Source organism: Centroberyx affinis, unplaced genomic scaffold, assembly GCF_046629955.1.
Source record: "Centroberyx affinis isolate AG114_WGS23_722 - 3 ecotype Tasmania unplaced genomic scaffold, CSIRO-AGI_Caff_v1 ptg000378l_1, whole genome shotgun sequence".
Lineage (NCBI taxonomy): Eukaryota > Metazoa > Chordata > Actinopteri > Beryciformes > Berycidae > Centroberyx > Centroberyx affinis.
In genome coordinates this window covers 88399-152618 of record NW_027279047.1, presented here as the reverse complement: position 1 = coordinate 152618, position 64220 = coordinate 88399, and the positions used below count along the sequence as shown (strand labels likewise).

The following is a 64220-nucleotide window of genomic DNA, read 5'->3' as shown; positions in this document are numbered from 1 at the left end:
TTCAGCGTTGCCGGGGGTTCCGAATTTTTTTGATTAAAAAAAATTGCCTTCGAAGGCAATTATCTCTTCTGAAAATACTAAAAAAGAAGCCTGTATGTTTGTGGCTACTGTATCTTGCAAGGTTAAAAACACACCAGCTTAAATAGCCAAATAAATAAAGGCTTTTTAATATGCTCACAAGAAAAAGAGTCACCTTGGACTTTTTGGATATGTGTTCTGCTACAGAGTTGCCCCCATTTTCCAAAGAGGACGTCTGGTTCCTACATCCTCTGAGCCAAAGCAGCGTTCTTTATCCTTCGCTCATTGTGGATATCTCAGTTTGGCATGAAACTGTCAAAATGCAATCCATGACGAGAGGCGTAAAGTGGCTGGTCGAGGGTCAGTTCAGCCCAGCAGAGCCCAGCTGAGCCGCTGCTGTGCCTGTGTCTGGCGCTGGCTTCCTGCCTCTGTAATTAGTGCTGTCACATCAGTGTCCTTCACACCCGGTGGACAGCTGGACCGAGAGCTGCAGGCCACCCCGACCACCCCCGCACACCCCACCCCCTCTTACAGGCTGATCGATGGGCGCACCCGGCCTCTAAAACCCCCACACCAGTTGATGTAGGCATGCACACCCACACACACACACTAACATACACCGGCACATAAACACACACAAACACACAAAAGCAGATGTTTCAACGTGTTCACGCACACAGGCTTGGGCAAACACAGGAAAAAATGATACATTTTACCAAGTCATTCAGTCTACTGAATGAGTCTTAAATCATATTTTTTCTTAAAGGAATAGTTCACCCAAAAATGAAAATTCTGTCATCATCTCCTCCCCCTCATGCCAGTTGAAACTCAGGTGAAGTTTGTCCATATAACACACAGGGAGGCTGCCAGCACAACTCCATAGCAGCCTTCTCCAAAACAACTGAAGTCAGTGGGGACCAGTTCTTCAGAGTTCCAAAAAGACCTACAGTATATTTACACCATCATTTAGTGCAAATCTTAACTACAGCTGATTGACTTGCAACAAATAATGGTGTATAGGTCTTTCTATTCATTGTGTGTGATTGTTTGGCTGTTTTTGTTTTGGGACTCTAAAGAACAGGTCCCCATTGACTTCAGTTGTTTTGGAGAAGGCTGCTACCAAGTTGTGCTGGCAACCTCCCTGTGTGTTATATGGACTAACAAATTTCACCTGTGTTTCATTTGGCATGAGGGGGAGTAGATGATGACAGAATTTTCATTTTTGGGTGAACTATTCCTTTAAACCAAGTGAAAACATCTGCTAATGCGGTGAGGTAATTTCACTTGTTTCCAAGGCAAATGAACTTTACATGAACATGAATATGTACGTGCACTGCAAAAATGCACACTTTCATACGAGCATTGAAAAACATATACTTTACTCAAATAAGATCACACCCACATGCTGCATAACACAAGCACATTCAAACACACACACACACACACAGAAATATGCCCAGTGCACGCAAAATTTAATATTTCATAACAGCGTCTCTTTGTACCACCCAGAAATAGCGTTTCAACTTTTAACAAGCTGTGCAAGGCCTCAAGGTTTTGAGGAAGCCGTGTGTGTAGAGAAATATTACAGCTATTAAGTAGAGCTCATTAGTGGTTCAGTAAGTTTAAAGAAACGATATCCCAACAAGAACATTTCTCTCAAAGTTGTTTAATTGCGCTTCAAATATATTTCATTTTCTTTGAGAGGAGGATGATATAATATGTGTCAGAAAATAAGGAACAGATTTGATGCCTTTTGATGCTGCGGGTACCTTATTTTCTGAGAGCCTATTAAACTTAACTAGACTGAGACACTTTTTTGTTTCAAAGTATGTCAAAATTGTAACACCTACTGTAATGAAACGACTGAATGCATGAAAGTAAAGCTCACTACTGAATGTTATTGAAGTTATTAACTATTTAAGTAGGGTAAAACACAATATATAATCTGAATATAGACTGAATAAAACTCTGGGGGAAAACACTAAAAACTAAAATGTCAAATTTAATGATACTGAATATCGGCACAAAATTTCAGCTATCAGGAACTTCAGTTGAAACATATTAGTATCAAGCCTTCAAAAACCAATATTGCTGGAACCCTAATTTGCAATCTGCTATTCACAGTAGTAACCTATAAGATGATGTGATCATGTTTTTAAAATGAGTGAGCATTGAACATCATGTAAAAAAAAAAATCAAAATGGATATAGTGTTCTGTGACTTTATTTTTCAAATGATTTGTTCAAAACCCCACTAGATAAAAATGACAGGCCTCCTTTATAAAAAAAAATGCCCTTACACTTTGTACCTTGTACCATCATTTCAAAGAATATTCAAAGAAAATTATATCTAAAGCAGTCTTACCTTGGATACTGATTGAAATCAGCTTTGACTTTCGATATGCCACTGAAAACTGGTCAGGTTTTCAAGGCTTTCATTCCAACTATTGGTTTAGATTGAAAGCACAGAAGTTTAAAAAAGGCCCATAAAGTCCCAGAACGCTCCCACACATCGGTTAGAGTTTTTCCCACACTTCACTGACTATGCTGCTGTCATTTCAGAAAATACGAGGCCTTTGGCTTCAGACGAGAGAAGGGGAGAGAAATCAATGGCACAGAGCGAGAAAGAAAAAACAAAAAAAAAACAAAACAGGATAAGAACGAGATAAGACAAACGTACCTGGATTAGTTGTCTGCTGGGATGAGTGAAAGGAGAAAAGGCCTTCGCTGTTTGCTGGGCAGCATCAATGAAAACATGCCAGTGGAGCTCTAACGAACTATTGAATGATACAGGAAAGCTTCTCTCTCTCTCTCTCTCTCTCTTTCTCTCTCCCTCTCGTGACTGGCTCAATAATGGACGAACTGGGACTCGGCAGAGAGCTTCAGGCGGGAAGTTGTTTGAAAGTATGGCTGATAACCACCGATAGAAAAAATCTCTCTCCATACGCCAGCAGGTCAATATATAGTATTGTGGAAAAAGTGATAAAGGATAGATGGGAAGTTAAGCGTGGCCTATAGGATGCTTTCCATGAAATAGCGTTGTGGGTTAAAAATGGATTTTATCTGATCCCAGCTTAATCGAAGATAGTTTAGACCTCACTTCTGATATCCTATGACGTTTTTACATAACAGGATTTAAGTTTGCCAATTGAAGGCAAGGCCTATACAGAGTGTGGACAAAAACCTTCCATGGTGCAAACACTGTTCTCTCATAATGTTCCCCTGAGACGATACACACTTCATACACACTGCTAAACAAATGAATGTGGTTTCATGAACACCAGGATGGAGTCAAATCAATTCCATGCTCTCAACCCCCAGATCTAACTGAACTTTATCGATTGGTAGATTTCCACTCCTTCATCCCGCAGGGAACTGGAAGCGTTTCTTCTTGAAGAAAGGTCCAATATCCACCAGACACAGTTCAGGACTTGATGACAGCAGTACAAGGAGGACTGAAGCTGTTCTGAAGGCAAAGGGTGTTAGATGTTTCCCTCATATCGTCCCTGTAGAGCCTTTTACACATGGCGTTAGGACACAGAGCATCATCATTATTGATCTTCCTCACTGTTAAGCAGACCAGAGGACACACGTTGGCGTCCTGTGCCTATAGGCAATAAACACATCACAGATGAATTGGTGGTTTTAAATGGATGTATGGTGTTTTGCAAACGAACTCTTCCGTTGGGTACGGCTGATTAGCAATCTGACAGGAGGAAAATTGTGCGAATTGTACCTTTCTTAAATGATGTATCCAGGGAGGATTAATCTGTCGCTCCTAACTCATCCACAGTGTCCTTAATGACCATTAAATGGACAGCCATTCATCAGCCGTCGCTGATGAGAGTCGGTGCTGACTCATAGCATCTAATGGAAGCTCATTTGCCAATTTACATCACATTACTTGCAGAAGTTTGGGGTTTACTACCTTGGGATGCATGCTCTCTACTCAGATGTCGGCCTGGTCCCTGGTGGTTCATTGGTCAGGATTTGGCGCTCTCACTGCCGCGGGTTTCATTCCCAGTCAAGTAAACCAATATTTCATTAGATACCACCTAATTTCAGCATCTAATGTACCTATGATCAGGGACTCAGGGATGTAGCTAGGAACTCCGGCCCCCCTGAAAGAATATTGTTCTGGGCCCCCCTTTTTTTATAAAATAAATCTAAGTATTTTTTAAATAAAGGGCATATTTAATGCAGTGAATTAATACTCAATCCATGTATTGTCTTTCCAGATCTGATTCATTGTGGAGACACAGGGACTCCCAGAAAAACACCTGTTGAATGCTGGTCTCTACACCCGCTGGTTCTTCAGATGGGACCCAGATGGCTGGAGGCTGAAGGTATTGTAACACCCTCCTGCTTTGGCTCTGTCTGGACAGGTTGTTTTTTCCAGAAGATTCAACAATCTTTTTAAAATTGTTAAAAAAAAAATGTGCGAAGAAGTATCTCATATATATTCTGTGTTTCTTTAGACACCAGAGTTCACCTGTGAGACGGGAATTGACTGACAGATGATGGACAGATAGACAGACTTAACCTTCTTTCCTTCCTTCCTCCCCTTCATTTGGCACTTGACAAGTCTTGTACATTTGCTATGATTGATAGATCAATAGACACGATAGATAGATAATAGCACTAATTAATAGTGTTTATTTGCTGTTTCCATGAGCTGTGAAGTGAATTTGACTGAACTGTCACTGACTTTGTTTCTAAATCCAGCTCTACCCAGACGAGGCAGTTGAGGGTAAGGATGTGTGGGCGTTCGCAGGCCTCATGGAATGGATGATGGAGGTTGATGCTGAGCGGAGAGCCACGCCCGGCGACGCTCTGCAGCATCCCTTCCTCACCATGAGCCACCTGGAGGACTCCTACGCCACCAGCTCACAGTAAGTGTGTGTGTCTGTGTGTGTGTTCGCAGACAAAGCAAATGGTTGGACAGGTGCTTGATTGATGGATAGAGGGAAGGATGATAGGATTGATTGATTGATGTATAGATTGATGGATTAATTGTCATACTTCTTGCAGTGTGAAAGACTCCTTCCTGGCTATGAAGGCTTTCTGTCATGACAGCACATCAGTTACTGAATCTGATTAACAGAGCTTCAGTCACCTCTGCTGAGGAGCAACAGGCTCCATTTACGCTGCTGCTGAAAGTCTATCACATCTGAGCAAAAAAATCTGAATTCAGCACCAAGACCTGCAGTGTGAATTTAGCAGCTTCATGAGGGAAAATAATAAAAAAATAAGTCCCCTAACAAATGGTTTAATTGTGCGGTTTTCATTCATATGTAACTGATTATGGAATTTCCAATGCAGATCTTGTATCTTTGCTTCAGATTCACTGCAACAAATACTAACAAGCACACCCCCATTTAGGATACATCTATTATAAAATAGAAGTGGTGTTAAAATACTGTTCTTTGGTGTTAACAGGTTTGTGACAGAGTTTGATCAAACAGGTTTGATCAAACTCTCATTTAGGTGAAGGGACGACAACATTGGGAAACACTTTAAAGCATAAATTGCCTTTTACCTACATGCTTGTAATGCAAAGTTTTCCTCCCATGTGGCACCTTGAGAAGCCCATCATGTCGAGCCATTTCCGGTGTTTTCTAAATTTCCAAACCACTCGTAGTCACTGTTTTCCAGTATTCCATTATTATTAGCATCAAAAAATCAAGGTTCAGGTCCCGGAGGCGCCACCCTGCCAGCCAAGTGACAGCATATTTTCAGCCTGTATAAAGTTCATTAAACCAACATTAAAGTCTGTAATGGCTTTTTATGGAAAATAAGGTTTGGTGTCAGATGAAGAATTCTAAATAAAGTGTTGCTCTGATTGAAACTGAGACTGAGAAGGAGGAGATACTATGAGATGCGATGGAAAAGATCCAGATGCCAAGACAGGTGAGGCTGAGTGAACCACAGGAGGAACCAGATGTGGTAAACTGGTCTTGCTGAAAGGAAGACCAGCTGAATATATTATATTATATATTTATCCCTTTTTACATATAATACCATAGTTAAAGCCCTTATGGTTATGCAGTGTAATGGGTACATCACAGCGCTAACACTACTAGCCTTAGAGGTTCAACTCTTAATGTGTCCCCCATGCAACTGTTTGCACTAGTGGCAGTGGAAGGACAATGAATGTTATGGAATAGACCCTCTTGTTGGAGACAGCGATCTAACCAACAACCTTTCAGTTATTAGTCGGACTCTCTACATCTTCACAACAAGACAAGTTCACGCTCCTTCTCTGGGGGTTGTCAAAAGGCATTCGGGGAAACGTAGAAACTCCCTAACTGAAGCAGAAGTAGATGAGGCAGATTGAGAGAAAGCGAGTGCACCCAAAAAGTAAATTACAACACTTCATCACAAAATAACTCCTGGAACAGACTGAACACCACCAAATTGATGATATCTAACAGCGCAAGAGTATTCAAGGGTGGATTTTTCATTCGAGATCTCACAGTGAAGAAATGCGACTCCAGGCTCTTAAAAATAAATCAACTGAAGCTCCGTGCTCAATTTATTGTGTCAATCATAATCCCTTCCCTCTTCTGGCATTGTAAAAATCACGCGGCAGCCTGGAGAAGACGAAAGAGACGGGATATTAAAGGTAGTCTATTAAAAACAAATGGAGTGAGACCGCAGATACTAATTGCAAAGAAGAATGATAGTTATATAAAGAGCACCGAATCTGTAAAGGGGCAAAGAAAGAGGATGAGAGATAGGAGGTGCAATTTGTCAAGCTCTGCGCTCATTATAAAGGTAATGAGGGACCTTGAGTGATCATCCAGTTGTGCTGGAACTCTGCAGACTCTGATCCTCAGACAGAGAAACTCCTGGTAAAAGTATCAAATCTGTCTTTTTACCCCACAGCCCAGGGAGCGTTCAGTGTGAAATTGACTGTGGATCGCTTGGTCAAACTTCCCCTGTAACTGAAAGCCAACACAGACGGGTAATTTAATCAAGGGTGCAGACACCAGCGGACGCTCATCTGTCCTACGAATGTTAAGGAGGAGGAGTTGGATTTACCGCAGAGAGATGCCAGAGACTGACATGAGCAGTCAGCACCTTTGCTGGTATGGAAAAAAAAAGGTATTCAGCATGTAGTGAACAGAAAGAATTTCTAGTAGTAGGAGCAACAGCAGCAGTGGAAGACTTTCCTAAGTAAGTTCAAACTTGATCTTAGTTTTTCTCTTTAGAAGGGGGAGCAAAGGTCAAGCAAAAATCGCCAGATGTTTATTTGAATACAGCATCTTAAAAAAAAATCACATTCAGGACCAATGTTCCCTCTGATCTGAGGGTTTGGTGACCTGCATCTAATAATTTATCACACTGACCAAATAATATCTTGTCAGTCATCAGTCATTGATCCATTTTGTCCCCACAAATTTAGTCATTAAAGTGGGTTTTTAAGTTTTGGTGACAAATTATAGGCTATTAAATGCAGGGACTTTGGCGTTTAGTGAATTGATGCACATTTTGTAATAAAGTAAAGACATGGCCATCTCAATAGCTTAAAACAGCATCGATTCCGTAGTCAGTGACGACCGACAGTGTTTAGATAAAAGCAGAAAGCCTTAACTCATTCAAACCATATAATCTATCTATCTTTTGTCTCTCCATCTTGTGCAGGCTGTATTTTTGCGCTGCTGGCTCCAGGCATGACTGCACGGTGCATTTTAAGGGTCAACACACTGTGCGTTCAAAACACTGGGATTCTCGGAAATTGTGTATTACCATCCAAGCTCAATACACGTTGCCTCTGCAGCAACTGAGCCCGTTCACTGACAGATGAGTGGCTACCTGGAATAGGCTACTTAGGGGTGGCGGGGTGCAAACTGAGAAGCTGCCCATTTCCTCTCCTTATTGTAACAGCGGCGTTCACGTCATTATTGTCATAATCACGGCTTGTTTGGGTGTGCGCACATCCTGCACTCGGAAGCGTCGAGTGTTATTTGTGGCGACGCGGTTCATCCTCTCGCCGTAATTATTCCACCCGCTGCCTCTTGATCGTCATCGCGAGGGAGGAAGCGAGGTGAGAAGTGAATGAGGAGAGATGACACGCAGGAGGTGGGGGGTGGGGGGGGGGAGGTGTGCGCGTCCCTGTTGTGTTTGCGGATGGGAATTAATGCGGCTGGTGCGTTCCGTGCAGGGAGAGTGCTTTCAGGAGGTACTGTGTGTGAAAACAGGGGAAGAGAGAGTAAGAGAGAGAGAGAGCAAGAGTAGGGAAGGGATGGTCGTTTCAGAACGAGAAACAAATTCTCAGGCGTACTTGAGAGACGGCCCTTCAAACAAAGGCATCAAGCAATTTCTGAATAAGGAAGTCATATGACAAGGGTGTCCATTCATGCCAATTGATTTCTCTCAGCTGAATCTGTGAAAATTGCATTTACTTTTTTCAGCGAGATGTCAGGTGAAGTTAATAAGCAGTCCATCAGCGCTCTTGCCAAGATTCCGCTTCAGTGCGAGCTATACACTAAAGCGAAGAATCCTCTGTGGAGGCGGGGGGAAAATGTTTCAATTTCTGCTCGAAGTTGATGGCGCTCTCCATTCTGTTCACAAGCAAAGAAGCGGACAAGCACGCAAGTCAGTAGACAAATTCAGCTTTATTGACAAGAACAGTAGTGCTGATACAAGGCAGGAGCTAGGGGGAAGCTCAAAACAGTGCATAACTCAGATACAAAAAACGGTCATACTGTAGCTTTTTACTGGATTGGTAGTCCGGAATAATCCCTTCAGTTGTTACTTTAAAAGCTGGAAAGAATAAAAAGGTTTAGTTTAAAAATGGAATAGACTGAAAACCCCTTGATGAGAGCCTAACACCTGTAAACTGTTTTTTTTTTTTCTTTTTTACATACTTCATATCCAGTACAAAACATGCATCCCATGTTATTCCACAACTGTCAGTCTTACAATGTACACTGATTGCACAAAATCAAATTAAGATCATAATAAAAACAAAATAATATACATATACATCCCGTCACAGACGCTACACGCAAGACATATTTGGCTATTCCTATTTCTCAGACATGGAAAACCTCATTTCAAGCTACCATAAATTTATACACCAAATATTACTGTCCTCTGACTACTGGGCCATTTTCAAAACAGCCTGAGGTAAGCTTTAGCACATGAGACATAGCTCGAATTCAAAGGCTAAAAAAATTAAATAGAACAACGTGATATATTATAATGCCAAAAATCCTCAAATTTCAACCATCACAAACAAGAGACGAAAAATTATTATTAAAAAAAAGCTACTGTTGCATCTTGTTCCTCCAATTTCTGTTGTAAACAAGGTAAAGGATTACCCCAAATGCCTCAAAGTGCCAAATTACTGACCGAACTCTCTTGATCCGCTGACTGACAGGTTCAACCGTTAAGTAGTGCAACACGACTAGTCCAACAAATGCAATGATTACAACGACAAAACAAAACGTGGCAGAAAAAAAAAAAAAAAAAAAAAAAAAAAAAAAGAGGCTAAAAGATCATTCAGTGTTCCCTTTTCAGCTTCCGACCAATGTCTACCTCGTCCAGCCCCGTGGCTGATCTGGACTCCTGCAGTTCCCGGAGCTGCGAGTGCGTGCGGGGCGCCTGCTTCTTGAGCTTCTGCAGGTGAATGTCGATGGGGTCCAGTTCGGGCTCGCTGGCGGGGACGGGCAGGTAGCCGCCGTCCCTCGGCAGGCACATGCACCAGCCGGCGCCGGCCAGGTCCAACTCGCTGTACTCGAAGCCGGCCTTCTTCAGCACCTTGAAGTCCACCATGTCGGCGGACTCGCTCATGTCCACCAGCAGGTTCCAGAAGACGCAGCTCAGGACGATGCCGAGGAGCTGCGGGGAGATACGGGGGTTCATAAAAATGCTCTTTGGCTTTACCGTACAGGGTGTCTGAAAAGTCCCGAATCGTAGGGAAACCGCCAACTAAACATGTATCGAAACGAAAAGTGGGATTCAAACCCACACCTCCATTCAGAGACTAGAAACTCTGATGCCTTAGACCGCTCAACTATCCTGACAACTAGTGTGAAGAAAGAAACATCATATGGTGTTACTTATCACTATGATCCCAGACTTTTCAGACACCCTGTCGATTCTGCTGAGCAAACATTTCAAAGAGTAAGGAAAAAAAAAAAAAAAAATTCTACCTACAGCATTCCTCAGATATAATTGGATATGCCTTTGATAATACGTAAGCTCTATTTTAACTTTAGATGAGATGAGTTGAAGATGAATTGATGAATTGAAGTGAGTCAATGTAACCTGTGGAATTTGGCATCAAAATTAATTTCTCTTACATCTCAACTTTGGCAGGATTTTGCTGCAAGTACAAAATTTGTTGTTCATTTCTTTTTTAACTGGTCAGATCAGATCAGAGGGAGGATACCCCAACCCTTGTCTTCAATGGACAAATGGATTGTTTTATTTACGAAGTGGATGTACAGTATATTGTTTAGAGGCAAAGGATCTTATTTGATAGATAAGAATTCACAGTCTGACACTATACTTGCAAATGTTCTTGCCACTGATAACACCTGAAACTTTCTCCTCCAGAAAACTGCAGGGTGAGGGGAATACTGAGTACAAATATAGGCGTTAATTTTTAGCTGGAACTAAAATCGAACCTAATAATCTACTGATGCAGCTGTTTTAGAGGCACCGCGGTGGATAATTAGGCCTCTTCATGGGGGCTCTGACAAGTCTCTAAAGTTTCACAACACTGAAGAGTGTTAGAAAGAGAGTTTATGCATCATGTGAGATTATGTTTTTAAGAGAGAAGATATGTGACCTGCTCTATCATTTCCAGTCACATTGACCCCTCAAAGCATTTTGAGTTTAATACACTGTTGGAAAGAGGAGAATTTAAGCTTTCTGGTGATATCAAAATTATCTTTGTACTCCAAAGAGTGAGTGAGATGCAGCCCTTGATGTCTTGACTGTTTCCAAACTATGTTTTTGAGAAAAAGGGCCTCAAAGTTTAAAGTCAGTTAATTAAGTGTTAAAAAGTAGTCTGATATTATATCAGTCCATTGCGCGATATTTAATAATATCAATTAAATTCAATCTCTCTCGCTCTCTCCCTCTCTCTCTCTCTCTCTCTCTCTCTCACACTCACACACACACACACACACACACACACACACACACACCATAGTAAGGGGAGAGAGGGACGGGGAGAAGTGTTGCCAGGTTCGTAGCGACAAAACCCTCCCAGTGTCAATTAAACCCAACCCATAAACAGTCAAATGATCAATGAAACTAGTCCAAAATAACAAACCAATAACAAAACTCCAAAATACAACCCTGACAAACTTTATAAACAGCGTTTTAAGTCCTACAGCATTTAGAACATTTCCAAGTACATTGAAAACCGCAAACCTGGCAACATGAGGAATGCGAGCTTTGTTGACAAACTAGCGTTAAGCTAGTAGTTCTGCTTGTCACCCTACCTTTACGAGCTTCAAAACTATATTTACCGGTTGAATTTCACAATAATTTTTACACAGAAAGAAAGCCAAGGCTTTATTTTATTAAAATCTGTTGAAACCCCAAAACATCCAAAAATCGATCTTTTCTCATAAAATCACGTTTATCCACAAATGCGCCGTTGCGACTTCCGACTGAAAATGATAGAACGCGTCACATATGTGGGCAATTGGATTAGTAGGAGACCAATTCATCAAAAAAAAAAAATCAGGTAAGAGTTAATGAAACTGTCACAAACTGGTCCACTGAAGCAGGTTTTTCAGAAATTAATGATACGACCCAATCAATTTTATGTTCTTCCTGACAATGCAAGTATTCCGGCTACACTAGATCATGTTGCCAAAACCTATGCCCAGGAGATGACCGTACATCATTAGCTGTTTTTATGTAGCATACATAATACTAATGAATTGGCAGGCAGTGTTGCTAGGAGGCAATCAAACTGCAAATTAACTTTCAAAGAAAAATTTTGAAAGTTGGAATATCAAGGGTAAATAGGAAAGGTGATTATTTGATTGGCTAGAGGGCTTAAAACACAATTCAGTTTTCAGTGAGTCGGCGCATTAGGTTTTAAATTACCTGTGGCAGCCCTATGGCACAGCAGAGTGCGATGGTGGTTCCAATGTTGTCACTCATCCAGAGGTTGACAGCGTGGATACAGCCGCGCACATGGATCTCCTCCTGCAGGGCTTCACGCTGATGCACAGACCAGGGAAAGACGACAATTTCATACTCAAAACTCAACACTGGCTTCACTGGCTCACCTCAGAAGGTGAGCCAGTGAAGTTTTAAAACTCAGGCGTTGTCGTTCACTGGGAAACTGCTGGTGCTTGACGAACGGCAGAGAGAGAATTTCAATGGAGCCGTTCAGTTATTCGCAGCCAGTACAAGTAACTGTGATCGTTCTAAAAACTAGGGAGGTGGAAGGACAGAAAAACAGATACATGAGTGACTTGGCACCACAGTATCTGCTTGCCACTGCTTAACCATCTGGCAACGGCACAACATGATCGCCTTGTGCCGCATTACCTACGTCTTCCAGTTTGCAAACAAACATGACATGGATGTCAATCAAATTAATACCCTTTTCAGTGAAAGTTTATACCGAAAAAAACACCCTCTAAGGATTTATATGAGTAAAGTTCTGCCAACTGGATAAACCTGTAAACACTGACAAATTTAAAGGCATGGGCAGCAGGGTTTGGAGATGTGCTCTTGTCATGCAAACCCACAACTCAGCCCTAATTTGTATGGTGCATTTTCCAACAACACAAAAGAGACTTCTTCATAACCAATTACTCATCTTACCTCTTTAGTCAGGGCCTGGTAACCACAAAGAGTGTTGATGACCTCTCCCACCTGGGCAAAAGTTACAGAGACAAGATTTTAATTGAGCTTACATGACCACACACAGCTCTAAGGGGACTTCTGCGACAGCGATACGCTGCTTGGGAGGTGTAGCTGTCTCCTGCCAGCCGGAGCGTAAACTTGACCGTCTGCAAAATGGCTGCAGCCCTGACAGGTAGGAGCCGATAACGCCGGAAGCCAATGTTCGGCCTTTCTAATCAACTCTCATGTCTCCAGGGTGTGTGCGTGTGTGTGTTGGAGGATTCTGTAGATCTCTATAATTTCTCCAACACAGCTCCACTGCTTCCGGAGGCTGTATCAGTGCTTAGTGAGCCGTGGAGCAGGAGCGATAGCAAGCAGATGGAGGGTGGAGAGGGGCAACAAGGGACCTACATTTAATTTAACGGAAGAAAGAAATTTCCCAAAGCCCACACCAATACCTGTGAAACACGTCTCCTGTAAGCCGGACTAGGCCTTCTCCTACACATTCAATTACGTCTCTGCTGGGCAGATATAATGACAGGTGTCTCTTTTAGGCTTGATGAAACAGCAACATCACTAATTCAGTGTTTGGTTTTAGATTTGAACCAGCAGGCAGTAGGGTCTGGCCCTTAGATCTTATCGCCTGTTCTGGCAGCAGCAGGCCCACGCAACCTCACTGATCCTCATTCCCTGGCCACACGGTATCAATACTAGCTAATTAAAACTGGATAAATTGGTCACTCTGAAATGTATGGAGCTACTCAGCTAAGAGTAGGGATCTAAAGACCTCTGTGCCGATGAGAGCGGGAGCTAATAGAATCCATTTACTCTCTGCTTTGTGCACATTGTAGATACCTTTGATATAAACACTCATCAGGGACACATGCACAAACACCCACAAATGTCATATGATCCAGCGGACACGAGCCCAAGCGCCTGTCTGAACAAGTGGCTAGTGAATTTTGCATGACGTCTCAGTAAGATGCGACAAAACTTCTGTTACAGCTTCAGTTTGTGTAAAGTTAAAGAGGTAAAAGGTTAAAGATGTGCTTATATTATGTTTTGCCATTTTTGTTTTGCTACTGTGAGCTGGCTAAATAGTTTTTTTTACAGGATAGCACAGTGTTTCCTTCTGGAAGCACAAACTTCACCAAGAAGTCACTCAGAGCTTAGTAGTGATTGGTCAGAAGAGGTGCCTGACTTGAGAACATCTCCAGATATTTTTTGGCTGGACCGCAACAGCGGGGCCAGCCCTATAAACACGAATGTCTGTCACTCACTGACTGACTGACTGACTGACTGAGTGATGAAGTTACGCCATTGGTCGGCCGTGGCACGTGGCACACCCATACAAGGTCCAGCCATATACTAGGTTTTGACCTAGTCTTGTTTTCCCTACGTCTTTTCTTGTGAACATTTCCATGCCTGAATCACAACTTCTCTAGATGTGCCACACTTAACTGGTGCGGACGTTTCACAGGATTTTATGTGAAGGCATGTGTGCAGTGTGTGTCCATGCTGCCAGCACTCACCTTGCGGCGACAACAGGTATATGGAACCCCGCAGGCCAGTGGACCAGTACCGTTACAGAAATGGTACTGGTTGACTCCCCAGTCCTTATACTCATCTCCTCCACAACACGAAAACTGGAGAGGAAAATAACAGAAAGAAAAAGACATTTGGGAGCTAAGTATGCCATCAAAGCAAAGGCTCAACTCAACAGGCACATCAAACTTGGCAACAAGCTCAAGTGCTTTTAAGTGCATTAAATTGAGACAACCCAGTGGGTTACAGCTTCCGCTGTGGAATCAAAACCTCTGTCACCTTGGACTAAAGCCTGAGGCCACTCACCATGTTGCCTCCATTATCCCCCTTATCCAGACCAGGCCTCATTCACTGAATAATCTTACCTCCAATTCCCACTGCAAATGGAAATCGATGTGGAGATAGCCGCGGTGGGGAGCTGGAGCTCAGGTGAAGACTGAATTCAAGACTATCACTTAAAACTACAGTGCAGAGAATCCAATCAATCATCCAACATGTTGAAACCTACCCTGGGACAATGAAGGACAACTCTATCTCTGTCATTACTGCTGCAGCGCCTTGTTATTGCCTTGGTTCCTCTTTGTGGCACCTCAGCTGCATGCTATTCTACCGCTGATGAAGACAGGCACCCCATTGGCTGTGCAAATAACACATTTCACAAGTGGCGACAACGGCAAATAAAAAGACGGGACACATGCCAAGATGCAGGATTTATTGTCACCTCTATCGGCGCAGATGACGACTACAAAACATGAAATAATAGACAGAACTCTACAAATGGTGGTTGAGGGGCATTAGTGGTGGTTAGAAACACTGAACGTCCATCTGCTCTGATGAAATGCGTACATGTATGTGTGTCTCAAACGGATAGAAGAAAAAACAAATTCCTAATAAATACCCTGTGTGTGACAAGGCAAATTGAAGTACTCCAACACCCCACCCCAAATTTAGAAATAAATACATAAGAATAACAATAAAATAAAAAAGTCTACATCCAAGTTCTAAATAATGCACGATACTATTCCTTGTGACAGCATCCAGTTATAGACACACACAGCCCATTAGGGTACTTAGTAGAGCCATTATGTTTTTATACCACATATTGTTTTATCACAATACCAATACTTATCATCATTTTATAATACCATTATAGCATTCATTCATTATTATTATCAAACATAATAAAATTAATGAGCCCATGCATGCACACACACCCAAAGGAATTAACTATCTATCCATACTTTGTAGAGAAAACATCTTACTACCTTTTGTTGCACATAATCCAAGATGTTTTTGAAGTCCAGATCATCGTAGTAGTGTTTAATTCCCTCTCGTATACTGTTCTGAAACAAGCCAGACGTCTAGGTAGAGGAAGAGATGAGAGAAGGAGATGCACAGAAAGAGGGGAGGAAGAGCAACGTGATGAGCATTGACAAAGGTGCTGTCAATCAGAAAGACTGACAGCAGTACGGCTAAGGAGGTTGTGACCCGACTGTGGCTGGAGGGTATGCTGAGAGGGAATAAATAGGAATGTATAGGGTGTGAATATATGGCATACAGAAGCGCATTTACCTTCTTTTCAAAGATGAGAGCAGTAATGAGCGCGACTGCCTGGAGGAGCAGCAACACACAGAGAACGCAGAGGAACTGTGGGGGGAGAACAACAGGATTATACAGGGTTTCCTCCGTATCCGTTCAGCAGTGGTGCAGAGCCACAGCAAGCAAACTACCACCATTACAAAAAAATCTTCATTTAACATTGTAATTTCCCTCTAAACCTCCAGAAACTGCTCCACTTGGTTACTCCCTGTCAGTACAGAACATGCAATTGTGAACAAACAAGCTTAAACATTTTTTGTGTTAAGGAAAGATTTTTTAGAACACCTCGGCAAGAGTCTACAAGGTTAGGCCGTGATCACTTAGGATGCATTTTTGAACGCGCCTGTTTCAGTTATTATCAATGGTTGGGCGTGCGTCTCCTCCAAACTATGCGGCTTGCGTTTTGGATGCAGTACATTTTGGGGCGCTGGGTGCTCCAAGCTGAACATGTCTCTACTTTAGCTGTGCCGCATTACGTTAATGGCAGGCAGAGAAAAACACAGCAGTGCCTGGAGGGACGTAGCCTATACATTTTCTCAGTGAGTAAACTATATCCTCCGAACGGAATGGGCTCCTTATCCTCTACTTCAAGCAAAAGCAGAGCTATAACTAACTTTCTCTTGTCCATTTTTACTTTCAACAACGTTATCTCCTCACTTCAGGTTAGCTAGCTAACGTTAATTAGATAGCTGCAAGAATGATTTAATCCTCCTTGCTCCTTGCTGCACTTTGCGTCTGAGCAGGAGAAAAACATCCTATGTGATCACGGCCTTAAATGTCTTATGAGCTGCTGCTGTTCTGCAAACTTCTAATTCACTTTATCTGTTGAATGTTCATGTGTATGTAAATGTAAATGCATGCACAGCATATATGTTTTACCTAACGCAAGTGAAATATGGATGTTCTGTGCATGTAGTTATTTGTCATTATTTTTTACTCAATTTTGTGATCTAAACTGTATTGTATCCTGAAAATTCTCATAAATTCTTAAAGAAATTCCCCATGAAATATTACATGCAGTCCTTATGTTGACAATTTCTGCTTTTAGCAATGTAACCTGCACAAGAGCCATAACTGGGACTAAAACAGGGACAGATGTAGAACAAAACTCAAAAATAGAAACCTTGGTCATATTAGTAACATCAATATCAACCATAACAAACTTAAAAAATGAGATATACACACATCCCACTCCTCCTCCATCCTTACCATGTGCAGCAGGGTCTTGTTGTCCCTGAGGGATCCCACCATGCCCACCACTGACACGGTGAACATCACCAGGCCCAGCAGGATGAGCACCACAGCGGGAGCCAGGAAAACCCCCTCCAGGGTCCGGTTCTTCTGCCTTTCCACCTCGGCATACACCCCCACGCACAGCACACACAGACCCATCAGCTGGGGGAGAGAGATAGAGAAGAGGACCGTAGGAACTTCGACCTATATGAGTTTTTGACGGCCAATATGTTTTTTTGGATTGAAGCTACTGATAATCATAAAGCCTAAGAAACAGCATTAGACCATCATGGGACACTAAACCTCTCCACTGAAACCCATACTAATGAAGTTCTTTTAAGTGGATTAGCAAATGAAGGCAGAGTGAGGCAGGTTTCCTTCCAGATGTTATAGACTGACATCCCCGAAGCTGTACAATAGAATCATATACTTGCCTCCATTATATATGTGGTGGACGACATTGGCTGGCCAATATCTGATTCTTATTAAAAGGCCAATATTGGCCTGATTTATCTGCAAACCAATATCGGTCTGACCCTAATTGAAATGGTTAGAGCCTCGCTGAGTAACAATCCCCCTGCATTAGAATCACAGTACACCACACGGGCCTGCAGGGTGGGATGCGAAAGAAGATGTGCTTGTATATAATATGCATGGAGGAGTGCCTGTGCTCTTTCCATGCTCAAAGATAGACAGCTGTTTCATCGGAACCACCAAAAGAGAAATCAGAAATGTGCACATTTTATAAGACACCCAGCTTTCCTTGATGTTCTGTTGCACAAAAGCAAAAAGCTAATTTGTAAATTCTGTGTTTCCTTTCACACTTTGTGATTCGAGTTTGGATGCTTTTGTTCCGAGTAATCCAACATGAAAACCCTGAAAAGTGCTGAAGCGTCTCTGAGTGCTTGCACCACGCTGAGTAAGGGCTAATAAATGGGAAAGGATGATTGGGGGCACAGGAAATAATAGAGAAATGGAGGTAAAATAAGGTCTTGGTGCAATAGGATGTGTCATCACGGCACCAAACTAAACCCAGTCGACAGCCTTATTTTAGGGTTAAAAGAGCCATCCTGGGCAGTGTGCCGGATCACTATGGCTCATAATGAATCACAGTCACTAAGTACAACACATTTACAAAAAACTGTCTTGATCGATTGGTGCACAGACACTGACAACTTTTTTCAGAGTACAAATTTGGTCCAAAGGGACAGTGCCCCATATCCATATATACAGTATATATATATAAATAATGCAAGTGCTGCAAAGAGAAGAGAAACAAACAGCCTTGGCTACCTTGCTATTGATTTTCAATTGGAAACAGAGGTAATCAGCCTTAAGAGTAGGGTGCATCTACTTCAACTCCATTTACTGCTCACAACCTCCGTAAAGCATTGGCAGATGCATTTGGCTTGGTTCCCATGTTCAATGTTAGCCTATTTACCTTCACTGCCACAGGAGTGAAGATAATACAATGCAACATACAGTTGCTTGCAGTTTGTCCTGCAATATACAATATGTCTTTACTGTCTCTGTAAGAATTAACCAGACATATTCATATACCACTGTATAAGGCGGAGTCGTTCCCAGAGGACACCTACAGCTTTATTCCTGTCATAAAGATTTCCATTAAATTGCATTAACCAAATTCAACAGACGACAGCAAAGATAGCCTTAATTAAGTCTACATGGCTGGCTTGTGGCCAAAGGAGCTTTTGTCTGTTGAGCTGAGTCGGGCCACGCTGTCCTAAATCACAGCAGTAGGAGGGAGAGATAGTGGAGGAGAGAAAGAGCGAGACAGACCATATGAGAGAGACTGTGGACTGCTAATGGAATCAAACTACTGATGTTTTGGAGTCATATTCAATAACATGCTTTAGGGTGCATCTATTTGACTAACACAGACAGTGGGGCAGTCTGGGGGCAGTTTGGGGGTGGCGTGGTGGGGGGGGGGGTTATTGAGCATTATTCAAAATTATTTTCCTGGAGGTAAGAGTGCTGAAGGGGTGAGAGGGAGAAAGCAGAAAGCGAGACAAAACACAGGGGTTTGTAAATGGGGTGCTGAAGACTGAGGACGACACTCATGTTTACTTCTTAATGACCTGGCAGGAAATCAACTTCCTCATCTGCCGATCAAAGTGGCTGGTGGATCATTCACCAGCCACTTACACTAATTAAAATGTAACCAAACGGCTATGTAGAACAGACAAGAGAACATTTATTTAGCGGCCAAAGTGGCTAGTAGAATAGACAAACAACCGCAACCAAAGTTTACCAACTTGACTAACCCAGGAGTAGGTCCATGTAGCTTACAGAGAAAACTGGCTCACAGAGTGAAGGAAGCATAATTTATTCTAGTGCACTTGAACCAAGTAACCCTAATATGACATTAAGATTTCACATACAAACAGACCTACTGGGTGGCCACAACATGCTACCAGGTGACAGATTCTGATCACACTAAATTTGGCTACTCATGTTTACGTTTTACCATAACCATTACTGTCATTTCCACTGTTAGCAGAAAGTATACAATGTAGCTAATCAGGCCACATAATGCCTACCGTATTTTCCACAAAGGGTTCACTAGTAGCCCCAGAACGTTCTGCTCTGTCATGAATGTCACACCAAACTCCATTCAAAAGTCTATCCGTTCAAAGCTGCCTTGCTTTCCGGAAAGGGTTCATAAATGGTAGAACATTTGAGACCTTTTGCACATTGCTAGGATCCACTCTTCAACTCTGCATAAATTCAATACACTGAGCAGCACTTATTTGGATAAGATTACAACTTTCAGAATTGGTTCTCCTGTTATTTCCACAGTCGTCTACCACCAAAAACACAGTGGTGGGCGGTACCGTTCTCGCCATACAAGAGAAATACATAAAGATAATTGTCTTTCGTGGATGAGTTAACAGTTACTTTACAAGGTTACCTTACTGTAACTGAACAATTTCTTTTAATTACAATATGAGCACGGGTTTGTTTATTTAAATACCTAGCCTAACTAACGTTATAGCGCCTTTAAGCAAGCTCGTGATTTCTGTCGGCAAAAATATATATATATATTTTCCCACGTTATCATCGCTTTTATTCGATCCAACGCCCTGCACCACCTCACGAGAGCCCCTTTGTCGGTGCCGCTCGGTGCTGTTAGCCGATTAATGCTAGCCACGCTAGCAAGTTCAATTAATATCTCAATAAAATGTTTTATTAGAAGAACGTGCCGCTGTTTTTTGTTTAAAAATGTGAGAGACCGTTATAAGCTACGTGGTATCGGATATTCCCATCCTAGGCTAACAGTACTGAGTGGCTAGCCCCTGTATCGTTCACTTGTATGGAGAGAAATGCTACGCCAAACTCCATTCAAAGATCTTACAATTTAATGTTGCCTTTTTATTGATAAACGAACATACCTGGTAGAAAATAACTTGAGGCCATTTACAAATCGTTGAGGTCTACTGGTAAATCCGGCATGTACATAATCCACAAAGCAGCACCTTATTTCAGTAAAATTACAACTACAATTGGTTCACAATGCTCACCCCGCCCTCCACGGTGTGTTTTGGTGGAAGATGATGGCAGGACTGAAAGGGGAACCAATTCTTAAAGTTGAAATTTTGTTGAAATACGTCCTGCTTGGTGTATTGGGTGTACGCCGAATTGTACAATGGGTCGTATACATTCAAAATAGGTCTAAAGTTGTATCCTAACAGATATATACTTTTGCTTGTAGGCAAGGGCACATTCAACTGCAAGACTTTTGAATGAAATTTGGGATATCGTTTTTCATATGAGGGCTATTGGGTGGCTAACGTCAACTGTCATTTGGGGAAAATGCTGCAGCTCAGATGAAAAATGATTAGTGGTCGTTAAATGCTGCTGTGAAAAAAGGGGAAAAGAAACTTACCGAGAAGAGCATTGAGTAGATATTTAAAGTGAATTTGATGAAATAGTAGAAGTGGTTGGTTTTCCTCATTTCTGAATAGGAGGGCATGGCTGCTAACGTTAGCGAGGCTAGCTAACAAGCTAGCTAGCTACCCCACGCGTGGTTTGTGCGCTATCTAAAAACAAATTAAATAAAATATGATCAATGAAATAAAACTAGCTTTTGTGAGAGCTAACTGAATGGTTAAAATATGTAATAGCTCTCATTCCTCACATGCTATTGTGTGTAACGTAAAGAAACCAAACCACTTCCGTGCGGCTGGGCAGTCCACGCTTTGTTTTGACTACATTCTTAAAGGCACAGTGCACAAAAACTCATTTTTATATTGAATTTATTTTAAAATGTATTTTTTTATCAAGGTGTTGTATTATACGAAGTTTTTAATTTTTAATGAAATCTTCAAAATTGTACAACATTACAACAAATATAAACAGAAAAAAACAGAACCACACTAACTGACATTTGACAGGAGATCAGGTCTGTCAGAATGCAGCAGCAGTGGACAGAATATATATAAGTAAAATTACTGGTGTAAAAAATCCACTTAAAATAAAAAGCAGCTCATTTAAAATACGATGAGATGAAACAATATTCCTATGAGGACATTGGGTCGTTGCAGCAGCAAATATACAGCCAATGAGGGGTACTACACATAATACTACCAGCAATTCCAGTTTGTCAAGAACATATTAAGAAGACATGTATGAATGAAAAGTAGGAAAAAACATGAATTCCATCATTACAAGGTTGTGCAAAACAACAGCAGTAGAACATACTGAGACAAAAAAAAAACATGAATGAAAACACAGTATGTATGATAAAAAAATATATATATACAAAAAAATATATATGTAGAGTAGAATACATAAGTCAAAACAAACTTAAGTAAAAGTAAAAAATAATTGGAAGAAATACTCAAATCAAAAAAGTACAAGTACACAAATAAGATGCTGGATTAGAGTAACCAGAGTAATTGTAATTTGTTACTTCCACACAGCTAATCCCTGCTCTTGCTTCAGGTTGCATCAGTTGTTGCTGCCCCTTGTTGGATATATTAGGCGCACATCTGACACGCCTAATGATGGCATCACAAATAGGTTTAGACACTTGCAAAGCTGGCCTTATGTGATCTCACCCAAGTGATTATCACCTGAACTGTTTATGCTTCTTATGTTTCTCGTGACGCCTGCACGCATGAACATTTTAGTGGCACGGGAGAAAAATTCAGCTCTCCACATCCTCCAGTACCGATTCCAGTTCCTCCTCTTTCAGCCAATCCTGGACAGAGGTATGTTTACATAACAGCTGCTATGAGTCAGATCAGTCATCAGGTTACATTTAATCCATTACGGTGGAGTCCTTCTAGTTCATGCTCTATGTCGGCAAGCGTTCACCCTGCCGAAGTGTCCTTGAGCAAGGCACTGAATCCCTACCAGCTTCAGGTCTTCTGTTCTGTATCTGACCCTGACCTCTGACCTCCCTGTGGAGGGAGGGGGGCAACAGAAAAGACTATTTCCCTACAGGGATCAATAAAGTATCATATTATCATGCATTGCCTTGTGATGGACTGGTAACCTGCTCAGGCTGTTTCCCTGCCTTCCGCCCAATGCATGCTGGGATTGGCGTCCAGCCCCTGAACAGGAATAAGAGGGTAAAGAAAATGAATGAATAAATGAATGTTCATGCATTGCCCAAATAGATCCACACTTACAAGCTTGCCAAACCTTGGCAAAGTCATCTTTCCAAAGCCCTATCCAACTGATTAGTAGGTTTATTGATCTCTGTTAAGAGACGTCAATACGTCACTCCTATGTAGGTTCTGAAGGTCATTGGGTGCCAGTAATCAAATGCAGCACAGAGACTCACAGCTTTGACAAATAATGGAATTTAAATTTCCAGTGGGTGAGAGGGGAGCATTTAGGCTAAGCTAGTCAAAGCTTGAGTCAGAAGAAGGTTTGAAAAAAATAAAAATAAAAAAATAAACATTTGGAATTGGGAAATGTTTTCATGTGCCTAAGTCCCCTGGCACCATTAGCCAGGCTGGGAGACAGTTTGCATGGGAAGAAAGTGAGAAATTGTTTAAATTGAGAAAGCCAGCTCATTTCTTCTGCTTAGTCATTTGAATCCAACTTTATGCCGCCCATCCCCATTATCCCAACCACACACACACACACACACACACACACTAGTGATGGGAATTCCGTCTCTTTTTAGTGAGCCAGATAATTTGGCTCAGCTCAGCAATAAGAGCCGGCTCTTTCGGCTCCCAAACGGCTCTTCATTTAGTACCACTTCTGGCTTTTATAATTTAGCCAAATTTAGCAATGTTTTAACCTATGATTGGTATATGTGCACATTTATCACTTAAATTATTCAATGCAATTATACTAAATCTTATAATTTCCAGAATACCATAATTTTACATTATGTTTGGTATAAAAACCTTAAATAATGTAAAAACATCAAACACTACATTCTGCCTTTAGGTCGTCTATGTTATTAAAATGCATCCAAATGCTACTTCGTATGCGACTGTCACTCATCTTGTTTTCTGCTGTTCTGTCTGTCATCACACGTGATTGGTCGCACACACATACACATCAACACAACATTCAGTCAGTGCATGGAGTGCGCGTGGCCGAGCAGCGTGGCGAAAAGATCATCATATTATTCTGTCCTGTATTAATTTACAAAATAAAAGACAGAAAAAAAGAAATCGGCTCTCAGACGGGAGCCGGCTCTCATCGTTCACTTAGAGGAGCCGGCTCATAGAGCCGACTCGTTCACGACCGACACATCACTAACACACACAACCTTTCGTGATTGCTTTTACCCAGTGAGGGAAGGATACAATTATCACTATTTTCATTTCTCTTTATTTGATTTATAATTACCGTTGTGTGAGTGTAAATGTAATTCTCCACAGTGATGGAGAGCATGGGTTACCCTAAAATCATAATATCTGAATGAATAGAAAAGGTGGTTGTTACTGTAGTGTCATTGTAACAACTGATAACTTGGCTTTATTTAATAAAAATGTCCCTCTGAATGAGTCACAATTGTAATAAACACTGACATTGTAATAATAATGTTAGACTTCATTCAGCTACCACATTATCATATTATCAGTCGCTACACAGTTGGCTGCTAGACTGCTGATTCATGTGTGGACAGTGTTTGAGGATCAGACAGTCTTAAGCACTGATCACCACAACTGGCTTTATTTACTTCGTGATTTATTGGATTGAACAGATTTTTTTCACTCCGAAATTCATTGTCTGAGCTTTTGATATGATGACTGACAATATGTGACTGCTAAATATGAGAAAATATATATAGAGGCGCTAAAAGATTTCTTTATATTTGTATTTTTTGTAACCTCTGGAATAAACTGGTCCAAATTCAAATGTCATCAATTCTGGATTGCGTCTTTGAAAGCCATTCAATTGTGTTGCTATAAATGGGAATGCCGATTCTGTCCATTCAAGTGCTGTGAATAGAGCATAATGCCAATAAATGTATGTGACGGAGTGGCTGTTACTGCCACATTATGGTCTTTCTTTATCAACCATGTTTGTTATGCTGCCATTATCATTTTGATGTAAAGGAAAAGTGCACCCTCGGTATTCTTACGCTGTTAGATATCATCAATCTGTGATGTTCAATGCATTCCAGGAGCTATTTTATGCTGGAGGGCTGTAATTTACTTTTTTGTTGTGCCCACTTTCCCTCAGCCTGCCTCGTCTACATCTACTTCAGTCAGTGATTTCCTACGTTTCCCAGAATGCCGTTCGACAATCTCCAGAGAAGGGGCATGAACCTGTTGCATTTAGCTGTGGGTTATACATGTTGGTGGATAGAGTGATAGTGATAGAGGAGCGAAAACTTTACACAACGGGTACATTCCATTTGGCGAAAAAAGCGTCTTCTCCTCTGTCCTTCCATCCTCGCCGGGTTGACATAGGTGACTTACACATTGATCTTAACTTTGCGAAAGTTGAGTTTGATTCTAGTTGAATAATTTAGACAGCTGTCGTCCTGTGCGGGCCTCAAAGCCACGCTTCAAACGTCACTTCAGTGCAATCAGAAATTTGTCTCTCTGCCTCTTCTGTGATGGATTCCTCCCTGTGTGATTGTTGAATGTCAGTGCTAAATGGTGAGTCTAGAAAGAAGCTCTTTGATCCTGAGGGACTGACATCAAACCCTGACATTTACCATTAACGTTTCAGATTGCCGAAACATTTTCTGCTATCAAACCATTGTAGCTGGGCTGGAAATATCTGGAGGTGATGTCATATCGTCTACATTTTGCCACTTATCTGTGAGAAGAAGAAAAATACACCCATAAATACCCAAATGTACCCAGAAATGCAAGGTACTCTAACCGTGTTAAAGTGTTTTTGTATGGATTTTTACTTCAAGAAAAAGCATTAGGAATCCGTCTTTTCGTAGTGGATTGAAACCCATTCTGAGATTTCAATAACTGCCTTTATAGGTGGACAAATTGAGCAAAACAGATCCACTGTATCTATGTTACAGGACGTCAAAAGGCCTTACGGACAGACCAGCTAAGTGGAAAGTCAATATACTGGTTGTGGTAATGACCATTAAACTGCTGCTCATTCAGAGGCTGCAGTGAGCCAGGAGAGCAAGGACCTTTCATTCTGAATGCTAGTGACAAACCCAGTCCACCTCTGCTCTGAATTCACTATGACCTCTTTCACACCAGAGATACAAAGACAGGGCATATGCTTCATATATATCTATATGTTCATCGCGATTATTCTCTGATACGGTCGTATTTCATTTCCTAAGGGGCACTGGTCAGAGGTAGAAAATGAATTACCCGCAGATAAAGAAAGTGTTTGAGTCAAGAAGTGTATTCTTCCCTTGGGGGACAGTAATTCTCAATCACCACCATGGCACTATGTGCACTGTTTTATGATGAGTGCAAGACATTTATTTCATCACGCCCCAACTTAGATTTATTGACTGATGCCAGAAGTCACTTCAGTTATGGAATGCAGTGGTGAGGCTTAGTATTCCAGATGGGTTGGAAACACTACTGCTACCCAACTGAGACCAGAAAGACTCAGAAACAGAAACTAGTGTCATCATAATCTCCCTCATTCACATCATATGAGACTAACTTGTTTCTCTTTTTACTGTGATTGGATCCAACTAAACTCTCCCCTTTGCCAATAAATGACTGGCAGACTTGAATCGTAAGTTATCAGCAATAACGTGTTGGACACAGAGTTGCTTAATGCTATGATAGTCATGTAGTAATCCACTATCATATGTCTAATTGTATTTTACTAAAATACCTAAATAATGTTTGTTTTGAGAAACGGATGTAAATTAGAGATGGGACAATATGCTTATCTCACGATACGATTTGATACGCAATATGTGGTTCATGATGCAATACAACCACGATACGATTTAATAAATAAAAGTTCAAAGACAACAAAGTCTGACTGCAGAATTCTGTTTTTTTCTGAGCCACAAATCTTTTTAGTGATGGGATTGGTTCGCCAGAATGTAAACAACAATTTAACAAAGGTCATTACAAAGTGACAATAATAGAATTTGGATGGAGAGCTTGTGAAACTGTGATGGTCAAGCATCTCATTTGTGATTACTACAGTAGAATAAAAATGTTGCTAATATCACGATTCATTTTTCTGCCCCACGATACGTATTGTCACTTTTTTGCATTGCGATATATTGAATTTCGATATATCGTCCCATCCCTAATGTAAATGTTTCACTGTGACGGCAGACCAACACGACAGTCATGGTCTTCAATTGGGTTTGCATTGTGCTGGTCTCGGTTTTGACTCTTTTTTTTTTTTTGGCTTGGTTGCCGGTGACGTTCCTGCCAAAGGCGTCTGAAACAATCTGACACCGCTCAGTCGTTCCCACCATACCGGAAAATAGAATGACGAATTGATTTGACCTCAGCGTGAGTTGCTTCCATGCTGACCTTCTGTCTTGAAGATTGCTCTGTTTAGGGACCATTAGGCAGATGTGGGAATAAATAATTGCTGCATTGATTCAGCGAGGGGGAAAGGAAGGGCATCTCGGACGGCAAAAAGAAAGACAAGAGAAAAAGATTAAGAAATACATTGTTTTAAGAGTTTTATTTCAATATCGTTACTTTGGGGAAAGATCACAACCTGACATTCATCATTCAATATCTCTAAGATCCCCTCCAAAAGGAAAAGGACGGTCTCTGATATCATTTTGTCAACCAAGGACTTTTGTTATCTCGCATTCTTTAAAAAGTACCATTACTTCTTTTCATCTTGTGCGATCAATCATTGTGCAAGAGAAGGTGTCAGTCTTTTCAAAATGTCTGTCTCTATTTTAGAACAAAACTCAACAAGTGATGCTATAGGAAACACTTCTGTCAATATGTCACCTCTCTTCAATCTGGAGAGAAACAGCAACAGCAATTTAACAGGAAATTGTTCATCCTCTATTGAGCGGGGAGCCGCTCTCTGTCGGCTGATTGAAGGGCTTCATTTTTAGTCTAGACTGAACAGCGGCTCGATGGAAAGCCCAAAAATATAATAATGTCTCACGTAACAATGCAACTATACGGTGAAAAAGCGAATGTCTGTTTCAGCACCGAGGAAATGAACATGTTTATTCTGGCAGGAAAACATCTAGATGGATAGATGTTAAGCTCAGAAAGCTGGTAACTGATTCCCTGCTATTAGCTTCATGTAATTATGATGTAATCAGTTGCATTTACAAAAAAAATCAGATTACAGAGACATTTGAAAACAAGCGATTAACTTAAATTTAAAAGGGTGATCACTGGATTACTGGGGAATATGCTTGAATGGAAATTAAGCATTTGATTATGAGATTATGGACACAAACACCATTTTATCATGAAATAATAGCAGCTAATAACTGAAGATGATAATAAAAACCAGTATTCAAATTACAGTCTGTAAGCTAGAATAAAATGTTCATATTTGACTGGTTTTGGATCAGAGTAGCTACAAAGTAATCAAAGTTGACTGAGCTGGAGAAAGTTTATTATGTGATTATGTGTCCTATTACAGCTTTAATCATTCACCTATAAAAGATCCTAAAAGCTAAGTACTGCTCCCTATAGCCTCCTCTATTCTTCCATCTTTATACTTCATAAATACAAAAACTTTTGTTGGTGATGGCCGCATAAAAGGAGGTGAGAGGGTGTTCCAAACCGTGGCAAACACTTCAAACCTTATCTCTGGACAAGGGGATATGGCAGCCAGATCTGGACACGGTGAGGGAGACACGTCCAGGACCTTTCCAGATGCTGAGCCCCCTTGCTCATCTCCCCCCTCACCGCTCTCTCCCACCACAAAGCAAGCCACCTGTGCTTATTTTGAGATGTTTGTTTAGCCTTCGTTTCATCGCCCGAGATCAAGATGGCAGCGTACAAAAAGGGTCACACATGAAAAAACAGGAACCCGGGTACTTGGCGTTAACGCAGAACGGTCCTGAATGAAAGCGATGTGGTGAAATGTGTGTGAGAGCTGTGAAAGGAGAGGCAGAAAACCTTGGAGCGTCAACTAAGAGATGTGATTTTCTGCGCTCTGTGTGCTTGTTGTCGTAAATCATGGCCTCAGTGCGTGGAAAAAGAATATTCCCCCGGCGGTTCTCAGGGTCTGTGGCTCTCTAGTTGCTATCTGTGCTTTAAATCCTAATGAAAAAACACTATAATTTCCCTATAATATTCCTCCAGGGTCTTATAGTGTGTGTGTGTGTTTCTCAGTGTGGGATTGTAGTGTCTATATGGTTCTCAATTTATAGTAACCTTATCCTACTTTATGGTATTATTTTATCTTCTATGGTATAACTAGGATATTACTATAATATTGCTATAGGAGCTTATAGTTTTGCTGCGACATTTGTCTAGAATCCTTCTGAAATGTATTATTGGATTGCCATAGTTCTTTTACATCAGGGAATGACGGAATAATCAAATCCAATGAAATAGCTGATCCCCAATTATAAACCTATAGGCTGTGTGAGACAGGACACCACAAGAGGGGGCAGCGAGTAAGACGACTGGGACTTTCAAACAGCCTGGCACATCTTTACACTCCATGTTCAGAAGAAAAATGGGATTTTCTGAGGTTTGATTTAGAGATGAAATCTATAAAGGATGAATGGCATATAGATCACAAATCAAACCCAAGCTTTCATCAGTTTCAGCAACTCTACTAAGCAAACCAACACCACTACCCACTTGTTGCTTTATGGGTTTCTTTATGTGATGCTATGAAGTCAAACAGATAAACTACTGCTAACTAACCACTACTACTATTACTACTAATGTACTACTACTACTTCTACTACTACTACTGCTGCTGCTGCTACTACTACAACTACTATTACTACTACTACTACTATTACTACTAGTACTGGTACTATTTTTGTACTACTACTGCTAGCTACTATAATTATATGTTGTGTATTGTACTGTATTTATTTATTGTGTTGTGTCATATTTTAACCAACCTGTGAAGCCAAAGACAAATCCACTGCGGTGGACAATCAAGTTCTATTCTATTCTATTATTATTATTATTATTATTATTATTATTATTATTATCATTATTATTATTATTATTATTAGTGTCTATCGGAATTTATTTTTCTCACTTTATATGTCTGCCTGTGCAGTGACCTAATGGAGCATACAAGGGAAGTATGAGCCTAAATGAAATTGGATGAAAGCTATTTAGAGTATTTAGAGTACTAACAACCCCGTAGGCGACTGTGCAATATGAATTTGATGGAACCTGCACTCATCAGTAATCATAATAACAAAGCCTATTGCCTATTGGACGAGGGCGCATCGGCATGCTCCATAAGCTGCTGTGCTGCCGCTCAGTGTGAGGAGAAGAGGAGGAGGAGGAAGAGGAGGAGAAGAGCACAGAGCCAAGAGCCGCTGAGGGAGAGAGGCGACAGGAGAGCGCTCAGACATGTGCGGCCAGCTCAGTGTGACTCAGACTGCTTCTGCTACTGCAATGAGGGGACGGCTTGCGCTGCGCGTAAAAGACGCATTTCCATTTTTACGCACAGTGGAAAGTTTAAAAGATAGATAGATTGCCATCGAAATTTCCATGTGAAGTATTTGCGCTGAATTCCTGACTTGATTCTTTCCAAGGCAGCGGTGTCTTCAAGTGGACATTCCATAGGCTTCCAGTATGTACAGTCTCAAGTGAGCGCGCGGCAGCGAGCCGTGGAAGAAACTTTCGTTTTCACTTTGCATTTTGCACTTGGATATTTTTCTTTTTTGTAATGAATTAGGGTTAAATCCAGTGGCTGTGCTCTCACTTTGACACTGGGTGCCACACGGCAAAATGGATCCTTTATTCAATACCACTGATGTGCCAAGCAACTGGACCAGCGGCTCCAACGACACCAACAACGGAACCATATACTGGAACCAGTTTGTGCAGCCGGTCTGGAGAATCGTCCTCTGGGCCATAGCGTACAGCTGTATAGTTATAGTGTCCGTGGTAGGGAATATTATAGTGATCTGGATTATTATGGCGCACAAACGCATGAGGACCGTCACCAACTATTTTCTGCTGAACCTGGCGTTCGCCGAAGCGTCCATGTCCGCCTTCAACACCGTGATCAACTTCACCTACTCCGTGCACAACGTGTGGTACTTCGGACTGATCTATTGCCGGTTTCACAACTTCTTCCCCATCGCCGCTGTCTTCGCCAGCATCTACTCAATGACAGCCATAGCTCTGGACAGGTAAGCGCCGTAGCTCCCGCTGTCTGCGCAGCTCTTGTAAAAAGTCAACGAAAAACGGGAAACCCAAATACCCAATCATGACCAGCTGTAACCAAATCACCCAGTATAACCTTAGAAGAAAAATCCATAATCTTTTGGATCTATCCTATAATCCATCCTAGAATCCATTTTAGGAGGCTACCAAATATTACACAAAAACTATAAGTCTATAAGGATATTATAGTGATAGAAACACCTATAAATATTAACAATAAGGTCGCAATAAAAAGTTCCAATAAGAATATTATAGGAATATTATGAAAATGTTTAAAATAAAATAAAATAAATAGGATATACACTCATATTGAGTTCCACTACTCAGTGGGATACTCAAGTTCCTATAGGAATATTTTAGGAATATAGTGATATGAGATTTTGACACTTCCTTCAAATATTGGGCTGGGGGTTCTTTGGATGGAAAAGGTCGCCAAAAATCAGTTAATAAACCTTTATTCTGTCTTGTCATAATTGTAAATAATTGTAAAAAAAAAAAAAAAAAAACCCAAAAAAACAGGCTTATGAAGAGATGTTTGCCTTGGAGCTCTCTTTTCTCCATGATTACCAGAGGATCCTTTCCTTCCTGTCCTTATATGTTTAATGATGAAGATGGTGCTGTGTAGCTGAATGGTAAGAGAATAGCACCAATACTGCCATGGTTAGGGGCTCAATTCCCATTGGAACCCATATTACTAATGAGACGCTTTGGTTGAAAGCATCCAGTAATTGTATAGGCTGTGTTATGTTTTATCTGCCCCTGCCACAGTTCATACTATAGTCTCTCCATATAGAAAATGCTCAGCTGGGAGTCCTGGCTTTGTATCTCAGCCTATGGCTTCTGTTCACTTCAATGAATAGTCATCTATCACTGGAATGGCTCCTTCTAAGAATGAGGCTGAATGGAAATCAGGAGCGTAAGCACCGCTCTGCTGTGTGTGTGTGTGTGTGTGTGTGTGTGTGTGTGTGTGCACGTATGCATTTGTGTCTGTGTATATGTGTGTATATGAGTGTGTGGGTGTGTGTGTGTGTGTGTGTGCGCACGCACCTGTGTGTGTGTGTGTTTCTGTGTGTATACAGTAGGTGTGAATGTGTATGTGTATGTGCAGGAGCATCAGTGTGTGTGTCTGTGTGTGTATGTGTGTACATGCACGTCTTTGTGTTTCATTCAGGCTGCCACTTCTTAATCACACTTAATATTAAAGGCATATTCCCACAAAGCTGTTTCCATACAGCCTGAGGCTTATTGTCCATGTTTCTATGTCTGTACTTTGTGACTCAGGTGGTAATGGCCTGTAATTCCACTGCATATCTCTCTTTCAGTGTGTAAGCCATGAACTTGACCTTTTCTAGTGTTTTAAAATTCAATTACCCATGAGAGCTAGGGGAAGCGAGAGCCAGCAGCCAGATTGAGATAGTGACCGGCTACACACACACACACACACCAGACACACTCAATCCGGGAGGCTTTCCCGAAGCGTGTCGTAGCTCTGAGTATATCTTCAATATCCTCAAGACATTCGTTCCCGAAAATACTCGCCACTGAAGTAGTGTGTGAAATGCGTCATTCATTCACCACAACATTGGCACATAGGCGTAAGATTTCAAGTATCTCTGCAGGTGTCATAAATAAGCTGCACTTCACAACATCAGAAGCATTAGAGGTATTTCTTTTTTGCCCCAACCCTTATTGTGAAAATAAATAAATAACACTGCCTCTCTTTCACCAATGGATTTATCACTAGGCTACACCAAATTCGAGCGTATGCTGCAATCCTCATTAATACCCTGTGCCTCATGCAGTCAGCTATTTGGCAGTGATCCCAGGCAACTGGCCAACAACATAAAAAGTGTTTCCGGACCTGCAAATTCAATAAATATTTTCCCTGAACAGGTGAAAAATACTGACCTGTAATGGTCGGCTGGGTCTATATTACACACTTACAAAGAATATGTACATTCAGAATCTACATGTGACAAGATAAAGTGCATGGCTGTAGGCTATGACCTATATCCAATTTAAAATGGATGATTCTTCAATCGACTTGATATGCTTTATTCAGGAAATTGATGATTCATTTCATCGACCGGTGTTGCCTTATGGTGACGTGATTCTTGAAGTTGATCTTCAAGCAGATCTTTGTCGTCATGACACCGTTCGGGAAACGCACGTGAAAATTTCAAGAACTTATGTATGTGAATTTTCAAGATACGTCGTTATCGGAAAGGCACTGCACTAGGCAACTTCGCACTTTGGCGGCCCCAAGTGGCAGCAAGAATTTTTGAAAGTTTGAAGGACTTCATTACCCAGAAATCGTGTAACGTGAACTCAGTAAACTGCGCAAACCTCAGACCTCAGTGGTGAAGAGGTTCAGCCATCATTGGTGAGTCCAGCTTTCTCTGGACGGAGCGCTCGCATGCCGCTGTTTAAGAGGCAGTTTGTAATTTTCTCTGAAGTGTCAATTCATCACTTCCCGTGTGTGGCGAAGATTTCCCATCAGTGACCATACCTGAAATTTATGTGAGCAAATTTACACCATCTCAATTAGGGGGGATGGGATGCTTTTGCAGCACTTATCTGCTGTTGCAGCTGACAAGGCAGGTGGAATCTTGTCTAGTGCAGCTTTAAAGTGGTAATCTGCACATGTTCCTCCATGTTCCTTTATTTTAGAGACATGTTTGATGCTAAGCGGTTATTGCTGTGGTGTTTTTGCGCTGAGATCTCTCATCAGTGAAACAGTGTAGCCAGTACTGTGACGTATTTTTCCTTGGATTTTCTGTTGCTGAAGTTCGAGTTTCTGTAGGTTTCTCTCTGAAAGACCCTGCTTCACATTCACTCACTTCTACACATTCACACCAGGGAGCTGCCCCGCACTATTGCTAACTTGGGGACTTTGTCACCAGACCCCCCTGGTGACTGTATTTCTCAAAAGTAACTAGTGACAAATCTAGGAACTCTTTCTGACCATGGGGGACAATGTTAATGTGTTGACTGCCAAAGCATTTGCAGACAAAGCGGTATGGTTGCGCTACTTGCTTGTCTAATCAAAGAATGTTCTAATGGTCACAGCACTTCCCATACACAGTGAAGTAAAGAGTGTGTGTGGGGGGGAGCAGGATCAGTGTAGCAAATATATTGATATGCAAATTACCGTATGATGTCATCTGGAGACTTCTCGCTATGTTTTTGAGCAGCCAATAGCTACTTTTCCTTGGAGGAAAGTTGGCAACACTGCTGCCCAGTACAACCACAGTCTAATTCCCCTGGAGCAGTTTACGATGTACCTTGAATTTCTTGGTCCATTTTGTTATTTTTCTTATTCGAGGTATTTCCAGTGCTGCTACAATGGAGTTTGACAGCGGAAAATGTTTCTGCTATCTAAAATGATCAGCGGTAAATGTCAGCTTTTGGTGTCAGTCCCTCAGAATCAAAGAGCGAGGGCTTCTTTCTAGAGTCAACATTTTATACTGACGTTCAACAATCATACAGGGAGGAATCCATCATAGAGGAGGCAGATACCAATTTCTCCTTTCTGACAGTTGAATCAGTCCACCAGAATGCAAGACATGTTGCATTTTGAGCAAGGGGCATGAGTCTCACTTTCTGTCAACTGGAAAAACTGATATCACTATCACCAAAATTATATGCACTGAACATCACAGATGGATTATATCTAACAGAGTAAGAGGATCGGAGGGTGGGTTTTGCACTTCTATGGTCTTTGTTGACAGAGGGGAGAGCGTTACCCCTTCACCCTCCCCACCAACGGGTCCAGGGGCCCTCAACCTTCTGGCCACAACTCCTCTAAGCTCTAGGCTCCTGCTGCCCCTCACATGGCTTAGGAGCAAATGCAACAGCAAATGAAAGTGAGTTATTTACTGGGATTGGTCCAAGCCATCTGAAATCTCCCATTTGTATCCACCTAGACAAGCACCCCCCCTGCTTGTCCCTGCTCCTCCTGCCCAAATCCATCCCAGTGAGACCCGGACTTGGCAGCGGACGACTTCACTTGCAGTGCATAGCATATTAATGACAGCTTATAGTGGCCTCCTCTCCAGCTCTCTCACCTCCATCCTTCAATTCCCACCTCCTCCTCTCCCTCCTCCATCTGTTATCCCTTGAGGCATCATGATCCGAAGTTATTCTCGCCCCTCCGACCTGTCTCTCTCCGCCAATCGATGAGCATGTGTGTGACATTTCGTGACATGAGCACATTGTCTCCGAATGCAAATACGTGAAAAGCGAGACAAAGGAAGCTTTGCATAAGTTCAATCAGGAGGACTACTTCATTCACAGATCCGTCCCCTCTTCCCCTTCATTCACCGCTTCCCACCTAATCAGCGAAGGCTATGCCTCCTTGGTTCTGCTTCATTCAAATGATCCTCCTGCGCTTTCATTTTCCACTTACTACTTATCCAATCAGTGTAAACCTCAAGAAGGAAGCACTCGTTTGGTTTGCATTATCCACGCTTGAGCGCTTCCACACCTTCTCTCAAACCCGTTTGGGAGCCAGTCGCAAATCAATGCGCACTTTATTACCTCAATCAGCGGTTTCTGTGTCGCTGTCGGTCCAGTTGCCACTGCTGATCTGCACTCCACCACCTCCACCAGCACCAACACCAATACTCAGTGTGAAGATATATCTACAGCCCCAGGGGGTTTCATTGTTTTTCTCCTATTTCTGGGGTTCTTCTCCCTATAATTGGGCAGTAGCTTCAAATGGAGTCTACGCCAAAGTTTTGATCGATGTGTGATTCAACAGAGGTTTGAATTCGTAAACCGAGTCTCGAAATGCATTTTCTTATTTAACCATAACCAAAACCTTCCCCTAACCATAACCAAATTTGATGTTTGCTTGCCTAAACGTAATGGTTTGCTGACATGTTTTCATGACGAACAAGAGAAAACGATGTGTCCAGTTCATACTATCGTCACATAATCCATATCGCGGTGGAGGAACATGATCTTCACATAATTGGTATTCGCAACACGTAACCTGCGTTTCAGAGTTTGTGCTCATTTCACGAAACTGTATGAGACTACGTTGTCCCTCTCTGTGTTGTCTGTATCTTTTTGTGTCTCGACCTGCTTGATGTCTGGTGTGTTTGCTGGTCAGGTCAGGTCACCGTTCCCACTCTGCATGCCACCTTTCACCTAGAACAGATCTACACACAGCTACTGTATACGTGTTTCTTCATTTACATTTAAAGCATTTAGGTGATGCTCTTGTGTGTTAACCTATTAGAGTTAATGTAACACTTTAGATAGTTTTGAGCCTCATCAGCTCTATGACTGGACATACAACACACCGGTCAACACTTGTCAACTCCTGGAGAGAGTTGACAGAGAATTGCTGGAGAGATTCAGACTGATCGCAGCGAGCAGGCTCATCTGCTACACACACACCTCTGTGGACACACACTGCCAACCATGAGCATGTAAACACACACCCACACACACACACAGTGAAGGGTTGATGGGTGTGCAGGTGGATGCTGGTTTTGCACAGGACATTCTCTGGTGGTTGATAAGATAAGGAGGTGACAGGTTATGTGTATGCTTGTGGACAATAATGGCAACAATTCTTCTTCCAAATTACCCCCGACGCACACACACACACACACACACACACACACACCAGGCTCCTCCACCTTCACCCAGGCTATCTCCCTCCCATCTGTTGATGGGGATTTTATGTAATCTTCTGCAAAACAACAGCAAACCCCCGAGAGGCCGGTAAACCAGAGGAAACAAATTCATGATCAAATTACCAGAGCCTGCTTTCAAACGCAATTTGCAAAAAAAAAAAACCCACTGGCAGGCTTGAAGGTTGGCAATTGCGTCTGTCGATTTAGCGGCTCCCTTCTTAATCACTTACGTCTCTTCAGGAAAACTCCCCCTGCAGTGGCCTCATGGTGTTTATATCGAACCGTTGTTTGTATTGCCACAGCAGTTTAGGTGCTATTTGTGGATTATTGGAGCTGTATGTCACCCGTTCCGTCTCCGAAGCGCCTGCCGCCCACTGGGAAGGTGTCCTAGTGAGAGGAATCAGAACTTGCCCACAGACACATATTTGAGGAGCAGAGACTGTAGGGAAAGACGGCAAATGGAAGGGAGGGAAACAGAGGGGAGCGATACTCTGAACTGACAAGTCCATAAAGATGAAATACCTCCCAGCGGGAACGGTGGTTATTGGGGCATTGGAATGAAGAGAGTGACTTTGTTAGGTGAATAAGAGGAGTGTCGTGCGAAGTTACGGCGAGCGAGTTTCAGCGCAGATTATTTTCTATTAGAAAGTCTCACTGTGAATGAAGATTAACTGTAGCTGTTATGTAAGTGGAAGAAGAAATTGGATGAAAAATGGAATAGGGCTCAAATGTGCATGTGCACGGCAGACATCAGCCACACAGTACTTGCAAATAATTCTTAGTGTTTATCACGGCTAAGATGTCAGTCAAAAAAGGATACTCAATTGACTTCCAAATACGATTTACCATAACTTTCCATAATTCCGTAAGCTTCCATCAGTCGGAGCGCTTCCATGAGCTGAAAATGCTCTTCCTTCCTGGTTTGTTGATGTTGTTTTTCAGTCTGGTTTCCACTCCTGCTGGGCTGAATGTGTGAAACAAGCTGTAAAACACACATATATGATTCCCAGATATTCCCTAATTTCCCCAGAGAATTGATGCTGCTGAATATACAGTATTTCACCATATCTCACTCATGTTTTTAATCTCTCCATTAAGGCTGGTAGAGTCCCAAAAGATTTGAAACATGCCAGGGTCACTCCTTTGTATAAGAAAGGGAGCAAATTGGAAGAGGGGAAATTATCGACCAGTGTCTATTTTGGGAATCGTATCAAAAGTCTTGGAGAAAATAATACATGAGCAAATTAACAGATACATTTGCAATTCTGATTTTTTGTATGAAATGCAATCTGGTTTTAGAGAGTCACACTCTACAGATACATGTTTATTATTTCTGATTAAATAAGGAAAGAGATTGATTTGGGTAAATTCTGCGGCCAGGTACTTTTAGACCTCCAGAAAGCCTTTGACACTGTTGACCATCATGTTCTGCTCTCTAAACTAAAAGCCCTGGGTTTTAATAGCAAGGATTGTGAGTGGATACGGTCATATTTGACTGATAGGTGTCAAAGAGTTGATATTAACAGCACTTTATGTGAGGCTAGAGAAATCAACTGTGGTGTGCCGCAGGGAAGTGTCCTAGGTCCTTTGTTATTTCTGTTAATGACATTAAATCTGACTCAGCTTTACTGGTTTCCCACAAGGACAAGAACATTGTTGAGAGCCAGTTAAGTGAGGAATTGAAAAACATCAGTAACTGGCTGTCTGAAAATAATTTGTTGTTGCACCTTGGGAAAACTGAATCTATATTATTTGGTTCAAAAATAAGGTTGAGTCGGTCCTCGGAGCTCAGTATTACAGTGGGAGACACTCTGATTGCAGCCAAAACTTGTGTTAAATACTTGTGAGTTGGATGGATCCTTGAGTGGAGAGATCATGGGACAAAGAGTTATTAGGGTGGTATTGAACCTTAGCCCCATGACTCACGATGGCCCTTCTGAATTTAAGGAATTAAAATGGTTGACGGTAGAAAATAGAGTAAGGCAGCTGAAATTGAGGCTAGCACATAAGATCCTGCAAGGTAATGGGCCAAGGTATTTTAAGAATTATTTTATGCTTGTTAGGGACTCTCATGGCTATTCAACCAGAGGCAGGGCCACAGATATTGTGCCATGTAGATTTAAGACCTGTTCTGGGCAAAATACCTTTTTGTACATGGCAGTGGTAGAATGGGATAGGCTTCCAGTAGAGATAAAATCAAGTCAGTCTTGTCATATATTTAAACGTGAATGTGGGGAATGGTTATTTGACCAAAATGAAAGAATGTCTTAGAAATGTATATGGGTGTAGGTATGTAGGTAGGAGTGTAAGTAGGAGTATATGTACGGTATGTATGTATGGTACAGGGTTCCTTAGTCATCTGTGACTTGTCTTGCTATCTTTGTCTGCCTTGAAAGAGGACCACAACGGAAATAAGTTATCTTTTAACTTTATTGTGTTATCCTTGACATTTTTTAAACGAATATGTATTTGTCGCAGTGTACGACATTTTATATATATATATATTTTTTTTATATGTCAAATAAATCAAATCAAAATTGATCAAATTCCCTGACCTGCCCTGTCTTGAATACACCTTCTCCATGCTTGTTGTTTTCTGTCTGCTTGTCTAAATCTTTCTTACTCTGCTCATTTTCATTTATTTTGCACTTTGTAACCTCGGTTTTGAAAAGTGCCATACTAAAGATTTCCTTACTTATCTCTCAAAATTCCCTGATACTCCAGATATTCCATGACCAGTGAGAAACCCTATAAAATAGTCTAAACCTACTTATCAGGAATACCAGTCATTATTAACCCCATCCATCTTCTTTAAGCAGGTTAAAACAAATATGAAGAATTAAATGCAAATGCTGATATACTATTGTCTGGTGTCTGGTAGGCATTAAATCTATGTGCAGTGTTTGTATGGCACCCCGGAGGTTCCGGGTGTCCGTTGTGGTCGGCAGGTGTTCCTTTGATTCTGCCATCGACGGCCCGACGATGACTCACCTACGTGACGAAGAGGCCCGCGGCTGCCAGGCGCTGCGTGAAGCAGAGCCAAAATAAGCCGAGGGTTTTTGATCTCCTTTTTTTTGGCTGACCGCTGGGAGCGTTTGATTCCAAAGCCCTCCTCCTCCCCCCGCGATATAATTAGAGTGAGAATGTCCAATTAGTAGATTAATTTGGGTTATTAGCGGGATTAAGCCTTTAATTAGATCACTTTGGCTCGGGATTTCATTTCTCCGGAGAAGTTTGGCTTAAAGGGGCACTTCAGCGAAAAATTCAACCGCTGCTAATGTATTCTAGGCATCATTACATACATCTCTATACAATCTTGGACAGTTTTATTTGGTTTCAGGGTTATTAAGATATATGGTATGCAAATGTGTAATCATCAATTGAGTTTATTGAAATGATACAGAGGGGGAATAGCACAGCTCAAAGCCTCTGTGTGGGATGCTGTTGGAGAAATATAGTTCCCAGGTTATTAAGTTGCTTAGAAGAATAAACAAGGTTTTGAGGATTCAAATGAAAGCAAATCAATACAAGTGAATCTCTCAAGGACCTAAGTCCATCCCGGCGAAAATCTTTGCCGAGGATGAAATAGAGTCGAGGTGGAATATCGACCAAACGCCCCCTCCGATGCTTTGAAACAGTGTATTTTTTTGCCGAGGGGGGAAGCGGAATCCAGCAGCCAACCGTCTTTCTAAAACCAATTTCCCGTCGAGCCGCGGTGCGCGTGATGGAGAAGAGCGCTTTTAAGTTATTCATGGGCTCTGCCGTCTCTCTGATTAGGAGCATGATTATGACAATGTGAAACAATTACTCTAAAACGCTGAGGGGGGGGATCGTTTGACTTGAATCCTAAAAAGCCGCCTCATAGCAGACAGCTGATATTGTGATGCTGTTGTTGGTTTCGCTCCAAAGAGTCTCTGTCCTCATCCGCAAAGATCCATCCAGTTTAATTTTTTTTTTGGTTCTCTCAAGGGCCAGGAGTGTGACTCGGCATAAACCGAAGAGGGATATTTTCAAAAGTGCAAAGAATTGTTTGACGTATAAGCTGAAGAAAAGAAGTTTCCTTTTAAATCCTTTCTGATTGTGGTGGTGTGTGTGAATGAATGTGTGTGGGTGTGTGTGTGTGTGTGTGTGTGTGGATGCTCATACACATTTCCCACAGGTATTGTTCCAGTGTATGTATTGAGTTAAACCTTCAAAGCTGTATTCCCATTTTTACTCTTTGCCTACATCAAGAACCTACAATGAATCTAACTGAACAATGAATCCTCCCGTCTGAACATCTCATTCTTTCCTCCAGTCTGCCTTCATGTGATCAGGCTTAGCAGTTGCATTCAGTATCTAACCTATTACAGATTATTCAGAATGTGTCAAATTATGTGTGTGTCTATGATCTACATATATATATACCTTTAATCCCAGTCCAGTTAATAGTATTTGTAATCTGATTACTGTTTTTTCTTACAGTGACTGTATTTTACTCACATTTGTTTTGTAATCAGATGGCTATAATTGGGTTGCATGTAACATTATTTAATGCAATGTAACATAATGTAGTGGTGGATAAAAAGGTGGGTGAACTATGACCTCAAGTCAATGATCATCATGAGGGAAACAACCATCAATAGAAACAAAATCAAATTATATTTCAGAAAAGCTTTAATTCATGCTTTATCTTTGCCTGAAAAGACTCTATCCTCATATAACACCTGTTTGACACTACATTCTATGATGTAGACTAGGGTTCAACCCATGAGTCTTTGAAGGATGATACTGATACTTTTGGATTGAAGCTGGTATATGTAGCTGATATTTTATGCCAATATTCAGTATCTTTAATTTTGACCATTTTCATGCCAAAAAAAAATACAAGTATTCAGTGTTTCCCCCATAATTTTATTCTTGTCAGGGTGGAAAAGCTTCTGAAACAGCATTTAGACCATCATGAGACACTAAAACTCTTTATGGAAACCAAGATCTTAATAATAATACATATTCATGCATACTTGTGTGGAATCTAATCAGAATGTTTAATTTCAGGTTCAGGGCTTCCCATAGACAACCAGTGTAATCTTGATGAATTCTACAATAAATATGTAATCTATCAAACTGTATCATATCCATCATATCAGAGGCGGACGACACTGACTGGCCGATATTAGATTTTTAATAAAACGGCAATATCGGCCCAATGTATCATCAAAGCAATGCATCAGTGTAACTCCACTGCATAGTATTAACATCATTAAGTGTCACGTCAGCCCTATAATCTTCTCCCCTTGACCTCCATGCGTCCCTGCAGGTACGTGGCCATCATCCACCCCCTGCAGCAGCGCATGTCGTCCACGGAGACCAAGGTGGTGGTGGGGGTGATCTGGCTGCTGGCCCTGCTGCTGGCCTTCCCCCAGTACTACTACTCCAACATGGACCAGCTCCCCGGCCGCGTGGTCTGCTACATCGACTGGCCCGAGTACGCCATCTGCGACTTCAAAAAGATGTGAGTGTCCCCCGAGGAATAGCCGCCGCATTCGTCGACAAGCGGGCCCCTGCTAATTACTTACTGAGTCGAGAGCAAACGTGGGAGGAGGACGGCCGCCTGCATGCAGCGTGAATGGGAAGAAGGAGTGAAGCGGTTTTGTCGCTTTGTTTGCCGCGAATTGATTGAACGCACGTCGGTAGGAGGTTTTTTTTTTTTAGGTTTTTGGAGAGGCGAACAAAGGATGTGATTGAGCCTTTACTCCAGCGTTTGCCGAGGCAACTTCACGTTTTCCATTCACAGCAACGATAACAACAATAATCATAACAGTAATGAACTTCGGTAGAGCAGCTTTTCAAAAGCCGAGTTAATAAAACACTTTAGAGAGCAGAACATGGCAACACATGAACCAGGACAGTAGTAGTCGATCATAAAGTCAATAATAAATAAGAACAATTTGATGAAAATGGGTTTTAAAAAGAGATTTGTTTTCATGTTTAGAGTGGTTTGGTTTCAGTTTTTCCCTCACTTATGTTCACCTCAGGTTACTAAAATGCATCCATGACTGCTGTCAGCAACCTGCAAAAACATGCAGTCTGACAGCACAGACAGCACAGACAGACAGACAGACAGACAGACCCCGTGTCTCACATGTAACGCTGTGAAATGCCCACAGACTGACATCCCAGCAGGCTCGCTTTGTTTATCTAACCCCAACAGATCGAGAAGATGCTGCCTGCATGCTGCACTGGCCCGTATTTACCTCTGCTATTGATTCCAACTTCTCTAAGTGCCTTCCATCCAAACTTGCCTGGACTCTAAACAAAGCAGCCTATTCAATTATCCCCTAACCAGCCTGAATCAAACCTCATTTTATATTCGCGGCCCTGCAAAGCAGCAGCAGCAGCAGCGAGAGAAAACGGAATGAATGTTGGTTTTTTTTTACGGCTACACGCCCCAACCTCGAAGGGATTTGACTTAAAAGCGTGCAGATTCAGAGTCACGCAGGTGTCGAAGTCTAGTCTCGGTTCTCGGCATCGGCGGAACACGCGTAGCTACAAAGGGCCGGACAGGTGATCATCATTTCAAAGCACAGCGTGCGGTCCGGGGGCTCGCTCCCTCGCTTTACAGTTGTTTTTTTTTCTGTTCTTATTAGATGCCTTTTGATTCCGTGGCGTTTATCTCATACGGCAAACTCCGTCGGGGTCAAGACCGCATTTGCATAGAGCTTTCAGACTCGAGCGAGCGGCGGAGAGGTTCGGCCCGGAAGCTTTCCAGGCAACGATCTGACCGGTCACCTTTCCCCCCCAGATATCGGCTTCCCTCGCATGCCGCCGTCATAATATCACACACCGGCAGCCAAACATTTATGGGACTCATTTCCGCGCTCGGTATTTATGCGTCGCTCGTGCTGGGGAAATAGCAAAGGCTGTCAACTTCGACGCCCCCCTCGCCCCATGATCTACAATCAAGGGGAAGGCAGAGGGAACGCATTGCAGAGCGAGTAAATCTTGGAGATTTGCCGCTGTGCCAGGCAGACGCGCAGCTGAAGCGTTTATTCACACTTTGCCAAAGTAGCCACCTGCAATTTCCTTGCATTTGTCTGTTGTGTTACCTCTAGCGCGGTGGTTCTCAACGTGGGGTCCGGGGACCACCAAGGGGTCCTTGAGGGGGTTCCGGGGGGTCCCGAGCATATTGATGAATTGTTAAACTTCACCATTATTTAATTTACAAGAAGTTAACACAATTAGAGAATGTAGAGGAATGACTGTTTTGATCTTAGTTTCACTGTTATCTCTCTACCTACAATACAGATAGTCATGGGATTCCGGACAAAATCATATCTGACAATAAAAATATTCTCAGATTTGGGTCCGAGAGACAAAATCTCATCAAATGGGAGTCCGTGGTCCTAATGTGGACTAAATTAGCGGTTCTTGATATGAAAAAGGTTGAGAATCAATGCTCTAGCAACACATACACACAGAGAGATAAAGGTGCGAACTGGAACTGATTCTTCTTCGGAGGGATGCCATAGAAGAACCATTTCTGGCTCCACAAAGAACCTTTCAAGAACCTTTTAAGATCCCAAAGAACCATATATGGCTCTTTGGGATATTAAAAGGTTCTTCGTTCTTAGTTATTGGATGGTGGGTGATGGCATAAATGTGGAAAATATCCAAACCCCTCCATAGTATATATTGTGCAACTGCAATTGAAGCGATACAAGGGCAGATAAACAAAAACACAACGCAGGTGTCTAAGCAAAGGAGAGCAGGAACGGTTCTTTAAAGAATCTTGATCCGATGAACTATTTTCAGCACCTTTATTTTCCTCTGTGTCCTCAGGCACATTTGCACAAACACACACACACACCACACAGAATATGAGTTATATGAACACATAAACACACACACACACTCCCACATGATGATTGCACATATGCAGGCACTCAGTCACACACACACACACACACACACACACACACACACACACTGTGGTCACAGCTCTCCTCTCAGCTCATCAGCAGCAGTGTTTGCTGCTCTGTTGCCAGCCGGCTCCTGCCTCCCCCTTGCTACTGCCTCCTTCAGATTTCTCTATGGAAATACAGCTTGTTATGAACAGCATGATGGCAATTTCAGCATGCATGATGGGATCCCTGTTGCACCTATTACTTTTTTAATGAAACTGTAATCAGCGATGCACCGGAGCTAAGTGCGAGCGCGGCGGTAATTCGGCCCCGGCCGCGGCGGCGAGTAAATGACACATCTGATTAAGGCTGACCCCGGGTCAGATCCCACATGCTTTTCTTTCCGGGCGTCACCGCCGCCGTCACCGTCACCGTCGACACCCTGTCTGTCGGCCTGTCTGCTGCCTTCACAGTCAGCGGAAATTAGTGGGCAAAGTCTCATAGGAGGGTATAAATAGATGACTGTTTGTGACTGCGTGCTTGCATAGCTAACCCCCCCACACACACAGCACACAGCCACATAGTACAGGGCTCACACACACACACACACACACACTCACATTACTATACTTGTGAGGGCCTTCCATTGACTTCCATTACCTAACCTAATCCTACTTTTTAACCTTAACCCTAAACCCAAGCCCTAACCTTAAATGAACCTTAAAGGAAAATTCCACCCTCAGATACAGGAGTTACTTTGTGAAGAAATGTTGTAATTTACCTCTTTGTTGTATCCGCTTTCCCTCATTCTGCCTCGTCTACTTCTACTCCAGTTACTGATTTCCTACATTTCCCAGAATGCCTTTGGACAACCCCCACAGAACTCGCCTCGACTTGTTGCATCGAGCTGTTGGTTTTATGTGTAGGTGGCGAGAGTAATAGCAATAGTGATAGCAACAAAAAAAAAACCATGTCTTGTGGCTGCATTGCATTCTGGTCTATTGATTCTACTGTCAGTGGAGAAATTTGTCTCTCTGCCTCTCCTACGATGAATTTCTCCCTGTATGATTGTTGAAGGTCGGTGCAAAATGGTGAGTCTGGAAAGAAGCCCTTGATCTTTCATTCTGAGCAGGGCCGGCTCTACACTATAGGGGGCCCGGGGCAAAATTTTCTTTGGGGGCCCCCGAATATTAAACACTAACATAGACATCAATAATAGTTCACAAAATAGCGCAAGGTAAGGCACAAAACAATTAGGAATATGGGACGGGATTGTATTATCATATGTGGCGGCTAAATTGGGATTTGGAAGGTGGGGGAACTTCTGACCAAGGAAAGACCATGGGAGTGGGGGAACAGGCAACTCACCTCAAAAATGAGCAGCACATATGGTTAGTTATGGAGTGACCCCCCAATATCATAATTTTTTGAATTTTTAAAAAGAGGTTCGACTTCAAAAAACAGTGTCATCATGTCACAAATTATTGCTAGGAAATATTTGATTTGGACTCAGAATACAGTTCACAGAAATACATATTTGCAGCACATCACCACAGAAACGTATACACTGCATAGTTGATGATCAACCTGAAGAAAGAAATAAACAAACAACCTGTATATATTTCTGTGTATAATGATTATTTTTTCCTCTACTGCTGACTTCCAGAACTTCCCATCAGTACAATTAGTCAGGTCAAGAACCATGTGCATACTATATAGAGAATCCTTCTTATACTACTTATAGTTGTATATTACCTCTTTATATACTACCTCAAAGAGAAAAAGACATGTTCCATATTTTCTACTTTCATATAGCTACTTCTTTGGGAAGTTTGTGTTGTTTTATGAGAGAGCGAGAGAAAGAAAACAGAGACAGAAGGAGAGAGCAGGGGGGCTTTGAAATGCAAGAGTCTGAGACTTAAGTGAGGAAGATGGATGACATAATGCTGATCAGCAAAGTGGAAAAGCACAGGCGGCTGTATGACTGATGATTGTTCCTACGAAGACAGCATTTCGGAGAAAATATGGTTTGGGATGCTGTTGCCTCCGATCGCAGCCTGGCGTCCGCTCTGCAGACTTGACATGATGAGGGAAACATTTTCGGCAAAAATACACTTATTATCCAGCCTGATTGCTGTGCATGTAAACATAGTCAGTGTTAAAGTTTTTTAGGGTGGATTTTCCCTTCAACTTTAACCCTAATATTAACCCTAAACTAGCCCCCTAAATAGAAGATGTCCTCACTATCTCTCTATCCTCTATCCTCTCTCTTCTGTAAGTATAGAACTACACTCACACGCTCACAAATTGGATCCCCATTATGCCATTATGCAGAAGGAGCACGCATACACCTAATGGAGGCACATGCAGTATAGACACTCTCCCGCTCTCACACACACACACACACACACACACATACACACAGAGACAATCATGTGGAAAATCACAGAGCGAGCACACCTTGTTCTCGGTGGTCCCTCTCCTCTAAATTGGGCTTCATAGGAGCAGAGGCTTTGATCATTGCCAGTAAGGCGGCGTGGAGCAGGGCGTCATGTTACCTCTCTGTATTCATTTGCCTCTGCTGACTGGGCCCCGGCTGCAAAGTCAAAGGAACAGCGTCCCCTCCCCCCCCCCAGCACACACACACACATAAATTCTGATACACACACACTCACGGGTTTACATAAGCACACACTTGAATACATACCCAGAATACATTTTCACGTTGAACTGGCATGCATCAACTTTCCTCTGTGTGAAATCCGGACCTAAATATCTTTCTGATATCAGCATCTAAAGCTGTTTTCATATGATTTGTTACCGTGTCATAATATCATATTGTGAAAACCGTGTGCTGCTTTCAGTTGACGTTCAACATGCCCACCTCCCACACATTGCCGTCCGCGAAATGCTCGCTCTGTATGCTCACCATTTGCATGCATATTCACACTTACGCACACACGCACACACACACGTATGCACACCGACGGCTCGGAAACAAAGACATTTAAGGCAGGCTTGCCAGGGGAAGAGATGAGGCGGCATCACCAGGACAAAAAAAAACAAAAAAACACGCAATATTACTGTGTATAATTCGTCAGAGTGTCATCCCTCCCACTCCTGTGGCCTCCGCTGACTGAGATTTTATTGATTGAGCTCGTATGACAGCAAGGTGACATAGTACAGCTTCCACTCCCCCTAAAGCTCCATCTGTCAGAGGGAGGGAGCGTCTGCTGGGGGCCCCGCGGCAGGGAGACCGGGTCTGGTCAGGCACAAACTCTATTCTCCTGAGGTAATAATTCAGCTACACTCGGTGAACAGTAAATGAGGGAACTTTAATCAGAAAATGTGCTTTTATGGCTGAAGTCTGCTCATGTATTTTTTTTTTTTTTTTTTTGCTGTGAAAGGCTAGAAGAGGAGAATGAAGGATCCAGGCACACTCCCACTGTTCTGAATTCCAGCAGAGCGCCTTCAATGGTGTAATGATTTCTGCAAATTGCCTTAAGATTCACACCAGGCTCAGCTGGAAGTCCTGTCTGTTCATTGGGGCAGACTTTTCTACTTGTTGCTTCCACCTAGGGCTTTGGCAATCATAAAATTTAGTAATGATGATTATTGTCTCACAGATAATTATGATTATGATCCAATTGCCTTTTTATCCCAAGGAGAGTGAGTAATGAAATGAGCACATTAAATAAATGCATCATAATATTACAATTAAACAATGTGTTGATAGGTACATTACAATGATAATGCGTCGGTAAACTTCAAACGGTTTATGCGCGCACAATAGAAAAGATGGATTTGAATCCCCAGCAAAGACACCAACAGACCGCACAGCGTCTGCAATCTAATTACCTAGTGCACAAAGGAAATAAAACATCATGCTGTAAAACTTTATCTTTGGAATAAAACAACACAACCAAATCAGTGTCGGTGTTTCATGTCTAAAATGTGACCTCCACCCCTACGCCAGACTGAAGCAGAATATCAGTTCTGTGTGGGTCTATTATCTTAGCCACAGACAATCACTGTCCACCAGGTGTGACCCAATTTTGCCCCCAGAACAGCCTGAATTGTGCGAGGCTTCATGGATTCAACAAGGTGCTGGAAGTGTTCCTCGGGGATCTCGGTACATGCGGACTCTCGCTCAGCATCACTCAGTTCCTGCCAGATTTTTTCCGCTGCCACATTCATGCTGCGAACATCCTGCTCCACCTCATCCCAAAGGTCTCCGTTGGGTTGAAGCCTGGGTACTGAGCTAAACGTCACTGCCATTGTTCCTGAAGCATCTTTACCTTGCTGGAAGGCTAGAGTGTGGCCGTGAAGGGATGCAGAGAACGTTCTCCACCTTTGTACTCTTGACACCAGGCAAGACGGATCCACGGATTCCTGTTGTTTATGCCAAATTGGACCAGGCAGTGTTTAGCCTTCCAGTTTTGGAAGGCCCACTGTAGCATCACTTTCTGGCCCGGTCTTCTGTTGCTGTAGCCCATCTGCTTCAAGGTTCCACGACTTGAGCGTTGTGAGATGCCGTTGTTGAACTGTTGAACTGTTGTTTGCATTCTTGTGGTCCGTCTGTTAGCTTGTGTCAGCATTAGAGAACCACCATAGTGCCAAAATCCCAGGAAGGCTATTGTGTTTGTTAGATGCTGGACCATCGTAGCACGTTCGCAAAAAAAAGTTCCTTAAAACATGTTCATTCTAATGTTTAGCAAACACTAACTGAACCTCTTGAACCCTGTCTGCATGATTTACACTTGTGATTTATGACTCACGGTCTAGAAGAATGTGTGGGAAGGTGTACTTGCCGTTTAGCATGCCAGTTTTGGTGGACATTTTTATCCATAGCACCTTACGGTATCATGAGTACATGCAAATCCCCCCCAACCCTGTCAGTTTTAATGCCATGCTTGTACACATGGGTTGTGCTGGTTTTTGCGCCATCTTCACGGTTCCCTTGATTTAGACTCAGGTATATGTAGATATCAGTGCTGGCTCAGTAGTGTTAAACCCCAGTGGGAGGCTGTCTACCTCTCTGTCTTCCAGCCAACTCACCTCGACAACACCTTTCCCTACAGCCAGAACCTGGCAAGTCATACTGACAAGCCTGACTTTTTCAAAGCAAGAAACGAGTTTTGCTCATGACAGCGGCTTTACAAAAACAGACGCCTGCGAAAGAGGAGAGCCAAGAATGGAAAAAGGGGGCCCAGTGCCTTTCCTTTTCTCTGTTTTTTTTTTTGGAGTGCCATCACACACAGCTGGAGAAAGGGGGAGATGAATAAACTATATCGCAGCCTTGCAATTCTCACCCTCCGCCACGCACCGTTTTGTAAAATGAAAAAGACATTTATCTCGGGGAATGCTAATGAATTACAAACGTCGGCTGCCTGCTCTGCTTTGAATTCGCCGTGTTTCACTTTATCATTGTTGTTCTCCGAGGAAGGATGTTAGAAAGCTGTGACAGCCAATTTCACACGTCTTTGACAACAAATCCGATGAAGGAGCTGAAGGAGAGGGGGCAAGAGAAAAAGAAAATGAATGCGTATGCTGCTACTGTCCTAATCATTCTTAACAGTAAAAAGCCATTAATGTTGTATCCAGTACAAAAGAGATACAAAATCCATCCTGTTGTAGCTAAAAATTGGGACCTATGTTGGAGAAACACATTTAAACACACCCGCACATATACATGCACACACACATGCACACACACATGCACACACAACAGGATTTACATAAGACTTTTCCGGTAAGCGGATTACTCCTATATGGCCACTTGTGTGCATACAAATGCCTCCCATTTTTCCAAGTAAGTGGATTGTATGGCAGCTTCGTTTCCCCTGAATTGATTTTCGTCAGCCTCATGTTAAATGTTTCATAGTGTGACCCGCTCTCCCACTCCTGTGCATTGTTGGCTTGAAAAAGAAACATTAATGTTTGCTTATACTGGTGTTGCAAAATGATTTTGTTGCTGTAATAAAACTGTAACAAAATTTTTTTACAACATTTCTGTTGACACAGTGCAGAGAGAGAGGAAAGACTGTGAGCCAGAATTGAACACATCATGAGTAAATTCCTGTGTTTCATAAGATTTTATATTAGGCTACACTACCTAGAGGCAGCAGCTGCACCACAAATCTCCTACAAACCATTTCTGGTGCCAGGATAGTCATCCAGTGGAGAATTGACTGTGTGCAAATGTCTAAATAACAGCCTGGTTAAAGAGAGGGATATCTGTAAATGCAAGGTGTGGTGTGGCTGTAGATCCATTCAGAAACATTAGTAAAAGTGAACTGTGATGAGGTGGATTTGTTTCCAAATGTAGTTACTGACAAGACAGTAAATTGTCTTGTCTTTAGCCCTAGTCTCTACTCCAAAACATTGAGTTGTAGCTTGAGAAGTCAGCTCAGTTAACCTGAACAAACAGTTTTTGACTTTGTTAGCAAGCTAACTACAGCAGGCTAATTTAGCAAAGCAGCCGGTGTTAATTTTAATACTAGCCACTACTAACACTAGCTTCTACTAGATCCGTTTGCTAGTGTGCAAATCACAATATAAGATTGTGATGGTTAGCTAACCAGATAACATACTATGGTTAGCTAGCTAACAAGCTGAAATAATCTAAACATAAAAGTGATAATATTTAAAATTATCAGTCAATTACAGCACCAAAATGAACCATATCTATTCAGTTCTATTGAGACAATGAAGTTTCCATTTAAAAACTCAGCAGTCAGCTGTTTGCTGTTGCCCAAGAGCAGAGGACCTCCAATATGGCTGCCAAAGGGTGCGTTACTGAAAGCGCTCTTTAGGTAGCCCGTATGTTGTAACAGATATTTCATTTCATATTTCACGTTATTATTATTGTGCTCACTTGCTCAAATATTTCAACAACCTTTACCCGCTCTCTACTAGGAATCTTGACATTTTCTACTTTTTTTAACCTTGGACAACCATGTGTGTGTTTTTTACAACTCACGATATATAGGCTAAGAGGCATTTTTGTCTTTTAATCCACTGGATACTGTAACTCATGCTTTTATTTTGTCAAGCCTTGACTATTGTAACTCCCTGTTTAGCCAGCAGATTACAGTAGGCTACATCCCAATTACAGTTAGTGAACCAAAATGTTGCAAACAGACTCCTGACAGGAACTAATCAGAGACAGCAATTACCCCCATTTAAGCTTTGGCTTCCACTGCAATTTATTTATTTATTTTTGGCATTTCTGCTTTATTTTGATAGTCACAGTGGAGAGAGACAGGACAGACAGGGCAGAGAGAGGGGATGACATGCAGCAGAGGGCACAAGCTGGATTCAAACCCGTGCCGCTGCGATAAGGACTTAGCCTTAATGGCACGCGCTCCAGTTGAGCCAGCAGAGGATTGATTTTAAACATTTACTGATTACCTAGGCCCATAAAGCAGGTGTTAGACTAGTGCGTAGCTATATCTGTGAGCTTTTAACTTCCTGTGAGATCCCTTGAGTCCAGGCTGAAGACTAAAGCTTGATGGAGCTTTCTAGGCTCTGAAACTAGCTGCCAACTCACTGTCCTCCTTTAAAATGACACTTTTCAGGCTTGCTTTTACTTGAAATATGGTCTGTATTCTGTTTTTCATCTGTTTTAATAGCTATTCCATGCATTTGGCCTTTTGTAAATTATTTTTTCACATTTTTATTTATCTTGTGTAGCACTTTCTACTTCTATTTTGATAAGTTCTCTATACAGACAAGAGGTTATTAGAATTGTATTATTTTGGTGACATACCTTTTCTGCAGTGTACCTGTGTGTGCGTGTGTGTGGCTCACTGTGTGGTCATTTTTACTCTGATGAAAGCCACTGTGGAGTTCCTGTCCTCCTGGGCGTTCGGTGGGATTAACATAATTGTAGTTAATTGCCAAGGAAATGGCCTGCGAGGCTCAGCTGTACCGTTCACAGTGAGGAAAATGGATTGTCCCTCTGTACATGCTGCAGTCTGGGGGTATGTACACACGTTTCATGTTTTACACCATTCACATTCAGGTAATAGAAGTCAAACACAGGATTCAAATAGATTTATAAATAATAAATATAGTTTCCCAATCATTTATTCACACACACACACACACACACACACACACGCAGATACATACACCCACAAACACATGTCCAATTGCATATTAACAGGCGTATTAATTGACACACACTCACTGGGGCGCGCAAAGGGCTAACAAGATCAAGCACTGTGTCTGTGATAGATGACCTAATCATTGACTAAATACTGAGGCTGTCATGATTAATTAATTCATAAAGGCTTTAAATCCATTGGACAGTTAGTGGAGCAAAGGTCTAACTGCTCCGCCTCACATCTTAATGCATTTTATAAACCAAAACTCTGGTTCCGACTCCTTTGACAAACAAATGATGATTGATTCAGCCCTCGACTCGACTGAGCAACTTTGTATTTTACTACTTAGCGCATCAGTACCTCAGGGTTAGATAGTTGGCAGGCTGGCATACATATGAGGCCCACTATTAAATAGGAAGTGAGGGTAGATTTTTCCAGGTGAGAAAAAGTGAGAGTCTCCCCTTACACCAGTAAGGGGAATTTCCCACCAATTTCCCCACGGGGATTAATAAAGTGATATCTTATCTTATCTTATCTTACTCAAAACACATTGTAGGTGCATTGTATTATGGGCAATTAATGCTATTGTCAATGGAGAAATTGGTATCTCTGGCTCTTCTATGATGGATTTCTTCCTGTATGATTGTTGATTATTAGTGGAAAGAGTCAAGAAAGAAGCCTTTGCTCTTTGATTCTGAGGACTGACACCAAAGCCTGATGTTTACCACTTAAACTTTAGGTAGTTGAAAATTTGTGTTCTATTAAACTCGGAATATGTCAATGTGACATTGCTTCGTCTACATTTGGCCACTTATCCATGGCAATAAGAAACATTCACCACCAAGCAACAAAATGGACCCAAGGTACATTGCCTGTAGCTGTTTTTAAGTGTTAAATACTGTAGGAAACTCTTAAAGTTGATCTTTTGGCACAACTTGCCCCGTCCTTATGTGCAACTTATCCCTACCCTGAGGTAAGTTGTGCCAAAAGACCAACTTGTTTTTAGTCATACTTGTAAAACTTGGCCAGTTTACAGAACTTGTTTTAATTCTTGAAATAAATACACATATATTTTGCAGTACTAGCACAAAATGTAAAGATTTTATTGATTTTACCCCTTTCTCCCTATGTAATCCTGTTATGTATTTATTTATGCGTTTAAAAAAATCATATTGGAACACCAGTATAACTTGTGAACACCAATATAATTTTATTTATGAATTTAAAATCGATCATAAACAAACTGCAACAGACATTTGATTTTCGCCGGCAGTCGGCAGCTCATATTTATGGTAAATCCATCATGAAACGAACACAGTATAACATGCTCTTCCTTCCTCAGTCCAGTTCTCAGGGACAGAAATGCCATTCCTCTATGCTAACTGAAATGCAAATTCTCTGGATTTCAAGGGCATTACTCCATGAAACTGGTTAGCGGGTCTCTTGTTGGCTGGCAAGTTCAGATTCCATTTTATCATCCAAAATATGATGAGTTTTTGCTCGTCTGTCATAACCTGTCCTTCCGGTACTTCTCCTTTTGTCTATTTTCTCAATATATCTCTTCATTTCTCTTCAGCGTCATTCTGTCTAACTTATGTTTCCTTGCCACTGATCACGCCGCTGTATGGCTGCCTAGATGCAAGAAGTGGTCCAACTTGCCCCTTTCTCCCCTACAATAAAGTACGATAAATGCATTGCACTGGATGATTAAAGTGATTGCGATTGTGACTGTCTTGCTGTAGGTACTATGTGTGTGTGGCCATCCTGCTCTACTTCCTGCCTCTGCTGGTGATGGGCTGTGCTTACCTGGTGGTGGGAATGACCCTCTGGGCCAGCGAGATCCCTGGAGACTCCTCCGACCGCTACAGAGAGCAGCTGACTGCCAAACGCAAGGTAAGCCCCACTTTGGACAGCTTTCCATGCCGCAGAAAATCTCAACAAACAAGCCACAGGTGCCACCCGCTACATCCCCCCCTAAAAGTGCATCGGCGACTCGAAGATAAACTGGGGGCAGAGGACACAACAAAGGGGATTAAGCGGTTTCTAGCATATTGACATCCTTATCATTGCTGGCGAGATCTGTATCACCAGACCATGCAGAGGCAATCTTTAGGGATTAGAGTGCCGTCCAGCTGTCTTCCTAGCTGATCTCCGAGGCCGTCCCATAGAGAGAGCCTCCTCTGTCCTAGAATCCCAATTGTTTCCAAGCCTATGGGGGGCACCGGGCCGGCAAATCCCTCAACTGGTCCATCAATATCATTTTTTATTAACACGGCTTGATCAGCATCACAATCGAGCTCACACATGGTCACATTATCTGGGTCCAAAATCTCCCGCTCATCAGTCGCAGTTTCAATCGTTTCCACATCTCCCTGATCATGACTATCAAGGCCCCCCCCCCCCACTACCCCTGGGGAATGCCTCTTATTTCAGTTCTGTGTACTTGTCAGACTGCCCCTCCCTGGCCAACGGGGGCAATTGAATACACGACACTTCGCTTGGGAGGTGATCTTATGACTTGATAGGGTGGAAGGTCCCACAAATCCTGGATTTTATTACAGTCCATGGCTGTACGCCAGAGCACCCTGTACAATATCTGGACCACTGTCATGACTTTGACCCTTCTGAGCTCGCAATGCCCTTTTAGCAGTCAGCCGTTGTTGCACCGGATCATATGCAGCTGCCAGTGACTCCTGCTCTTCTTGAACCCACTCTTCCACAGAGCAGTCTTCATCAGCATCCCCATCGAAACCTATTAAGAAATCCACAGGCAGGTGAATCGTAGTATTATAGGCGTAAGTCACTTGGGAGAGATATCAAGACCAATGTCGCCTTTGTTCAGGGAGAAGGGTGCGTAATAAATCATGAAGGGTACGATTAACGTTGACCGTTACCTAAAGGGTGCTAGGGGGTAGTACGACTGTTCTCAATCTTATGAATCTTACAAAGCTGCTGAATCAAAGAACTCTCAAAATGTCACCTCTGGTCTGAATGAATACAACTGGGACGCCCAAATAGATGAAACCACCGCTGTACTAAAACCTTGGCCTTCGTACTGGCTCACTGATCCTTTTTTTTTTTTTGAGGATTCGGAAAAACCAACACTCCCCATAAACGGGTTAACTTTTGGCTGGACAGCCTTACAGGACACACCAGGACACACCTCACAATCTCGACACCATTTCTCTACATCCTTATACATACTTGGCCAGTAACACTGCAACCGCAATGTCTGCTCAACTCCCTGGTGACCATGATTATCATGGAGCTCATCAAGAATATTCTTTTGGAGGCGCTGTGGCAGTACAAGCTGGTACACCTCCCTACCTCTGTCAGGGGAATAAATACAGCACGGACTCCCTCTCCTCAATACGCCCCCATTGCCGAACCAACTCTCTTGTGCCCGTACTGAGACTATACCTCTCTTGCAGCCCATCCTGGCTCCCTTCCACTATTTTAGAAAAGGCCCAATGATAGGGTCTTGCTTCTGCAAGATCAGCAGATCAGCTATGGGTGAGATAATTGCACTTGTTTCCATTTGTTAAGACAAGACTTTCCTTAAAGTGACATTTTCTGGAGTGATCTGCCTTGTTTCAAGATATTTACACTTCTAGAGAATTCTTTGAACAAGTGAAACTGCATTGGAAACAAGTGGAATTACCCCCAGCACACCAGTGGAAATGTGCACTTGTTTCAAGGAAAATATGATTCTGAATTCTGAATATGAGACAATACGGCTTGTTAATTTTGCAGGGTAGATAGCTTTACACATGCAAACTATCATCTCATTAAACAGGTCATTTAGTCTAGCATTTTGTGTTTTGCATTGGGTGATTTGCACTGGAAACAAGTGAAACAATATTACCCCACCAGCATATCTTTCCAGTTTGTTTTAAAAACAATAAATACACAGTACTACAACAAATAATACTCAGTAGCTAAGTTAAACTACTTTAGGTGGACATCTATTGCACTAGGCTAAATCTGAACATGTAAGGGCTGGTAAATCTTTTTTACATGATTTAACAGGAAGGACATTAGACAGGATGAAGTAAGTGAAAATGGATTTTCAATGAAATTTAATGGAATCTCATTTTCCATCATCAGTACATCTGGCCAAATTAGAGACAAGGTTGGCTACTTTTCAAAATGAAATCTGTGATAACTTCATTAACCATTTATTTAAATTGTAATGAATAACTTAATCCACTGGCATATAGCCTCAGTAATAAAATCGGATTACTTTTAGTTACTTTTGTGTTACCTTGTCATGAAAAAATATATTCTAATTTACAGATTTCAAGTAATTTGAATGGTGTTAACAGTTTAAACCACTATCAAACAATTTTTAAGTAATATTACTGTTAACTCACAATAAATGTCTATGGTTTCTAAGGAAACCAACAAGTAATCACATAATTTTTCAAAAGTGATCTGATTTTTTACAGTAGCTTTAATGGATTAGTTACCAATTCATGTAATGAGATTACCGTCACCCTGTGCCATATGATCTGTTACTCCCCAGGCCTGAACAGGACATAGCTGCAAGGTTCATATCTGCCTGCATTTCCCTCCAGTCATTACATAATCATCATAGGACCTTGAAGTTAATTGATAGAGCAGTGTTAAAACAGAATTTTATCCAATTATTTTGTGAATTTCAAATAAACCTTTGAAGGTTGCAAAATTAAAATGTGAATTAGGTGTGCTTCCATCAGCTGGGTTGAAGAGAATAGATGGGCTTCCTGATTGTCAGAAAAAAACACATCCACCAGAAAATTTCCAGAATTAGTAGTATTGGCCAGGTTGTTGCTGTTCTTTGATGTCAGCAAATGTTATCCATATTTCATACTTTCATCCGAAGACAAAAACAAAGAAATTAACTTGGTAATTTTTAATGCACCAACTAATTTCCACACAACTACAATGGAAACTGATACATGGTAGAAATAGCAGGTATGACGTATCTAGGAGGTTGTGGTGGACAGATATTTTCACTTCAGAACATCTAAAGCCACTTTTGAACTGTTGTGCAGTAAGACTTAACTATTCGTGCCAAGCCTACCTCATTGTTTATTCGACAAATGCATTTTCATCGGTATTGATTGCGGAATTTCTTAATCAGCAAAAGAATTTGAAACGCCTCAAGTGAGTGTAAAGGCTTTTTATTTGCGATATTGAGGAAATTCTATCAAATTTGCCATTTCCATTCAGCCTTTCTAAACATAAAAAATATTAAGATGGCAACCCAGCTACTGATAAAACACAGAAGGAAGAGAAGTGAATGTGAATTTGACCAGGTGAGATGAAAAACTCCAAGGGGCTTATAAAAGATGCCTTAAAAGAAACAAAAAAAAGCAGAACAAGCAGCACCCAAAACGATGAAAATCAAGACGAAGCGAGCCTGAGCGCTTCTGTCCTGTGTCTCCGTCAGGTGGTGAAGATGATGATCGTGGTGGTGTGTACGTTCGCCATCTGCTGGCTGCCCTTCCACGTCTACTTCCTGCTGCACCAGTTCTTTCCCGAGATGTTCGAGGAGACGTTCATCCAGCAGGTCTACCTGGCCATCATGTGGCTGGCCATGAGCTCCACCATGTACAACCCCATCATCTACTGCTGCCTCAACGACAGGTCTGTCTGCACACACACACACACACACACACACACACACACACACACACAAACGCACACACAAACAATTGGCAAGTACTGGGCATTAGTGGGATTAGGCCTAGTGTAGAAAGTAGAAATTAGTAGAGGTAGAAATTTTAGTAGAAGGTAGAAATTTTGGCACAAATGATCTTCTGTATTTTGATGATGAGGTCCCCTGATAATACTAATGCCATACAAATCAAACTCTAAATTTCAGCCAAAATTTGCATTCGGCATGCAATTTGTTTTTCTTCTTCTTTTAGACACGCAATTTTTATGTCATAAAAAATGGAGGGAGGTTGGGGATCCTCACATTATTCTAATCCCATGCAAATAAGGCTTTATTCTGCGGTAACTCTAATGCTGTCATACAAATTGAAATAGTAATAGTTTACACTGCGTCGTACTGGGAAGAGTAATCATATTACACTGGGCACACACACACACATTGATGTGCACACATACCCTGACGAAGCCAGCACTGCTGTCCAAACGTAAGATAATACAGAATTCTGCATCGGAGCTATGGGAGTGGGGCTATAACTCTTTACTTTGAAGTTTTTGTTCCTGTGGGCCAGCACCCCAGTAATATTGCGTTTCAACTCATCTCCAAAGCACACATACTCCCAACAATAACAATAGTGTCCAATACTGCTGAAGGGAAACAGAGCATATACATAGATATACAGTACATATACAAAGACATGTCACCAGAGATTCATTTTACATGCATTCTTCATTGCATGACATGCACTCTGATGCATTTTTTTCCTTTTTGTGTGTCTGTCTCTCTCAAAAAAATGTGTTTAAAATTGACTCCTAAAAAGGCTCTTTAATAGATAGATAGATAGATAGATAGATAGATAGATAGATAGATAGATAGATAGATGTGTTTTTTAGATTTCTGGAGAATCCTAACTTTTGACTCTTCAGCAACAAACCAGAGTTTTTCTTGCAGCGGGGTACAGACCAAACAGCAATGGTATCCCCTCTCAGGACTACAACAGAAGACACACACACACACACACACAGTGTCACACAGCAGTATCTCATCCTCTGCTGCCTCGGTGACAGGTAGTTTAAAACCCAGTCAGAGTCGAGAGGCTGCGTACGCTCACTTTGAGCTCGCTTGCCCGGAAAGACGCGTTCGTACCTCCAGCGCCTCAAAGACTTCCACACATGGGCCGAAGTTCAGATCCACTTCTAACTTCCATACCTGCCTGTGAGACTGTGGCTGAATTCCACCGCCGAACATCAACAGTTTACTCTCATGCGCCGGCGTGTTTGCATTCTGGCTGTGAATAAAAACGTCGGCGAGTTTGGCAAATTAGAAAAGGCAGATGTTTGACTGCGCTTGTGTGTCTTTGACGAATCGTCTCCCATTGTCCTCCGTAGCGGCCACCTGTTAATCGTCTCCTCTGCCGTCGGAGAGATGAGGATTTCACGCTGTGGGGGTATTTTAGCCTCTGAATTTCATTACGTCCTAAGAATGAAAATATGTGGGTTGGACCGCGAGCGATGAGCCAGGGTTTAGTCAGCGTACTGTACAGTATATTGGCCGGCCCTCGCCTCCATCAGCCCTGGCTCATTGAAATTCAAATGACCGACGTTGGCCCTCTCCTCTCATTTTCCATCAATCTTTCCTCGTCGCTCTCTCGCTGTCATCTATTGACGTTTTCCCTTTTTGAAATTCCTCCCCCCTTCATCCGCCCCTCTGTCTGGGCTTTGCATGTGTGAGCGTGTGTTGTTTTTGTCACTCACGAGCGTGCACTCTAGTTCATTTGTGCATACTGAGGTGAGAGGTTTTCATCCCGTTTTCATCATCATCATCTCACCTGCATGATGTGCGTTTCTGTCTTCTCTCCTTTCTGTAATTTCTATTATTTCAGGGTCTGAATTTATTTTTAACTTCTAACCGCCTGCAAAGCACTAAACGCTGGTGAAATTTGTCTTTTGCAGATAAATCAGTAAATGTCAGTAAATTACAGCTTTTTGAGACAATAACATTTGAATGCATTGGTAATATACAGTCTACAGTCTTTGCCGGTTTGCTTGACTTTATCCCTGCTGGCAACCATACATTCTCTCTGACTGAGCCAATCAAATCATAGCAAAACAATGGCTCTCTATCAAACACCATATGAACTTCTGCAGACTTTCCTAGTCTTGAGAACCTTCTTGAGGATTAACATCAAACTGCTCTGTTTGAATTTGAATTCTGTTGCACCTCATGATGAATTACAAACTTGATCTCTTCTGATTGACACTGTATAGGCTGTCATGTATGAAAAATCTAGATTCATTATTTTGTCTCGTAAAAATTATTCTTGGCAGGTCATTTGTTTTTTATTTCACCACCTCCTGGGAAGTGAGCCAGGTAATTGTTTATATGTGCACATCAACCAAACTCCATTAAACTAAACTATGCGCTTGTACTTGCACAGGTTCCGCGCCGGGTTCAAGCAAGCCTTCCGCTGCTGCCCCTGCGTGCCTCGGGGCTCTTACGAAGGCCTGGAGCTCAAGAGCACCCGCTACCTGCAGACCCAGACCAGCGTTTACAAGGCCAGCCGCATGGAGACCACCGTGTCCACCGTTCTCCAGGTGGGGGACGACATGGAGCAGCCCAAGCCCAGGGCGATAGCCGGCCCGGGGGGCGCCGGGGGGACCGCGGTCGGGGCCAGGCCGCATCGCTCCTCCCTGGACCTCACCTCCAACGGCTCGTCGTCCCGGAGCGTCTCCAAAACGGTGTCAGAGACGTCCAGTTTCTACTCCAGTAACAACCTGCAGGAATAGACACAGTCGGGATTTTGCCTGCCGGCAAGGAGAGAGAGTGTGTGTGTGTGCTGTATGCGTAGCTGCTTTTGCCTGTGTGCGTTCCATGCAAAAGTACAGTATGCATGTGTGACTGTGCCAGCGACTGTGGCTTGTGTTTTCGATGAATCCGTGGCCAATGTCTTTGCTGAGATCTCATATTCAGTGATTTAAAAGCGAGGCTTGGTTCTTGCTCTCTGAGGGCTGTCCTTACCCACAATGCCCTTGTCTAAAGTACTCATCATGCAGCTCATTCTCCTCCACACTGAATGACCTGCTGAATATAAAAGTTAATGGCTGGCTCAGCGCCGAAATCCAGAGTGATGATCAACACTTCAAAGACTTCACATGAGCAGATCCCGGTTCGAGAGCTAAATTGAAGCCACGCATCTTCACAGCTGCTACTTGTCACACCAGCCTCCTCTCAGCACACGGCGAAAGGTTCGCACATCCTCAATCACACAAGCTGCGAGAGTTCACACAGTCTATTTTGGAGTAGAGCTGTAACACAAGAGCGACACGCTGTGAACACAGCAGGTCCTCACTTTAAAGTGGTGTTCTCTGAGAAGAAGCAGGGCTTGGAGAACTCGGGTTTCCAGAAAGTTCTCCGCACCTCTAGTGCTGAAAACCTGGGTTTAACAAGAACTGTCTCCACGGGATGCACGCTTTGAATGCAGAGGCAGGTGTGCGGTTTCATTTAGAAGGCTCCCCCAGAAGAGGGTAAAAATAAACAAGCAACTCCACATTAACTCTGAACTTTGCGTGAATGTACGTACGTGCCTGTGTATGTGTGGACGGGTTACGTGATCGGAATACCCACAACATCTCCCGAAGCAGAACTTAGTCAGTACAATGTGCAGGAAGTGGGCATCGGTCTGGCTGAAGAAGCGCTCTAGGGATGCCCTGAAGGTGTTGATGAAAAAAAGCTCCGGCATTGGTCTGAAACACCGGCAGTCTGGCTCGGGTTTCTCCTGGCCAAGCACCGACTTTAATGGCACCACCTTCTGTTAATCATAAAGGTACTGCAAAGGCTGAAGTGGCAGCAGTGCACCTCCAGCGAAAACAGACCTCTTAACCTGACCCTAACCTGCCCAATGTGAGACTTGAGAGTCTGAGTGAGTAGCAGGGTGGTAGCAGAGACTGTAGCCGAAAGTTCCCAAGTTCAATTCCCCCATGACTCTTGAGCAAGACACCACTGAACCCCGCCAACACCAGTGGCAAAACAACAGAATTCCCACCTTCCTTCGGGATCAATACAGTGTGACAAAAAAAACATTGTTCCACGCTCAGCTTCTTGTCTATGTAGGCAGCTCCCACCTCTACCAGACACAACACACTGGGATGTGATCCGACTGCGAGGCGCCACTTTCAAACTGTGAAGTATTTACGTATCTCTTACAGGCCACCTTTCCACCTGGCATTAACATGCGTCTCCAGATTGTCTTGATATGATTTAGCTGGATTACATTTATACCTGACATCAAAATGCATCTCTAGTCTAGACGCTGTAATTGGATTTCTCATTCCGGCAAAATGGCAAAATGCAGATTGCTATGCGTGTCACTTCCTCTTGTCATATTCTCATCCTTTGAAATAAACAGCTTGGTCGGATCTTCAATGCATCTGCGGTGCATTCACACCTGGATTTTATGCATTGTTGCTCTATCTAAATACAATCTGATCACCCAGGATGCATGTTAATACCGGGTTTAAAGGGCTTCATAGACAGTTCAGCCTGGAATCTGCACGGGCAGCCTGTTGGTCTGTTAGCTCTCTTTGTAATGTGCAGTGATGTGCCTTTGCTGCTTAGCATAATGTCTGTAAAAGGGCAAGGCGAGCCGAGAGGCAGCTCACTCTGCTGGCGTCCAGGAAAAGGAGGGTTAGGTAACTGTGACTACGGAAGCCCACTGGGACAAACTGTCTTACCGCCTACAGTGGTGGACATGCCTCATGCGGGAATGTGCACACACATTCACACACGTACACACAGGCACATGTGTGCACTGCAAGAAATGACAAGCTTGGCATGGGATTTTATCTTGTATGCAAACTTATCAAGGTTGTTTCAGAATAGTGTTGGTCAAAGTGTCTTATTACACTGGCAGATATTATTGGTTTAACTAAAGTTGGCTTTTCTCACAATATTGTAAGGTGTTTCAAGACATTTACTTAGTACAAGGAAAGATTTTATTCATTGTTTTGTGATGATTTCAAGAAACGAGTGATGATATCTTGAAATTAGGTGGATCACTCTACTAATATCAAGATAATGTAACTTTGTTCAAGAACATTCTTTAATCAAGTTGATTTACATTGGAAAAAATTATGGAAGACCAATACTAGATTAAATCACTTGTTGAGATTGATTTTTTTTGCAGTGTACACACACACATTCACACAGACCCCCAACAGTACACACCCAACAGTGGGAAGGGGGTGACCACCTGTTGACACCCATCATTCACCCCACTGAGTCCTGGTCTATTCTCAGCACACAAAGGCTGTTGTTATAAATTCCAAGTGTCAGCTGACGTGAAACCAAGAGGTGGATGTGAAGGAACATAACTATTTTAATCAAAGTGAGAATCACAATTACCTTATTCACCAAGTACAACATTGGTGACAATGGTGCAGACACATATCAATAACTTACATAGTAACAGGAGCACCGACAGGCACACATGGGACAGGGACAACAGGACCTCACCATTAGGGCAAAGGGAAAGTGGGAAACATAGACAGTAGACTATCCACATCGCTCTGCATATATACAGTACATTCAGTAGTGTATTTGAAGAAGAGGTACAAAAGATAGATCTATTAGATAGATCTCAAAGATCTATCTTTGGGAGATTGGCCCACCTGTTAAGTGATGAGAACATAGACACCAAAATCATCCGTGTGTCCCTGGTAGATCATTGGCTCTGGAGCTCCATGCAACACTTTAGCATACACTATGTTGAGTGATAGTAGGAACTAGCATTATCCAAAGTAAAAGATGACCTCTTACTAATGAAAAGTACATTTTTATTATATGGCCTGTAGATTTCTAAATTTAAAAAATGATTTATCATTAACTAGCTGAACCATGTTCAATTTTTGGAACTATTTCAGGTGAGTAACCACA

General features: G+C 42.2%; 2 protein-coding genes across 2 annotated transcripts; one reads left to right on the top strand and one right to left on the bottom strand.

Annotated features, from left to right (window-relative positions):
- Nucleotides 1-8641: 8641 nt before the first annotated feature.
- On the bottom strand, nt 8642-21406 carry LOC139641487 (tetraspanin-15). The gene is made up of 8 exons (XM_071515902.1): nt 21133-21406; nt 17202-17387; nt 15966-16040; nt 15659-15754; nt 14381-14494; nt 12828-12878; nt 12099-12215; nt 8642-9866 (listed from the first exon to the last, which is right to left on the bottom strand). Exons 1-8 carry the CDS (start codon nt 21217-21219, stop codon nt 9528-9530), a joined length of 1065 nt encoding a protein of 354 aa, XP_071372003.1. The 5' UTR covers nt 21220-21406; the 3' UTR covers nt 8642-9527.
- Nucleotides 21407-30547: 9141 nt separating this feature from the next.
- Nucleotides 30548-61075, top strand: tacr1a (tachykinin receptor 1a). The gene is made up of 5 exons (XM_071515901.1): nt 30548-30954; nt 41936-42130; nt 54373-54523; nt 58065-58261; nt 60727-61075. The coding sequence occupies exons 1-5, from the start codon at nt 30548-30550 to the stop codon at nt 61073-61075; spliced, it is 1299 nt and encodes a 432-aa protein (XP_071372002.1).
- Nucleotides 61076-64220: the final 3145 nt, after the last annotated feature.

Excerpts from the sequence above, each read along its gene's own strand:
- LOC139641487 (XM_071515902.1), bottom strand. The coding sequence starts at position 21,219 with ATGCCCTCCTATTCAGAAATGAGGAAAACCAACCACTTCTACTATTTC. Across the intron at positions 14,495-15,658 it reads TGGATTATGTGCAACAAAAG|TTTTCGTGTTGTGGAGGAGA; the intron begins GTAGTAAGATGT and ends TTTCCTCTCCAG. Across the intron at positions 9,867-12,098 it reads GTGCCATAGGGCTGCCACAG|CTCCTCGGCATCGTCCTGAG; the intron begins GTAATTTAAAAC and ends ATCTCCCCGCAG.
- tacr1a (XM_071515901.1), top strand. The coding sequence starts at position 30,548 with ATGGATCCTTTATTCAATACCACTGATGTGCCAAGCAACTGGACCAGC. Across the intron at positions 42,131-54,372 it reads ATCTGCGACTTCAAAAAGAT|GTACTATGTGTGTGTGGCCA; the intron begins GTGAGTGTCCCC and ends GTCTTGCTGTAG. Across the intron at positions 58,262-60,726 it reads TACTGCTGCCTCAACGACAG|GTTCCGCGCCGGGTTCAAGC; the intron begins GTCTGTCTGCAC and ends GTACTTGCACAG.